Here is a 67,749-nt window from a genome sequence, read left to right as displayed (position 1 = left end):
TCTTATTTATCATCTTGTAGTAAACATCTTTAATTGAATCATATGGCTCAACATCATGATCTAAATCCTTTTCTGTTTCACAATCTATTGGAACATGAATTGGAGTAGTGGTAGTAAAAGTAGTATAATTGTTCAAATATTCATCTGAATTAGAAAAATCACAAAACTCTTCATCACTCCAACAAGTGACTTTTGCTTCTTCTTAATGGTGTTAACACATTCAGATTGAATGTGACCAAATCCTTTACATTTGTAGTATTGAATTTACTTTTTCTTGGGATGATAATTATCATCTTTCATATGGATCTTCTTGATATAGTTGATGCTCTTTCTGGCATCTGGATTCATTCCTTTTCTAGAAAACTTTTTCATGGCTTTGTTATAATTCATCAACTGATTTAATTTTATCAATGGATTCTATGGCTGCAAACCAAAAACAATATCACCTTCACGTATGTTTGAAGCTTTCTCTAATACCAATTGAAAAAGCCTTTACTTTGCACTTGTTTCAACCAACTATTTTTCTAACATATGTTGAGACAAAATACTTAATAGAAGGTAAAACAAGAAGAAAACTAAGGAGAGAAATAACACACAATATTTTTTAATGCAATTCAGATAAAAAAACCTACTTTGTAGAAACTTGCTCAAAGAATAATTTTACTAAACAATTAACCTGATACAACTATTAGCTTAGGTTCAATCTACAATCTCACAATAAATAATTACACCACTAGATTCAAACCCAAATGGTTTCAAATGACACTTCCAAATACCTCACTTACAATCAATGTAAACTCTCCAACAATAACTTAAAAGGAGTGTCAAACTCACAACCACTAATATTTAACAAAGTAATTGAAAAATACACTCATTGTTTACCAAGAACACAACATGCTACCTACTTATAGGTTGATACAATAGTCTCTCTAGTGGTATTTTGATAAGCCTAAAACTCTCAGTTAAAAGCGTGATTTTATCACTTGAATTATCCCCAATAATTATCTCATAAATTCCTTCATATACAAGTCTCTCGTCAGCTTCAGATACACTTGAAAGATAAAGATAAGGATAATAATAAGCATATCCAACACTTCAAATCTCTCTGTTTCTTTCTGTAATACCCCTAACATGTATCCGTCACTGGAATAGGGTTACGAGGCATTACCGAACTTATACACTAGCATTTGTATAAAACGAGTAAAAAATTTGCATTCCAAATCAAAACTTTTCATATTTCACCATAAAGTCTCTAATATGGGCCTACGGGGCCAAATACATGCTTTGGAAGTGGTTCGGGACTAAATCGGCAACTTTGAAAATTTTACCTTGAAGACGTGTGGCCTAGGACATGGTCATGTGGCCAGCCCGTGGGGATCCCATAGCCGTGTGGCCAGCCTATGTGGAATTCTGACTTGCAATTTCTTAAGTATCAAAGGGGCACACGGCCTGGGCACACGCCCATGTGGCTATGCCATGTGGTAAACTGATTTTTCACCATTTTAAAGCCATTTTCACATGATTTTGACACACGACCATGCTTGAAACCCGTATTCTTCATACGAACAAGACATACGGTCGTGTCTTTTTCCCGTGTACTATCCTGACTTCATATTTAAAGATGCAGAAGGATGCAGGGGACACAAGATCATTTCACACGCTCGTAGGCTGTCCGTGTGTTGCACACGGCCTAGATACACGCCTGTGTGTCTTACTCGTGTGGACGAAATAAGGCCATTTCCTAGCCCTATCTCTCACTCAAACTTAACCATTTTCCTTCATGAAAACTTACAAGTATATACCATCCATTTCAACCAATTTCCAGTTTCCAAATTGATATGTTCCTATTTTCAATCATGCTTCTAAACTTACTCTTATATAAAATTTGGCAATTTATGTTCATGGAACAACTCATGATACAATACTTTACCATATCATCATTTAAACATACATTACTAGCCATTCCAATGGCTAGATTACAAACCAACATTTTTAAGTATTACTTGTCTACATTAGTCTATACATGCCATTATATCAAAATAAGTCTAACGTTTATACCAAAATCAAGGGATTGATAGTGTGATGATAACTCCGACCCCAAATCCAACCTTCACGGGCTTTGAGCACTATAAAACAGGAAAAAAAACCTAGTAAGCATTATTGCTTAGTAAGTTCATATAACCAAAATACATTTACCATTCATGTTCATCAAGTATTTCGTACATTAAGCAATATGTCCATTAACTTAGTCAATTAGCAATTAAGGCTTATACACAATCATTCAACCAATTGATTAGTTTCCAAAAATACTAAAATGCATAGTTGAGCTTATCATGCCATTTCTCTTTATATCACTATGTATATCGTTACCGCTAAATTATTGAATTTTCAATGGACCTTTCTTTTTCCAGTTGTACACTTGAAGTGTACATTCCTTTCCAAGTGGTACACACAAAGTAGATCTTTCTTTTTCATATGGTATACACAAAGTATACCTAACATTTCCAAGTGGTACACACAAAGTATATCTTTCTTTTTCATATGGTATACACAAAGTATACCTAACCTTTCCAAGTGTACACACAAAGTGTACTTTTCCTTTTCATAAGGTATGCACAAAGTATACCTAACCTTTCCAAGTGTACACACAAAGTGTACCTTTCCTTTTCATATGGTATACACAAAGTGTACATAGCCTTTTCAAGTTGTACCATTTGGGTACTTAAGTCATTTTCAAGTATTACCCTTTCGGGATACATTTCCTTTTCATAATGAGATCAAAAGATTATCCTTTAGGGAAAACCTTTATTGCAACATATGCAAGATCTCATATTCACGGTAATCACTTGTCCAATCGGAAATTAATAGTCAAACGGATTCATGCATCATTTCATCATTTATATAAGTCATAAATCAATAATTATTCATTACATGTACTTACAGAATACCAGACATGATGCACATAGTTTAACAATCAATTCAACACATTTATATACTTAATTTAGTTATACGAACTTACCTTGACAATTGATCATATCTACAAATCTGAAACTTTTTCTTTCCCTCGATCTTTTTCTTTGTTTGACACTTCCGAATCTATATAAATAAATTTAATCATCAATTCTATGTTTTTTTTACATTCAATCAAGCCCATTTCACGTTTTAGGAAAAAGAACCATTTTGGCCCTAAACTTTTAATTAATTCCAATTTCATCCCTAGGCCCGAAAATTGAAATTCATGCAATTTACTCCTTATTCCAAGCTTATTCAAAATTACAATATAACTTTACAGCACATGTATTTCATAAATTTCAAAAATTTTCCAAGAATTTCACTATTTTGCAATTTAGTCCCTACACATGCTTTCACTAAAAATCACTTTGTAAAAGTGGTTTATCTATAAATAATCTTTCATTTTCTATCAAAAAAATTCAATTTACAGCATATTCATCGATGGGTAATTTCCTAAACTTTGGTTTTCTTTCAATTTAATCACCCAAATAAAGAAATTAAGCTTTCCCCGATCTCAAAAATATAAAAATTACTAAAAACGAGACATAGAACTTACCAATTCAAGCTTGAAAAGTCTCATTTCTCTCTCCTAGGGTTTCCATGTATTTTATGAAGAAGAAAATGATATATAATGAGTTTTAATTCTATTTAATCATTTATCACATATTATTTAATTCAATTTCCAATTTAGTCCTTAACCTTTTTCAACTTTTTCATGGAAAACTCATTAAAAATATCTACATGTTTTCCATCAATGGTATAATTGCCATATAAGGACTTCTCACTTTTAATTCTATAGCTATTTAATCCTTATAACTACTAGAATTCAACTTTGACATTTTATTCAATTTAGTCTTTTTTGCAATTAGACACATAATTGATAAAAATTTTCGATAAAAATTTTCATGCAATATTCCTATCATAACACCTATCATTTTATGAAATTTAAATAATTTCATTTTTCGGACTCGGATTTGTGGTCTCGAAACCACTATTTCGATTTCACTGAAATTTGGCTGTTACACTTTCTCCAAGTTACACAAGTAAATAATGTTGATTATGCACAAAATGCTTCTCCATTTTCGGCTTAACAAGATAAAAACACAAGACATTTAAATTTCAAATATGCCAACACAAAATCTTTGGTTGCTTCATTAGCTTGTTCTAATCGTTGCTCAAACATGAAATGAGACAGGGCGGTAAAAGTTTCCAACATAAAATCAAATTCAAATATCCTACTTGTTGTAATCCTTAATTTTTCCTCACCATGTTTTTGCTTTTTGGGCTCATTAGAAAGGTAAAGGTTAAATTTTGCTCTTAGTCAATATATGCATAAGTTGTGGGTCTATTTCATATGCTTTAATTTAGTCACTTTTAGTTATTGTATTTTTTGAATTTTAAAATTTCAATCCTGACAAAATATTCAAAACAATAGCTATTAAATTCATTAAGTTATACTATTTTTAAAACTTATGCAACAAACATATTTTCACATGTGTAAAATTATGCCATACTGTTATTTTCACATATTGCTCACAAAAGAGCCAATTTGTAGATTTAACAATTGTCATTTGCGTCACGATTAAAATTTTAAAATAAAAAAGTATATGGCCTAAGAATAGTCAAATTAAAGAATATGGACTAAATGTGTAACTTTGTACATAGTATATGACTACTTGCATAATTTAATCAAACAAATTTAACTACTATTATTTGGGTTAGGAATAAAATTTCAAAATTCAAAAAAGTAAATAGACTAAAATTGACCAATTCATAGGATTAATAGTAGAATTTAACCAAAGATAAAAGGAAAATAATATATAGTCTAGTATATACTCTATTTTAGCTTTTTACTGAATTGGTGTTACGAGTTAACCAGGCACTAATTCAATTGGGAAATAACTAAAAGATCCTTACTTTTATTATGTAATATATAGAGAAAAAGGGGGAGGGAGGGAGAGAAAGAAACATTCATTCATATGAATAGCATTATACAAAGGAAAAAAAAAGCTAAAAGGCCCTTGGTTCAAAAGACCAAATAAGTTCAAATAGTCTCTCTCCCTCCCTCTGTGTATATATAAACATACTACAAGTCATTATTTGATAAATGGGTAAGGAAAAGTTTTTATTCCATAAGCGATATTGAGATTTTATCACATGTCTTATTTATTTATTTTAAAACTAAATGATATATGAGAAAATCTTAACCCAGATATGGAGTTAAAACTTTTTATCGCTTGTACCAAATAATTATGGCTTAACTCACATATTGGTACTTAAACTATACTTTTTTCCCCATCTTGGTACCTAAACTTTTTTTTTGTCACAAGTGGTACCTAAACTACTTTTTTTTCCCAAATTGGTACCTCCGTTAGTCAAACCATTAAGTTTATTTAAATAAAGAAGCTTAAAACATAAATTGGTATCTAAACTGTGCATTTTCCCCATTTTGGTATGTAGACGTTTGTTTGGTTACGATTGGTACCTAAACTACTTTTCTTTCCCATACCTCTGTGAGTCCAATCATTAGTTAAATTGTTTAAGTCTATTACTTAAATAATATAACCAATTAAAAATTTTCATATGACATATCTTTATTTATTCTTTCTTTCTTTAGAATCAGACTAATGGTCGAACTAATCAGGTCATCGATTCTCGATTTGATCAATTCTTTTGGTTCGATCAAATAAATTATTAAAAATTCATAAAAAAATAGAATATTAAAAAAATTAAAGATAGAGAAAACCAAATCAATTTTTTAGCATGGTTCAACCGACCTATATCGATTTGTGGGTCAATTGATTTAACCCCTATTTCGAACCGGTATCCTATTTGGTTCTCGGTTCGACCGACCGTTCCAATATGGTTTTGACAACACTGGTTCTAATCGATAAAATAAATTTTTTTATCTCGTCAGGTAAAGCAAGCAGTCGATGAAATTCAAAAAAAAAGTTAAATGCCAACATTTCAACCTTAGAATGATGAATTACGAGCATCGTTGATAGTGCCATACATTATGAAAGAGAGAGAGAGAGAGGGGGGGAATAGGGGGAAAAAAGAGAGGGAAATAATGTAAAAGAAAAAATAATATGGGTTAAGCTTTTTTTAAAAATAGATTTAATAGCTTGACTAACAGAGGTACCATCTTAGGAAAAAAGTAGTTAAGTGCCACTTGTAACAAAAAGAACATACCAAAATAGAAAAAAAGAGTATAGTTTAGATGCCAATTTGTGAGTTAAGCCAATAATTAATTATATACTATTATTTAAGAGTTTGTTTGATTGGGTTAGTATTTATCATAAACCAAGTCTCATATCAGTTGTGAAATTTATCAAAAATTTATTATTTTTGAATTTTTATAAGATCTAGAAAAATAAACATACATATTATGCCATTTGAACCCAAAACATCATAGTTTTTACTATTTCAATTTTACAATTTCAATCGAAACTAGGGGAGTGCATAATTTAATTTTAACCAAATTAACCAACTGAATTGAATTACTTTGATTAATAGGACGGCTACCGAATCTAATTCAGTTGGGGATCGTTTAAGGGTTTTGAAAATTTGAATAATAGTCTATTCGTTTTGAAACAAAGTAATTAAACAAATTAATCGGCTAACAAAAATTATTAATAATTAATTATTATAAGCTCAATATATTAAATAGATCTAATATATTATGTAAGCCCAAAATATAAAAGTTAATGAATGGACTTACAACTAATTGGATTTATTCAAATTATTATAATGGGCTTAAAATCATAATTGATTTACATTAAAAAAAAGCCCTAATTCTTTTTCCTTTCCATGATCAAACTTAAAACAAAGTCTAGGTGGGTGCTGCTTGACACCAAACCATCTTCTATTCTTATTGACTTCTTTAATTTTTTTTTTCATTTCATCACTGAAGCCTCAAACTTTCTTGTTTTTAATGTAGTGTTTGTTATGACGATTTTAAATTAGTGTTGCTTTTTTTTTATTATTTTTGCTTTCTTTTTTGAATTAAAAACAAAGAAAAATAACATTACAATAATATTCTTTTATGTTTCAAAATTATTTCAACAACAAACAAAAAATCATATAAAACTTTCGATTAATTCGATTAACTGTTCGAATTAACCGAAATTTATTTGATTAAAAATTTTAATTTAATTAACGGCTAAAATTTTTATTATTTCAATTAAATTAATTAATAACAATTCAATTCAAGTATTAACCGAATCTAACTATCCCAACACCTCTAAATTCTTTCCCTCGTCTGTAACTAAATTGTTGGACGGAGTAAACTCTCCGAACCTGAGGTTTTTCTTTTTCAATTTTTACGTCATTATAAAAACGTCAGTTTGGAGGCTTTTATAATATTGAAACGCGTTGGAACTGGTTTTCCAACAAAGGTCAAAACCATAATATATGTTTGAACTAACACCAATATTTAATATTAATATATCATATTTTATATACTTATATATGCTTTCCTTTTTTCCCACAAATTCAAGACATTGACATTTTCAAAACTACGAAAAATATAGAAAAAAAAAATTTATTTATAAAGAGATACCAATTAATTTTAGGACGAATAAACTTTTCATGCAAATGAAAAAATCATCGTACAATAATGTTTTGCATTATTGTATGATTTTAAATAATAATATTAAAATATATAAATAGTTATTTGATATATTATATAACCATTATTTAAATAGCAAAAACAATATATATTATCCATTTAAGTGGGATTTGGGCATTTTTTAAAACAAACGTGTTATTCGTGAAAATATTATATTATTAAATATGATAAGATTTCTTAAAAGTAATAATAATTATAAATAAATAAAAAGCTAATTATTTTAATTTTAATCCATCAAGCTATAAAATAGACCGTTGACAAAACGTTATCTAATCTTGACCGTAGATTAGAGGCGGCTATAATCTCAGCCGTCAATCAAACGCGTCCTTCGTTTTCTCGCGCGTTTTCCTTCCTCTTTCCTCGTAGCTAAGACGAAACGAAGCTCTCTTTTTGACTCGCAAAGGTTTACTGAATTGTCTAACAGTTTTAGGTCAAATTCAGAAAAGGTCCCTGCACTATGTGTTCTTAGTTGATTTAGTCCTTATTGTATGATTTTATATATATTTCCAATTCCCTAGTCCAACTTTTTTATTAATTCCATCAAATAATTTGACATGAATATTTATATATTCCACTTAAAAAAATTCTTTTAAAAATATATATTTATCAAATTGTGTAAAAAATTGTGTAAAACATATGTGATATCACCATATGTTTTTAAAATGTAAGGCATATTAAATTACTAGTTTCTTTCTCATTTGATGTAGGAGTTAATTTTATGTATTAATTAAATAAAATTTATTTTAAATTTAATACTAAAAAATTAGAAGAATTTATAGACGTGTAAAAAAATGTAAAAACATAAAAAAATATGTTAAAAATAAAAAAAATTGAAATACTATCAAAAGATTTTAAATTTTATTTATTTAAAATTTTTAAACATGTTAATTAAATAACTTTCGATCTTAGACGGTAATATATATGATTTGACAGGATTTATTGAAAAACAACAAATTTCGTAAAATAAAAGACGATCAAATTATAGTAGAAGGACTAAATCATTAAAAAGTACATATTACAATGTCTTATTTTAAAATTTGACCAAAATTTTACTTTACGTTATCTTTTTCCATTATTTTCTCTGTATATAAAGCCTTTGGACTTCTCTGTATTTCCTCAAAGAGAAAGAAGCGAAAAAAGGAGTCAATAAGCAAAACAGTAAAAAGAAAAAGTACCGAAATGGCTGACGTTGCTCCGGGAAACGCCGGCGGTCAATTTGGAGATTTTCCGACGATTCATACACATGGAGGTCAGTTTATTCAGTATAATATTTTTGGAAATTTGTTCGAGGTGACGTCTAAGTATCGGCCTCCGATCATGCCGATCGGTCGTGGAGCCTCCGGCATCGTCTGGTAAGCTCTTTACTTTTTTTTTTTGGCTCCTTGTTAGTCCTTTTTTGTTTGTTTGTTTGATGTTTGATTTATACATATATTTGGATTTTGAAGCTCGGTGTTGAATTCGGAGACAAATGAGATGGTTGCGGTAAAGAAAATCGCCAACGCTTTTGATAATCACATGGATGCTAAGCGCACGCTTCGTGAGATTAAGCTCCTTCGACATTTGGATCACGAAAACGTAAGCTTTTTTCTTTTTTTTTCTATTGTATTTTTGTTAGCAGAAGATAACAAAGAGTAAAAGAGCACAACTGTTAAAAGGTTTTTGAGCCTAATAAATCATTACTGGACAACGAAATGGAAACCTTAATTCAAAGATTTAAAAACGTTCGGCCAAAAAGTTCAAGAATTCCTTTCCCTCACAGCAATTTCAATTTGAACTACTTATAGTTTTAGTCCCTCCATTATGTTGAAATTTGAGATTTAATCTCTTTAATTTACTTTGACATAATTTGATACTATTATTAGAAGGTCCAAATTGATAACAGCTGCTGTTAAGAGTGTTAAGAGTATAATTGTTGTTTGATTGTAGTGTTAATAGTGCTAACAGATTCATGAAAATCTAACAGTGTTTTCAGTTTGGATTTATTAATAACATTATAAAAATTATAAGTTGAGGGTCAAATTATGTCAACTTGAAGTAAATTGATTAAATCTCAATTTTTTAGCACATAATTGGACCTTTTAATTTCTATTTTGTTTAATGTTAAATTGATTCTGAAGTAAAGATCTGTGCATGATGAACAGGTTATTGGAATCAAAGATGTGATTCCTCCGCCTTTAAGGAGGGAATTTACTGATGTTTACATTGCGACTGAGCTCATGGATACCGATCTTCACCAAATCATTCGCTCTAATCAGAGTTTATCTGAGGAGCATTGCCAGGTATATTTTTTCATATTGCTTAACTCTTAATTTGCATCTTTTTCCCCAATGTTTTCAATGAACATCGGAGAAAAATGTAAAGAATCTCAACTAAGTTTTATTTGTTTTGGAAGGTATAATGTTTGTGTATATATGTGCGTGCATGTTGATTTTATTTCATTTTGTTGTGTGGTATGCAGTATTTCTTGTATCAAATTCTTCGAGGACTGAAGTACATACATTCTGCCAATGTCATTCATAGAGATTTGAAACCCAGCAACCTCTTGCTGAATGCTAATTGTGATCTTAAGATTTGCGACTTCGGTCTCGCTCGGCCTACTGCTGAGAATGAGTTTATGACTGAATATGTTGTCACGAGGTGGTATCGGGCACCGGAGATATTGCTAAACTCTTCAGACTACACTGCTGCCATAGATGTCTGGTCTGTTGGTTGCATCTTCATGGAGCTCATGAATAGGAAGCCTCTGTTTCCAGGCAAAGATCATGTACATCAAATGCGTTTATTAACTGAGGTAAGTTGAGTAGGAGCTACCAATACCATTCTTAATAACATGGTCTAGATTTACACTAATTGCAACAAGGGGAAAGATTGATCAATGAGGAATGGAATAATCTCCAACACAAGAGACATGTTATAACTAATTCTCTGATTGGGATTTCATGCTGATAATACCTTTGATTAGCTCAGCATTCTACACTTCTAAAGTTTGGTTTTTATACTTAAAACAAAATACTTGTAGCTGAAGATGCCTCACTAACTTGTATAAAATTGCATTCTTTAATGTGGCATGGGATTTAAATTTGAGGATTAGTGATAGTGTTATGATTTTGTTATTTCTTTCTTTGGATAATGACTTAGCAATGCCTTGATTTATAGCTGCTCGGCACACCAACTGAATCCGATCTTGGATTTCTCCGGAACGAGGATGCAAGGAGATATATCAGGCAGCTCCCAGCACATCCGCGCCAATCACTAGCAGAAGTTTTCCCACATGTTCATCCATTGGCCATTGATCTCATTGACAGAATGTTGACATTTGATCCGACCAGAAGGATTACTGGTAAGTGCTACATTTACAATCAGGCTCTTATTAATGCAGAAATGTAATTTATTAAATACAATTATTTGACCTTTTTTATAGAAGAAAATGTTCTTTGTTTGATAATCATTATGAAACTGAAAGCCATCTTGTATGATGTGATCTTATAGCCGCGACGAATTACACAATTCTTATACTTGGTTTATACACAGTTGAAGAAGCATTGGCACATCCTTACCTCGAAAGATTACACGACATATCTGATGAACCGGTCTGCCCCGAACCATTTTCTTTCGATTTTGAGCAGCAACCATTGGGAGAAGAACAGATGAAGGACATGATTTACCAGGAGGCCTTGGCTGTAAATCCAACTTATGCTTAATAACAAAATATAGTTCTATCTTCTAAATCCGTCATTTCAAGTAATGATTTCTACAATACCTTGTGGTGGCTCATACAGGCCGGTGGATTGCGGATTGAGAGGTACTTTTTGCCTCTGCAATAATCTTCGAAGCGGTGTCGCTGAGTCTGCACCCGTGACTGCCATTGATGTTAGGCTTTCACGAGGTCAGTCCACTTGATTAATTTATGTTTTTCTCCTGATGTGCGTTTATATGTTATTTGTTTGATATCTTATGCATGTATAACATGCATTTTTATATGCTGTATTTGGTTAGTGACCTAGGCAAAAAGATCCTGTTGTAACAAACTAGCAATGAAAATTGACATTATTTGTATAATTTTTGTCCATCAAATGCAATTTTTTTGAGTGTTTAACTTACAGTTGATATGCTGTTGAATAACTTTGCCATACAACATCAAGACTCCAAAGGACAATCCTGCCCTTTTCTTTATTTAGTATTGGATTTGATAGAAGTTTTTTCACTACATAGAAGCTTTGAAATTCGTATGGCTAGGTGAGTTAGAAACCAAAAGGTGTATGTATGACTGCAATTGAGCCTTATCTTACTCAAACTCGAGTGCGTGAAATATAAATACGAGTTTAACTTAAATATGTTTATATATATATATATATTTAAAGTTTTTCTTTGCATATAAAGGATTTTTAAAAGTCGTATGATTGAATATAAATATCAATAACAAATATTTTAAGAGAAACGAAGAATTTGAACAACGTAATTCACCTTCCTACATTTTCATGGTTCCAGGCATCTAGGAAGGATTAATTTATTATTTGGCCGTCTTGATGAAATCTCGTTTTGACTCAAAAACTCAACTTAGTTAATCAAGATATGAATCCGACTGAACTCAAGTTGACCATAAAAAATCATGCGTAATAAAAAAATAATAATAATAATTGCACAAACTCAAAATAACTCTTAAAATAAAATAACTTGAAATATAGATAATCTTATTTAAAAAAACCTAACAAATAAATTTAAATTAATCCCAACTTAAAAAAACTCCCACCTAACTTTTTTTGTTGTCGAATATTCATTTTTCATACATTTGAACATGCATATAAAAATAGCATGCAATGAGCTCGTGTTTAATTCCAAATATTAATTCTGAAATGGAGTACTTGACATCAAATGGGAAGAAGGGGGATTCTGTTAACATTAATGGGAGACAACATTAATGGCAAACAATACAAAGTGGTGCAAGTTTAGCACCCTAAAGTTGACTTTGAAAAAGTGGCATGGGATAATTTTTTTTTGTCCTTGAGATAATGGGCTATTTATTGTTTGGTCCTTAAACCTCAACTATAAATAGGCCTTCTCATTTCTCATTTCAATTCATCCCAACCAATCTTTCTCTCTTAGTTTTCTCTCTTCTCCCATTTGAGAATTCTTAAGGAATTCTATTTGTTTGTAATACTTTGGAGATAGTAAAGTTATCATCTGGTGTTAGTGCCCGAGGACGTAGGTATAATTTACCGAACCTCGTTAAATCTCTTGTGTTCTTTCTTGTCCTATTTTTCTTTCAATATTTGAGGGTATAATAGTAGTATTTAATTGTGCTATTAAATTACTATAGAAGGGATATTCTGTCTAAGGAAAGACTTGGTATTTAAGAGATCCATGTGATCCACCTCTCTTCCCTGGGAATTGAACTTTGTGTGATTTTTTAGTACAATAATTTACACGCTTCCGACTCTATTGGAACAACAAGTGGTATCAGAGCCGAAGGTTAATCGTAGTATGCTCTGTGGTTGCAGTTTGAACTGATCTTCCACATCAGAAAAGATTTCCTTAGGTATATTGAAAGATTATGGAGAAAACGGTCGGTGTAGGAGCTTCAACATCGTCCATGTGGACAAGACCGACAATTGCAAATGCAAGATTGGCCGTGGAGATCTTTGATGGCACGTGTCATTTTGGTATGTGGCAAAGTGAGGTTCTAGATGCCCTTTTTCAGCAGGGTCTAGACATTGCCATTGATGAAGAGAAACCAGATGATGTACAGGAGAAAGATTGGAAGGCGATCAATCGGTTGGCATGTGGCACAATTCGATCATGCCTTTCTCGAGAGCAGAGGTATGCTTTTTCAAAGGAGACTTCTGCAAATAAGTTGTGGGTGGCACTTGAAGAAAATTTTTTGAAGAAAAACAGTCAAAATAAGCTCCACTTGAAGAAAAGACTGTTTCGCTTCACATACGTCCCAAGTACCACAATGAATGATCACATCACCAAATTTAATCAGTTAGTCACTGATTTGCTGAATATGGATGAGACATTCAAAGATGAAGATTTGGCTTTGATGCTGTTAGGGTCACTTCCTGAGGAGTTTGAGTTCCTAGAAACTACTCTACTTCATGGCAGGAGTGATATATCTCTGAGCGAAGTCTGTGCGGCCTTATACAGTTATGAACAGAGAAAGAAGGACAAACAGAAAAACTCAATCAGAGATACAGAAGCTTTAGTAGTCCGAGGTCGTTCATACACTCGGAAGAAAACTCAAAAGGGGAGATCAAAGTCAAAGTCCAGACTCGGGAAAGATGAATGTGCTTTTTGTCATGAGAAAGGCCACTGGAAGAAAAATTGTCCAAAGCTGAAGAATAAGGGAAAAGCTGCTGTAGATGCTTGTGTTGCTAAGCATGATACTAGTGACTCTGAACTATCACTGGTTGCATCATCATCGTCGTTCCATTCAGATGAGTGGATATTGGATTCGGGTTGTACCTATCATATGTCCCCTAACCGGGAGTGGTTCTCTGATTTAGTAGAACTAAATGGAGGAGTTGTTTATATGGGCAATGACAATGCCTGTAAAACTGTTGGGATAGGTTCAATCCAATTAAAGAATAAAGATGGATCAACCAGAGTTCTGACTGATGTTCGGTACGTGCCCAGTTTGAAGAAAAATCTCATCTCATTGGGAGCCTTGGAATCCAATGGTTCAGTTGTTACTATGAGAGATGGGGTTTTGAAAGTGACATCTGGCGCACTTGTGATATTGAAAGGCATCAGAAAAAATAACTTGTATTACTACCAAGGTAGTACAGTGATTGGAGCAGTCGCTGCAACTTCCGACAATAAAGAATTGGACTCAATACAGTTGTGGCATATGAAGTTGGGACATGCCAGCGAAAAATCCTTGCAAATTCTAGCAAAGCAAGGATTGTTGAAAGGTGCAAAAGTTTGCAAATTAAAATTTTGCGAGCATTGTGTTCTGGGAAAGCAAAAGAGAGTGAAATTCGGTACTGCTATCCATAATACAAAAGGTATTTTGGAATATGTTCACTCAGATGTGTGGGGGCCTTCCAAGACACCTTCATTGGGAGGAAAACACTATTTTGTTACTTTTGTTGATGACTTTTCCAGAAGAGTTTGGGTGTATACCATGAGAACTAAGGATGAAGTGCTTAGAGTTTTTCTTAAATGGAAAACTATGATCGAAAACCAGACTGGCAAGAAAATCAAGCGGCTTAGGACGGACAATGGAGGGGAATATAAAAGTGATCCGTTCTTCGATGTGTGCCAAGAGTATGGTATTGTTCAACACTTCACAGTTAGGGATACACCACAGCAGAATGGATTGGCAGAGCGTATGAATCGAACATTGCTGGAGAAAGTTCGATGTATGTTGTCCAATGCTGGGTTGGGCAAGCAATTTTGGGCTGAGGCTGTGACATACACTGGCCATCTTGTTAATTGTTTGCCATTATCTGCATTAGAAAGAAAAACTCCTATGGAGGTATGGTCTGGAAAACCGGCTACAGATTATGATTCCTTACATGTGTTTGGAACCACTGCATATTACCATGTGAAGGAGTCAAAGTTAGATCCGAGGGCAAAGAAAGCTCTCTTTATGGGAATCACTTCTGGAGTGAAGGGATTTCGTCTTTGGTGCTTAAGCACAAAGAAAATGATCTGTAGCAGAGATGTTACCTTTGATGAATCTGCCACATTGAAAAAGGTAGCAGATAAAGATATTCAGACGAGCAATACTCCACAGCAGGTGGAGTGTACTCCAAAACAGGTGGAGTTTGAGCAGATGGGGATTTGTCCAGTTAATAAGTCTAATTCTCCAGCCACAATGGAGGAATTAAAGGTTGAAGAGGTTCTGACCCAAGAACCACTAAGTACACCAGAACCAGTTGCAGTTGCAAGGCCACGGAGAGAAATTCGTAAACCTGCTCGATTTACTAATATGGTGGCCTACGCCCTTCCCGTTGTTGATGATATTCCTATCACTTATCAAGAAGCAATGCAAAGCTTAGAAAGTGATAAATGGAAAAGCGCCATGGATGAAGAAATGCAGTCTCTCCGGAAGAACAATACTTGGGAGTTGGCGCAATTACCGAAAGGTAAAAGGGCAATCAGATGCAAGTGGGTATTCGCAAAGAAAGATGGATCTCCTAGCAAGAAGGATATTCGCTACAAGGCAAGATTGGTAGCTAAAGGCTACGCTCAGAAGGAGGGAATTGACTACAATGATGTATTTTCCCCTGTTGTGAAGCATTCCTCCATTAGAATTTTGTTGGCCTTGGTAGCACAGTTGAATTTGGAGCTAGCTCAACTTGATGTTAAGACAGCTTTCTTGCATGGTGAGTTAGAAGAGGAGATCTATATGACTCAGCCCGAAGGATACACAGATGCTGGTGGTAGAAATTGGGTTTGTAAGCTGAACAAATCGCTATATGGATTGAAGCAATCCCCGAGGCAGTGGTACAAGCGATTTGATAGCTTTATGATAAGGCAGAAGTACACAAGAAGCAAATATGACAATTGTGTATATTTGCAGAAGCTGCATGACGGATCTTTCATTTATCTACTCTTGTATGTTGATGATATGTTAATCGCTTCGAAGAGCCAAAATGAGATAGATAAGCTGAAGGCTCAGTTGAATCAAGAGTTCGAGATGAAAGATCTAGGTAAGGCCAAGAAGATTCTCGGCATGGAGATAAGTAGAGATAGACCGAGAGGCAAGCTCTGTTTAAATCAGAAGCAATATCTGAAAAAGGTATTACAATGTTTTGGTGTAAATGAAAACACAAAACATGTAAGTACCCCACTTGCTTCTCATTTGAAACTTAGTGCTCAATTATCTCCGAAGACTGAAGATGAAAGAGAATATATGGCGAAAGTCCCATATGCTAATGCAGTTGGGAGTTTGATGTATGCGATGGTGTGTACGAGGCCTGACATTTCACAAGCTGTTGGAGTTGTGAGCAGGTATATGCATGATCCTGGAAAAGGACATTGGCAAGCTGTGAAATGGATTCTACGGTATCTTCGAAAAACCGTAGATGTTGGTTTAATTTTTGAACAGGATGAAGCACTTGGTCAGTTTGTAGTTGGATATGTTGATTCCGACTTTGCTGGTGATTTAGATAAATGTCGTTCAACTACGGGGTATCTGTTTACTCTTGCGAAAGCCCCAGTGAGTTGGAAGTCTACCTTACAGTCTACAGTAGCTGTGTCTACTACAGAGGCAGAATATATGGCAGTTACAGAAGCTGTTAAGGAGGCTATTTGGCTTAATGGATTGTTGAAAGACTTAGGAGTTGTTCAAAGTCACATAAGTTTATATTGTGACAGTCAGAGCGCTATTCATTTAACGAAAAATCAAGTCTATCATTCAAGAACCAAGCATATCGATGTAAGATATCACTTTGTGCGGGAAGTGTTTGAAAAAGGAAAAATTCTACTTCAGAAGATTCCGACAGCAGATAATCCCGCAGATATGATGACCAAGGTGGTAACAACAATCAAGTTTAATCATTGTTTGAACTTGATTAACATCCTGAGAATTTGAGCACCTTCAGGTGTATGGCGCTCAAGAGTGCATTTGTAGGCACTACAAAAGATAGCTTTATCGAATTTGGGGAGTTGAAGGAAGTGTGTGAAGATGTGATTATCCTAATCAAATCTTCAAGGTGGAGATTGTTAACATTAATGGGAGACAACATTAATGGCAAACAATACAAAGTGGTGCAAGTTTAGCACCCTAAAGTTGACTTTGAAAAAGTGGCATGGGATAATTTTTTTTTGTCCTTGAGATAATGGGCTATTTATTGTTTGGTCCTTAAACCTCAACTATAAATAGGCCTTCTCATTTCTCATTTCAATTCATCCCAACCAATCTTTCTCTCTTAGTTTTCTCTCTTCTCCCATTTGAGAATTCTTAAGGAATTCTATTTGTTTGTAATACTTTGGAGATAGTAAAGTTATCATCTGGTGTTAGTGCCCGAGGACGTAGGTATAATTTACCGAACCTCGTTAAATCTCTTGTGTTCTTTCTTGTCCTATTTTTCTTTCAATATTTGAGGGTATAATAGTAGTATTTAATTGTGCTATTAAATTACTATAGAAGGGATATTCTGTCTAAGGAAAGACTTGGTATTTAAGAGATCCATGTGATCCACCTCTCTTCCCTGGGAATTGAACTTTGTGTGATTTTTTAGTACAATAATTTACACGCTTCCGACTCTATTGGAACAACAGATTCCCCTCGGAACTTGGCATAATAAATATTGTACGTTTTTCATATCATTGGTCTCCGTATAGGACACAGAAAAGTTCGCCATGTGATGCCATAATTTTTGACCATTATTCTAGAAATTAACTACTGACAAACAGGAATTTTAAAAAAATAAACTACTGACAAATAGGGTAAAAAGATTCAGTTAAAACCAAATTAAGATAATCTAATTAATTCGATTTGTTCAGTTGGATTTTAGTTTTGAATAGGTTGAAGGAGTTGATTCAAACTTATTAAATCAGTTGGGTGTCAATTTTTCGATTAGATTATGTGATATTTATAATATGAGTTCGAAAAAAATTAAACGGAAAATATATTTATAAAAAATTAAATCATCAATTAAATTATAATTGGAATGGTAAATATTGATTTTTAATTATTTTATTTAAAAATTTTATTATATTAAATAAAAGAATTGTAACAATATTTTTTTTAAATAATTTTTAAGTTATTTCCTAATTAAATTGATGTGAAGGGTTGTATAATGATATGAATAGGTTTATATGTCAAAAAAACTCTTAAATAACTGCAAAAAATAATCAAGTTTTTGTATTAAATTCGTATTCAATTAAACCCCTACCATTAATAAAGAAAATCAATTAAGCCTTTTCATTAATATTTTTTTACTATGTTTACCGTTAAAAAATTAGCTGACCAATCAAACATAACACATGGCAACTTCTGGTTTAATATAATATTTTCTCATAAAATTAATTAAAAAATTAGAATAAATTATAAAAATCATAAAAAATAATTATTAAAATTGATATAAACTTATAAAATTATAAAATAATAATAACTTAAAATATTATAAAAATATAAAAAATCTAATAAATTAAAATAAATTATAAAAATATAAAATTAATAAAAAATATTTACAATTTTATAAAAACATATAAAAATTCTTAAAAACTTATAAAAGAATCATAAAAAATTATTGAAAATTATAAAATGATTAGAAGTATTAAAATTAATATAAATTTATAAAAATTATAAACAAAATCGTAAAAACATGAGTTGGACCGACTCAATCGGTTGGACCAGTTAAACCGAGACCGACAATGGTACCAATCCGAAGAAAGCCATTAGATTGGTTGACCTAAAAGCCAAGCGATTAAACCAATTTTTTATTTTTATTTTATTTTATTTTTTGATTTCTTAACAAATTGGAAGCACCGATCTAACAAACCAATGACCTGATCAGTTTGACCATCGATCCGGTTTTGAAATCTTTGGTCAGAATATTTCATATTGACATATGCTAATAGTTGGATAATAGAAATTTATAAAATTAATAAAAACAAATTCAAATTTAAGTATTTTTTGTATAGTTAGACCTATGGTCAAGCTGGTTAAGCTATAAATTTGCCACTTCGACCGGCTAGTCTAGTTTAATTAAATAAAACAAAAAAAAATTGATTTAACCACCCAGCTCTCAAGTCAACTAATCTAATGACTTTTTTTGGATTGGTATCCTTATCGATTTCGATCTAATGGACCTAACCGAATGATCGGACAATTTTTATGGAGAAATATTATATTAAACCAAAAGTTATCACGTGTCACCTTTTGATTGACTTGTCAATTTTTTTTAATAATCAACATGATCAATGATAAAAATCATTAAGAGAGTAACTAAATTAATTTTTTATTAACAGCAAAGTCTTAATTGGATACAAATTCAATAAAAAACTTAATTAATTTTTTCGTATTTCCTCAACCCAAGGCTAAATAAAAACATACCCATTGTTCAAAAACTCAAACCATCCAAAATTTTGAACCCAAATCCATTTGACATTCAACCCAAGATAATCCATTACTTCTTTTCCCAGTTAAATCAAACAAACCAACTTAAATCGACTCATTATTACGGTTTCCTTTAAAATCAGTTCAATTATCGATGTTTAGGTCCAATAAATTGGTTTTTAGATTTTTTTTTTATTGCACACTAGATTAAATTTAAGGGTGAATAGTTATTTAATTATTAGCAAAGTCTTTTTTTCACTCAACTATGAAAAATTATAAAAATGATCATTCAACTATTCAATTTTTTTTTTGTCATTAGCGGTTAAACAACTAATGGAAAAATTACGTGTCAGTTTTTAAAATTAACATAATAACAACTTTAATCCCTTAAACATTTATACATTGTATAATTTAATTTTTTTTACAACTTAGCTTTTCTTTACGATCCTTTCACCTAAAAAGCTCAAAAAATTTGTGCACTAAATTTGATAAAAAATAATATACAAAAACTGAAAATACCCAAAAACCTAATATAATAGTTTTCACATTTTCTCATTACTTTGATTCTTCGTCATTGGATTGGGCATTAACGACTAAGATGATTTAATCTTTACTCGTTCATTTTTTATTGATTTCATAATATTTGCACTAGAATCATTTGACATTGATTTGGCCGAACTACTTTTGTTATTATTATTGTCGTTATTATCGTCTCTAAAGAACACGTAGAACCTCGTCACTCGTTCAGTTAATCCCATTATTAAAACGTAAATGAAAATACCTTTTAATTATCAACTTTCAAAACCGGAATCATGATAAACTTAGTCGAGTTAAGGGAATGGATAAGTTGAATAACTTGGAGACTCAGGAGTTCAAATAGACCCATGAATAAACTCGCATTATTAGTTGCCAATGTCTAGATATCAAACAATAAATTTCGTTGGTAAAAATAAATTAGTTGTCATTGAGAGACATCAAATTATCAACCTTTTGAAGTATAAGAAAAGTAATGTATTTGGAGATTGTTTAGTTTAAATAACAAACATGGCTTTTCTTTTCAAAAATATTTGTTTTTATTTTTAATTTACATATTGTGTATTAAATTATATTTTCGATGTAAAAATTAAGATAAAAATAAGTACTATGTAAACATTGAAAATTAAATTTTTAAAAATTAAAACTAAATTGATACAATGTATAAATATTAAATGTGAAATGTGTTATTATATCAACTTTTCCATTAGTCCATTGATAAAAAATAAAATAAAATTTTGATGACCATTTTATGACTTTTTATAGTAATTTGATTACTAAATTTAAATAAACTTAAACATGAAAAACGGTTTTTTAAACTTAAATATAAAATTAACCCTCAAATTATGTCACTTTTCTCACTTAAGTAATTGACTTTTTTTAAATCAAAAGTGGTAATTATACTAATAAATTTGTCAAATCTTGATACCACCCATAAAAGTAAATCGTGTCATGTTTTTATTGAATGGTGTACATTTATTTAGGGGTAAAATAAGATATTTGATAATTAAGAGGCTCTAAAATACCTAAATGGGAAAATCGATATAGCTTGGGGGACAATTTTGTAGTTATTCCTTTTTCTTTTCTCTTTTTAAGCTTTAGGTTTTCAAGAAACTAAGCTGACATAAAGTTTATTACGTATGCAGGTTCTTCAAAAACTGAAGGGGACGCTTAGTCAGAGCCATGGGCGCTTTGCACATTGTTTACCATGGAACATCCCCCGACAACATTCAGTAAGCTTGCCCCGGACCAAAAATTATTCAGACATTCGAAAACTTCGAGTCTCTTAGCTTCATTTTTGTAGGTGAAATACATGGCAAACTCGAGTTGTGTGACTCCCTCGAATTTCTTTCAGGGAAACAGATCCTGAATGTCAAGGATATCAGCAAGCACGCCGGCTGCAGTAGTATCATTCCCAGCTCCCGCGCCTTGAATAACTAAGGGTTGTTGACTATAGCATCGACTATATATTTCTAGCTGCAATTTCATCCGGTGAAATGTATTTCAACTTCATATCTAATAACTTGGAAATTGGAGCAAAGTAGGGTTTCCGATATTTCAGAAATTATCGACCACAGCGATTAGAATTTTGAAGTGAGAAGGAACCGATACAAGATAAAGAAAAAGGTAAGCTTACCACATTGTCACTTCCCCTCAGTCTTCCCAAAGCCGAATTCTTAGGAAGTTCTTGAATCCCGACGTTGCACCTAAAAGCAGAAACAAGGTCAAGGAACCATTAGATTATAAGCAAGTTTCAGGACGGAAACATAGCAGATGGTCACGGTAATCAAGTCCACTTTAAGGATATTTAAACAGAAATTAGCGGAAGAAGACTGGTTTGATTTAGTAAACATTATCAACACTGTAAATGAACCTACTTTTAGTCCTCTACACATTTCGATTTGGGAAAGTGTTCTGTTGTTTGCTGCTGTGTAAGACTATATGGTTATATGTGAGATATCCATAATTAATGTCAGACCTAAGATATGAAGAACAAATCTCAACAACTTTTCAAATCTGCAGGTGTTTGTTCATCCATCGAGATGTGCTCCGAATGAATGCATATCAACATTTCTATCCGTGTTTTAAAAGGAGTGACATGAATATGCAAATACCTTGCACCTTCTATCACGCAGACATAACGGAGGACATTCCCATTGAGTGAAGCTTTTTTAACTCTCTCTTCGATATTGTTATCAAGCCTTACAACACCTCCATTCAAAAATTCTTCAACAGACATCTTATTAGGTCCCATTTCTTCCGGATACAAGCTCTCAATCTACCAAAAATAAAAGAAGATCAAACCATCAAAACAACTTAAAACGAATTGGCAATTGATAAAGGGAGCCAACTTGAATATAAGACCAGGAGAAACCAAAGACTTTAATGGATTCAGGATAACACCACTAAAAATCAAGAAATTTCCATGAAATAACCAATTTTAAAAGTTGCAGTAAATAGAATTCTTTTTTCACAATCTGTCATACCATTCAAAAGAAAGATGTTAATTGGACATTTTTGCAAGATTTGCAAAATATTAACCCGCATAACGTTTAATTCCCAATGGATATAATTATCAGCCGAGAGAAAAAGGGGTATGATTATTACAACTTCAAAGCAATAGAGAGTTCCGGTACTAACCTTTATGCTACCTAAGTCAATGCACTTCCCAAGAAGTCGGGCAAGGATCAAAGCCTGTTTCAGAAAACTGAAACTACATGACACATACTCGAAGCAATAATTAAAATTCCATAGTAACAAAATCAAATTCACTGCAGAATATTGATGCAAGTATGAAAGTCCATTTCATCACTTATAAATAAAATATGTGATGGTGACTATCACTAATTCCAACTATAATCCATGAGTCTAAGTATAAATCGATTTATGCATCAAGGGTTCCAGCCATTAGCAGAATTTATATGTTTAGGCCAAACCGAGTCATAGTAGTTTTCCTATGCAAAGACCACAATGGCTATTTAGTATTTATGCCTATGTTATATATATTTTACACATTTCTGTTATCATCGAACAGTAAACACCCAAATTGTTCTCAAGTTTACCATGCAAAAGTTACAAATATTTAGAGACAGTTTATATTGATAAATGCAATGCATGCAATTTATATCTGAGTAATCAAGAACATGGGAACATATTCATATTTGAACCTTCCTGGCAACATCCATTCCACTGAGGTCATCTCGTGGATCTGCAATGACAAGATTAAGCAATAACATTACATTTATATCAACTCTAAAAGATCTTGTAGGATCATACTTTCTATAAAATAACATGGGTTGAATAGAAGATACAAACTTTTAAAAGGGGGCAAATGAATCATGCATAGAGAAAAGATGGCGAATTTATTTTTATAAATACCTGGTTCAGTGTATCCTAAGCTTTTAGCAGACTTAACGACTTGGCTCAATGGTTTGCCATCTTCAACCTCACTCATTACATAACCCAATGTACCTGTCGATATGAGATTTATATATAATACAAGCAAATCAAAACTGAAAATGGATGCAATTGATAACACTATAGAAAACCAAGAGTCGACCCACAAATCTAACGGGATAAATTCATCTCAATGCATTGACAAATTTGTACCGCTTAAACTTCCAACAATACGGTGGATGGGGTCTCCAGATGAAATTATGCGATTTATTGATGATATGACTGGCAGACCAGCGCCAACCTAACAAACAGCAAAAACTAAGTCAGTAGGAAAAGCTTGAAGCATTGCAGTTGAGTGCAGTGCAGTTATATCAAACTGCATCTGCACAGCACGTAAAGCAAAAAATATTTTAAGGAGATCATTTCAACTTCACTTACAGTTGACTCATGCCGTATGCGGCGAGGATATGAAACAAATTTGTCATAATCCTCCTGCAGGACGATGGAAACAAACATCATGACAATTTAGACAAGCAGCAAGGTATAGATATGAAAATCATACAAATATATAGAGAAAATGTTAATGACAGAAACAAAATCAATCAAACTGATTCAAGTATGCTAATGAAGCTGAGCTTCTTACCAGTGTTGATGTAAGAGGTTTTTTATTTGCTAGAACAACACAGCAACCCAAGTTGACCCCTTCCTTTAGCACTCCAATCGTCTCAGAACTGGCCGAGCAATCTACAAGGGCTAAACCTGTGGCAAAATTACAAAAACATAAACATTTCAGCGACCACAAACTAAGTTTTTCACATCAAATAAATCTAACAACATGACTACAAATTCTGGGGCAAAAATGTCAACATCCACACAGAAAGAACCTGTTGATTTTCCAAGAATTGATGCAATGTCTAGCACTTTTGTCCTTGATTCTGAATTGGAGAACACTTGAGACTCACCTACATTTAATATTCAACAAAGAAGCATAAGTAATACCATGAAAATACAATAAAGAAGCGAGCAGCTCTTGTCTGATAAACAAAAATATATAAAGAATTTACCTAAGCTAGTAAGTTTGGACAATGAAGAACCATCTGATTTTACCCTACAAACTTCAGCTAAAATGTTATCATCCAACTCTTTTTGTTTAACATCTGATGCAATGATTAGTGATTTGCTATCAGATACTCCCACAACTCGTAAATGAACTCCCTGCAATGCAACACAAGAGCTGAATATTAAATTTTACACATTCAAAATCAGTACAGTTATGTCTTCTCCATTACTCGTTTCACTTCACAAACAATTCACCCAATGAACCAAAAAAAGAAGGCCAACTTGAACAATGCAAATGAAGCTAGAATGTAAAGATGACAACTCTGATGGGGAAAAAAAACCCAAAAAGGGAAAAGATTGAAATAATGAAATAAAAAAAAGGTACCTGCTTGGCGTGAAGTGATCTGCAGGAAACAATGTGTTGGAGGAGTTGGCGTCCAACACCTCCACAACCCATCAAAATTAAAGGGATGACCTTCATCGTTTCGCTTTGTGGTTGATGTTTCTGGTTTTTTGGGTTTTCCTTCTATGAATCGAAAACTTTTGGGAAATTTTATACTGAATCGATGAAAACAGTGGACACGAGGGATTGAAAAGAGAGTATTTTCGCAAAGTACCTTCCCTACTCCTTTGATGGCTTTTAGTTAATTGGGTTAATATCGGTAAAATTCAAAATAACGGAGTCACTTTTCTAAAATACAAGTTTCTATACTATATGTAAATCACTATCACGAGTTACCCGAGAGCTAGAGATCATGGGTCCGCTTAGGTCCAAGTACAAATTTATCTCACTTTACTAGGCTCGATCCGAAATGTAAATCTAAAAATTTGATCAAGCCCAATTCAAAAATGTTAAAACTTGAATTCGATCTGATCCTCTCGTATTAATTTTTTATATTATATTTTTTACATAATCTTTAAATATATATTACATCAAAAATATTAAAAATATTAAAATAAATATTTTCAAATTAATTGAAAATAAATTATAAAAAATATGTATACTTAAATAATATTAAGATAGATACAACTTAACAAAAAATATCTCTAAAATAATAACAAAATTAACAATAAAATAAGTGTTATAAAATATCTAAACAATAACAATATAATAATGAAATAGTAGCAAAATACAGAGAAAATAATAAGAAAAAAACATTAAAATAACAAAAAATAGCAATTTTTTTGTCATTTAGTGAATTCGGGGGAGCTGAGATCAGACAAAAAATATCTTACCCAAGACCTGACCCATTTTTAAAAAGGGGCCTTATTTTTTTGTCAAATCTCATTTCTCGGGCCCATATTTTTACCCAAACTCTCCCGTTTTTTATCAAACCGGGTGGCCTAACTCATGAGCAGGTCTACCAAAAACCAACTCAATTAGAAATTTATAGCAATGTCCTCCCGAAATTAAAATATTATTTGAGGGTATTTTAATCTTTTCACTACTCAAATTAGGAAATGATAGCAATGCTCTTATGTAATTAAAATAAGTAATATTATTCAAGTGTATTTTAATCTTTTCACTATAAAAAAAATATAAAAAAAATATGTATATAGGAATTCAAACCCATACCACTTGCATTAATAAAACATTTAATTTACCATTCAACTAAAATTTTATTTTAATATTTTTATCCATTTTACTTTTATTATACACATTTTATTATATCCATCAGTTGTAACTATACTACTTATTATTTATTAAGTGTTTTATTGAGTTGATGTCATCAATTCAATTAAAAAAATACAAAAAATATTCTTTACTAATTAGAACGAGTTGCATCAATAAAACTTTTAATTTACCACTCAACTAAAGTTTTATGTTGATATTTTTATACATTTTACTTTGATTATGCATATTTTATTACATCTATCAGTTGTATCTATACTACTATTTACTAACAACATATTGGCTTGCTGAAATAAAATAGAGTAGAAATGTAATATTTATATGGTGGGAATAGAATAGAGACGTAATATGGAATATGTTGTTTTGTTGATTAAATGGAGTACACATATAATAATATTACATTGTTTGGTTAGTTAGAATCATGATATAAAATAAATTTGAAAAAATTTATTTTACCTTGTTACAAATATTAATTTATTTGCAAGTTGAATTTATTATTGTTTTAGTTTATTAAATAAAATATTATTAGCATTTAAAATATTGTTTTAAGATATTATATGTAAATAAATAATTAAAATGATATTTTATTAATTATATTTAAAGTATATATAGATGATTTAAATTAATATTTATTAATATTTACATTAAAATAATATTAAATAATGTTTGGAAAAGTGGTTGGACTGACTGACCCATGAACCGGTACAAATCGATTTTTTTATTTTTTAATGTATATAATTTTTATGATTTTTAAATAATTTATTAAATGATATTTCCATTTACATACTTAGGGACCAATTTTGAACAATGTTCAATTAATTTTATTTTATTTTCGAACTTCAATTATTTGATTAAATAATAATTCAAAAAATTTAAATTAATTCCTAGGTTATTTCCATACTTAGTGAGAAATCACATTCATTTTTTAATGTAGTCCATTTCTCTAACTTTATCATTTCTATCCATTTGATTCTATATGCAATTCATTTATAGCTTCAATGAGCTAGCTACTCGTGATTTATAATTAAGTTTTAGTTTTTTGCCTATTAATTATAAACTTGTTTAGTCACGAAGTTATTCCATTATAGTATCATGACTAAGCTCTCCCCAGTTTATCCATGACCTTGTCATAAGTATGTTATCTTCATAGGATTTTTTTTTTTAAATATCTTAAGGATAAATCCATTTTCCCAATATGATCTTATTTTATTTTATGATAACTATTACATTTTCCTTCATGAAAAGTCAATTACTATCAAATAGTAATAAGTCATTTATCACAAAAACAAACGACCTATGGTCACATTTACTTTTCATCTATTATGTAATGCCAATAAAAGGATATCATTTATCCATTTCTTGACCAATGAATTCCACTATTGTGAATGATACTACATACTGCAAAAGTTATATACCCAACGCACCAGCTTTCAATTCCTTATCTATTTGAACTCAGGCTTTTACTTACATTAAAGTATATGAGTCACACATATATAGTCCATCATCCACTCAAGATTAAAGTACGTCACACTATGAACGTCACAAGTGAATAAATTCATAAACGGATTCAGGATCTATTCTATTTGGGTCATGTTCGATGCACTGTCAGTCTAGTCAGTTACATCTATGTCTCTATCTTCTGGGAGTCATCCACTCTAATGCCCAAGACAAAACATTTCCTCAATTAGCTTTGATAGACATCATATTAGTTTTTCAATCGATTTGTTCATTTTCGATTAGATTAATGACATATTTAGGTTCATCTACTAATATAAGTTATCTTTCTGTATTACAATTCGATCACATAATATCAATTACTATTAGTTTAATGTTAGACAACCAACAGGCCAATATTTGCTTTCATTTTGCTTTACGTGCAAAAAGACATTAAGGATAATATACAAAGGGTATTAATTTAATTAGTTAATATTTTTATTAAACCAATTTGTTCAAAAATACAAGTGTACGTATACGAAAATACTACACTTAGGGCACTAAATCCAACAAGTACTAATGAAAAGACCAAGACATAACTAATTATAACACTCAAAAAGAGGTTCTAATACTGAAATTAATGAAAATGAAGAGATGTTTATAAGTTATGTCTCTACGAGAAAAAGATGGAATCGAAATGAAACAATTATCGACAACGTTTTTGCATATAATATTATTATTGAAATAATGAATGAAAATGAGGATCTTAAACCTAAATCTATTGAAGAATGTAGACACAAATATGATTGGTCAAAATGGAAAGATGCAATTCAAGCAGGATTAAGTTCACTTTCAAAATGTAAAGTTTTTGGACCAATAGTTCGAACTCCTAAATGAGTAAAACCCGTTGGGTAAAAATGAGTGTTTGTGCGAAAATAAAATAAGAAAAATGAAGTTGTATGATACAAAGCATGATTAGTAGCACAAGCTTTTCAAAAAGGCCTAGTATCGATTATGAGGAGACATATTCTTTAGTGGTGGATATAATTACTTTTAGGAATCTTATTAACTTGGCAGTGCATGAAAAGCTAGATTTGCATCTAATGGATGTTGTTACAACTTATTTATATGGTTCACTTAATAATAAAATTTATATGGAAATCCTTGAAGGATTTAAAATGCTAAAAGCATGTAAAAATTCTTAGAAAAGTTATTCGATACGTTTGCATAAATCTCTATATGGATTGAAACAATCTAGGCATATGTGGTAAAATCGACTCAGTGAGTATTTGTTGAAAGAAGATTATAAAAATGATCCAACATGACCATGTGTCTTTATAAAAAGATCAAATTCGGAGTTTGTTATAATTGTTGTATAAAAAGATCAAATTCGGAGTTTGTTATAATTGTTGTGTATGTTGATGACTTGAATATTATTGAAACTCCTAAAGAGCTTCAAAAGGCAGTTGATTATTTAAAGAACTAACTTGAGATGAAAAATCTTGGAAAGACTAAGTTTTGTCTCGGCTTGTAGATCGAGCACTTATTAAATGGAATTCTTCTTCATTAATCAACTTACATGGAAAAGATCTTAAAGTGATTTTATATGGATACGATGTAACAACCCGTTTTTCAGTAGTGTCAGAAATAGTAGTTTTGGGATAACAATTTCAACATGTGAGTCTGTAAATATTATTTATTTAATATTTATGAGGTCATTAAAGTGTCGTGTTAAAGTTTGGTTCGTTAATTTTGACATTTGGATAGTTAATTAAGGAAAAATGACTAAATCGTAAAAATTGCAAAAGTTAATCGCTATTAGTTTATGTGGATTAAATGAATATAATGACATAATGGAATGGTTTTAAAGGAAAATTAGACCTCACTAGTTTGTGATTGGCAGCTGATGCCATTAAATTAGTAAAATATTAATGTTTGTTTAAGGTTAAAAAGGTAAATAAATAATGTTTATAAACATAAGAAAACATGCCATCATCTTTTCATTCTTCTTTGTTTAAATTGAAAAGCCTATTTTTGGAATAGAAGAGAATCGACCAAGCTTCAACTTTCATGCATGGTATGTTATTCAAACTTGTTTTTGGTAAATTTTATATTTTTGAAATCGTTGTAGCTTAATATAGCTAGCCCAGAGATTATTTTGTGAAATTGTCAAAGTTTTGAAAACTTTCCATTGATGTTCTTGAAAGTTTTCTTGATTTTTATGTTTGATTTTAAATCTTGATGATGAAATAGTACTATTTTCTAAAGTATTTTTAAATAGTTTTGAGTTTATGGACTAAATTCTTAAATTGTTAAAATTGGCTTGAAAATTCTGTAAATTTTAGAACTTGAGGGTTGGATAGAGATGATAATGAATTTGGAATAATAATTTTGAGCTTAATTGTGAAAAATAAGCTTATTTCGTTTTTAGGGACTAAATTGAACAAAGTGCAAAACTTTAGAGAAACTGTGAAAAATGTTAATAAAAAGTAATATGCATCAAATTAAATGTTTTAATGTAATTGGGATTGGTAATTGAAATAAAATTATCATATAGATCAAGAACCGTTAGATAATTGTAAAAAAGAAAAAATTACTGATCAGTCTCTAATATTGCTATCTATGTAGTTTGGCGCTGGTAAGTTTATACGATATTGTTTTGTATATTTTGATAATATCTTATTGAATTCTGTATATTATGGATGTTGTATGTAAATTCGAATGTTATAGTTGATAAAAGTGAGAAAAATGGATTGAAATGTAAATTGTTATACGGTTACGTGTATCGAGCCCGGATGAACATAGGATAGGATACAATTGGCATGCCAATAGGTTATTTTGTGTGTTATACGAGATTGACTTTTGATAAGATGATGATTCATGACCTGTTATTATGCACTAGATATACCGAAGTCTAGTATTTGTTACGGATTACCGAGTTATATTACAGTGACCTTGGTGTGTTTCTAGGGGAGGATGTAAAGCCTACGGGCTTAACACTTGGTGCCCAATCATGTTTTTGGAGGGATGTTAGCCTACGGGCTAGGCACTTAGTGCCCAAGCGTGTTTCTGAAAGGATGTTAGCTTACAGGCTAAACACTTGGTGCCTAAGTGTGTTTTTGGTTGGATTGGCTAGGTTGAGCATTTTGGTGTGTCTCAGGTGGATAAGCACGTATTTGTATACATCCGTTCATTGTGCGGAATTGTGCTTGTTGAATAATACAATGACTTGTATTAATTTGGTGATAATGTCTTGTTTATGACTTGAAAATATATATACTCACGATTATGATGATATGTAGTAACTTGATATGGAATGATCTTGTTTAACTTGAATGGTTATTCGATTTGTAAGTTATGAAATCAACCTCCTGATATGGTTGTAATGACAAGACTGTGTTTAATTAATGATTTTGTTAAGTTATAATTGTGAACATAAGGTATGTATATCATTTCCGACCTATGAACTTACTAAGCACTTTAAAGCTTATTTGTGTCATTTTTCCTAGTTTCTTGTAGGTATTGTTTTGTGGAACTGAACAATTAGATCAAGTTGAAGATCATACTATCCAGTTATCTTTCGGTAGACTTTTAAAACATTTATTTTAGGATATGTGACATGTAATAAGAGTAACTTGTGATTGTATATAAGTGTTCATTATAAATGGTATATTTTGTGCTTGAATATAAGTTATGCGTTTAAGGTTAATAATGTGGTTGATCATGGATTGGAATGTGATGGTATAATGGTTGGAATTGTTTTGAAAGGTTAATAGCATGGTAGATGAAACGATGATTGTCAAAGATATATACATATACGTATTTGGTCATTTGATACTTGGTTGTGGTATTGTACCTTGTTGGTTGTTGCAAAAAATGATGATGTTTGGCATTTTATATGATATTGTTAGGTAAGTTAGAATTTTTAGAAAATTGATGTAAATTATAGGTTTGTTTATCATTTGTGATGGTGCATTATGGCATATTGGTTAAAATTAGGTAAATGGTATGCTTTTGGTGTGATTTGAACAGGTGGAATGATTTGTTAATGATATAGTTATGGCCTAAATAAGCATGAAATGGTATGACTTGCATTGAAGGTACATTTAGGTTCACACAATTTGACAAACGACTGTGTGCTTCAAATAGGCAAGTGGCACGACCGTGTGCTCTGTTTGATTTAGGTGTCAATTGGTATACACGATCACAGTTTGTTACACGGTTTGGAGACACGAGCATGTGTCTCCATCTACACGATTTTAGTTCTCACATACGGTTGAATAACACGGCCATGTTCCATAGCACCACACAGCACCAGCTTGTCACACGGCCTAGCCACACGATCATGTGACCTCTATTTTCTGTTTTTACCATACTTTTTGTTTTGTTTCAAATTAGTTAATATTTGTTTCTAAACTAATTTTGAAGATTTGAAGGTTTTATTTAAGCATCATTTTTGTATGAATGATATGATTATTGAATGATAATCCACTAATGATTGTTTTAAGTGAATATTGAATTTGAGTTGTATACTTTTGACTTGTTAATTGTCATAGCATCCCGTAACCCTAATCCAGTTATAGAGATGGGCGAGGGTTACGTAAGGCGCATCAAGATGACTAGATGTGAATAAAGATCATTCTTATCCTCGTGAGAACGATGGAGAACTTTTTGGTCCCGAAATACCATATCTCAGTGCTATAGGAGCATTGATGTATCTTGCTAACAATACACGTCCTAATATAATATTTGTTGTAAGTTTATCAACAAGATTTAGTTCTTCTCCGACCCGTCGACACTAGAATGGAGTTAAACAAATATTTTGATATCTCTAAGGATAGATTGATATGGGGTTATTCTACCCAAATGGCTCGAAATCACATTTGATCAACTATGCAAATGTAATATACTTATTTGATCCACATAGAGATCGTTCTCAAATGGGTTATGTGTTTACATGCGGAGGAACAACTATATCATGGCACTCAATAAAACAAACCTTAGTTGCTATTTCATCAAACCATGAAGAAAACATTGCAATGCATGAAGCAAGTCGAGAATGTGTTTGGTTAAGAATGACGACCTAACATATCCAGTAGATGTATGGTATATCATTCGAAAAAATGGTTCCAACTATATTGTACGAAGATAATGATGCATGCATAGCCCAATTAAAAGGAGGGTATGTTAAAGGAGATAGAACAAAATATATTTCGTTATAATTTTTCTCTACTCATGACCTTCAGAAGAATGGTGATATAGATGTTCAACAAATTCGTTCATGTGAGAATTTGGTGGATTTGTTCACTAAGGTACTACCGGCTAGCACATTTAAGAAGCTTGTCAATGGAATTGGTATGCGTTGACTTAAAGATATTATGCAATGTTGTCAATAGGAGGAGTAAATACGTGTCGTACTCTTTTTCCCTTAACTGAGATTTTGTCACATTAGGTTTTCCTAGTAATATTTTTAATGAGACGACATGATATACATATTATAGATAAGTGTACTCTTTTTCCTTCACTAAGATTTTTTTCCTTCACTAAGATTCTTTTTCCCACAATGTTTTTATTTTAGTAAAGTTTTAGCGAGACACATTATCTGCAAATAGACATTTAAGGGGGAGTGTTATGAATATCTTATCATTAAGTAGATGTCCATCAAAATCAAGATAAGTTTGATGTACTTTAGAACTCTAGTAGTCATTAGAAGTAGAGTTTTATTACATTTATACTTCTTATCTCTGTAAATATAGACTTTAGAGAAGAATTATAAATATCTCTATAGATTAATAAAAATACATATTCTCTTTTACTCTCCTATTTTCTTGTTCTTTATTTTCTCTTTATTCTTTGTTTCACAATAAAATGCATTTTATATTTTTTATTTTAAAAATATTTTAGTATTTTTATTTTTTAAAATTAAATATAAATTTACATTTTAAAGATAAAAAAACAAATATTTGTTAGGATAAAAACTATTTAAGTTTTTAATTAAAAAAATTGAAAATGTTAAGTAAAAATGAGTTATTTAATCTCTACTCTTTACTTACTCTTCATCTTCTTTATTGTTAGTAAAATATTTTGAATCTTTCTTTTCTTTATTTTGTATTTTTTCCTAAACATTAACATTCAAATTGAAATATCAATATAATTTATTCTAAATATAAATATTTTATAGAAAGTTCAAAATTATTTACAGCCTAAAATCATTTAAATAACATAAAACCTCTATGTGGTACACTTGCAGTATATTATTTTAATTTTATAAGTAAATTTTAAAAATTATCACATATCACATATCACATATTTTTTTATTTTTTTATTTTTATTATACTTTATAGAATATTTATCATCATTCTAATTTTATTTATAGAGTTTAGAAACTTTACCAACAATGTATCGAATATTTTTCCTTAAAAATAATGATAAAAATATTAAATAAAAACTTTCATAATTTAAAATTTACTTTTTATCAAACAATTAATTTATATTTCGTATCTAATTTTAACTACCATAATAAACAAATTTACAATTAAATTTAGCATTTAATTTTTTTAAGAGTTAATGTAACTTTTAGTCTCTAAATTTAGCAATTCAATCAATTTTGTTCCAAGAACTTAAAAAAATATAAATGTTTAATGATATATTACTTTGAGAATGTATTATATCATTAAAACTTTTATATTTTTTTAAATTTTAAGAACAAAAATAGACCTAACTATTATAGATAGCAAGTATACTCACCAAATTATGGGGATTATATTTTCTTTCAATTGATAAGTGAATTTTTTTTAGATGAGCGGTGCGTTTATATGTGGTTAGCGTAAAAATAACGGTGATGATAAAATTAGATATTATAATAATACTATAGTATGAGATAAAAAATAAGTTATACTCTGCAACTAAGCGGATAGGGAAAAAATTCTAACAAAAAAAGTGGATAGGAATTGACCCAAAAAGGTTGGTCCCGGGTCGAAAATAACGGGTTCCTTTTGCTCTTTAGCATTAGATTCGAAGGCCGAGATGTTTTAGCTATTAATCATTGCTTAAGAAGACCATTTGGGTGGGGCGGGGGGGGGGTCTTTGCAAATTTGGAAAATTTAGAACAGCTACAGTTTAGGGTTTCTCATTTTCTAAATAAAAAATTAATAATGAAATGAATAAGAGGGATTTTACTCACAATCAAATTCTCATAATCCTACTCCTAGTACCCAAGGCTCCTTTTTTCCTTAAATTCTTCGTCTTTATTCTCTTTTTCAACTTCTTTTTTAGAAATTCACATTTGCAGGTACTACTTAACTCTTCACTTCCTTTAAGTTATCCATTGAATATTCATGAATTTGATTAAAGCCAGTGCCTTTCTGCCCTTTTTCCATGTGGGTTTCTGTTTTTACATAATCCTGAGAAATGGGTTTTCTTTAGTTTTAGTTCTTATGTTCAATCCATGGAGTTTCAGTTTTGAGCACTTTGATTTGTTTCTTGCTGTTATGGATATGAGGAAAAGGCCTTGTTATTATTTTTTTTTTGGGGGGGGGGCGGGGTTCAACTCATTTTTTTTGTTACACGTGTGAGTTCATTCGTATGTATAATTATGTCACAGAACAAATTTTGAGTAATATTTTAGGGCCTTTAATCAATTTGGAAGTTGAGTTTGTGCCATTTTGGTGATTAGTTGTTCTTCACTTTGTGTTTACATTGACTATTTTGCATCAATAGTTCCATTTTGGCGATTAACAGTTGTCTGTGTTTGTTTGTCAGAGTGCTGGCTTGTTGATTATGTTTACTGAATTGCTTCATATCAGCTGGCAGAAAACGAGATCAGGTTGCTTAAAAAATAATAGAATATGCAATGTACTAAATCATAACTTGCTCGCGAAGTAAGGAACTTTAATGAACTATTGTTGTACGAAGGAGTAGTATGGATGTCCATGTGATTGGTCCGGAAGAGGGTATGAGCCATCGTGGAATGACGGATGATGGGGATGCTGAACCCAGTGAAGGTGAATTAAATCATTTAAACAATTCTCTAGCTCATGATGAGGATGAGATTTCCGAGCCGTATCTTGGTATGGAATTTGATTCTGAAGGGGATGCCAAAACGTACTATGATGAGTATTGCAGACATATGGGATTTAACTCCAAAGTTGGCCAGCTTAGCCGTTCCAAGACTGATGGAAGAGTAGTTGCTAGGGAGTTTGTCTGTGGCAAAGACGGTCTGAAAAGAAGGTCTGCCGACAGTTGTGATGCAATGCTTAGAATAGAGTTAAAGGGAGATAAGTGGGTTGTTACTAAATTTGTGAAGGAGCATAGACATTCAGTGACGAGTCCTAGCAAAGTGCATTACCTTCGTCCCCGTAGGCACTTTGCTGGTGCTGCAAAGACAATGGTTGATACTTGTCAAGGGGTGGGAATCGTACCAAGCGGTGTGATGTATGTTTCTATGGATGGAAATCGTGTCTCCATGGATGCAAATACTCGTGGAGTCAGAAACACTCCTCCAGCAGAAGCAAATCGCTCAGCTAAGAATTTCGGGACACTGAATTATGCCGTTAGGCCAGTTACCAGAAAGAGAACTTTGGGGAGGGATGCTCAAAATCTGCTTGATTATTTCAAGAAGATGCAGGCAGAGAACCCTGGTTTCTTTTATGCAATACAGTTGGATGATGATAATCAAATGGCTAATGCATTTTGGGCTGATGCAAGGTCAAGGACAGCCTACACACATTTTGGTGATGCTGTGAAACTGGACACCAGTTACAGAGTAAACCAGTATAGGGTGCCATTTGCTCCATTTTCAGGGATGAACCATCATGGCCAGACCATTTTGTTTGGTTGTGCTTTACTACTAGATGATTCCGAGGCTTCTTTTGTTTGGCTTTTCAAAACATTTCTTACAGCAATGAACGATCGTCAACCTGTTTCTTTAATCACTAATCAAGACAGAGCTATACAGACAGCAGTGTCTCAGGTGTTCCCTGGTGTTCGCCATTGTATTAATAAGTGGCATATTTTAAGAGAAGGCCCGGAGAAGCTTGCTCATGTTTGTCATGTGCATCCTAATTTTCAGGTAGAACTGTATAATTGCATAAATTTGACTGAAACCATTGAGGAGTTTGAATTATCATGGAGTTCCCTTATTGAGAAGTATAATCTTAGTGCACATGATTGGCTTCAATCATTATATAGTGCTCGAGCTCAATGGGTCCCTGTCTATTTTCGGGATTCCTTTTTTGCTGCAATATCTCTCAATCAAGGATTTGATGGCTCTTTTTTTGATGGTTATGTGAATCAACAGACCACGATTCCTATGTTCTTTAGACAGTATGAACGAGCAATGGAGAATTGGTTTGAAAGGGAGATCGAAGCTGATTTTGACAGTATTTGCACGACACCTGTGCTGCGGACACCATCTCCTATGGAGAAACAAGCAGCAGACCTATATACACGGAAAATATTCACAAAATTTCAAGAAGAACTAGTCGAAACATTTGTTTATACTGCTAATAGAATTGATGGGGATGAAACTATCAGCACATTTAGAGTTGCAAAGTTTGAGGACGTCAACAAAGCATACATGGTTACATTAAACTACCCTGAAATGAGAGCTAATTGTAGTTGTCAAATGTTCGAGTATTCTGGCATCCTTTGTAGACATGTTTTAACGGTCTTCACTGTCACAAATGTACTTACTCTACCATCTCATTACATCTTGAAACGGTGGACACGGAATGCCAAGTCTGGGGTTGGCACAGATGAACGTGGCGGTGAATTGCATGGCCAAGTGTCCCTGACAGCACGGTATAATAGTTTATGTCGGGAAGCAATCAAATATGCAGAAGATGGGGCAATAGCTACAGAGACTTATAACATTGCAATGGGTGCTCTTAAGGAAGGTGGGAAGAAGGTGTCTGTTGTAAAGAAAAATGTTGCGAAATTTGCACCTCCTGGATCACAGGCTAGTACTGCTGCTTATGATGACAATAGCAGCTCAACTTTAGGTCCAGATACAGCCCCTTTGCTATGGCCACAGCAAGACGAAATTACACGGCGTTTCAATCTTAATGACACTGGGGCGCCAGCTCAATCTGTCTCAGATTTGAATCTGCCACATATGGCTCCTGTTTCTCTCCATCGGGATGATAGTCATCCCGATAACATGGTACAACAAGTAATTCTTTTTTTTTAATGCCATTTCATATATCCTTTGCTTGGAATTGAAGAACAGGATATTAACTTGATAAAATTTATGGGTTCTTTGATGTAGCCTGTTCTCCCTTGTTTAAAATCAATGACATGGGAGATGGAGAATAAGAATTCAATGCCTGGAAATAGAGTGGCCGTTATTAATTTAAAGGTATGCATATGATAAATTTTTAATAGCTGGTGAGTACATAAAAATGTAGTCACAACTTAGTTGCATTTACCTTCCAATTATTGGCTGAAGTGAAGTACAAGGAACTCTTCAGAACTTTTTGGATACATCTGTAATTATGGACTTTATAGCCTTTGTTGCTTGGACTCTTCATTTTTCTTCAAGTACCCATGTCCAACACGTTGAATGTGGGGATATAATCTCCAAATACAAGGAAAACCTTAGAAAAATCTAACCATACCCGTATCTGGCACTCACACCCGAGTCCTAGTAATATAGTTCATAGCTATTATTAGTCATTACACTTTTCGCCTTATTCCAAACCCTTCTCTTATGCATTGATACAGTTGCAAGATTATGGCAAGAATCCATCAGCTGAAATGGAGGTTAAGTTTCAGCTCTCAAGGGTTACTTTAAAACCTATGCTGAGGTCTATGGCTTATATTAGCGAACAGCTTTCCACCCCAGCTAACAGGGTTGCCGTCATCAATTTGAAGGTATGTTAAGCCATAATTGAGCCATAGCCTCTTCCAAAATGATTACGAAATTTGAGCAAATAAACCTATGATATTTTCTATGGGGCTGACCAATTGTGATTGTATAACATTTTCATGTGTGTTTTATCGTTAACTAATCGGCTTGTTAGATTGGTTTTCTAATGGAATTGTGTGGAATCTAAATTTTTGATGATTTGGCTCTTGCTTTAACACCTATATTTGATGATGCAGTGGTGGTTCAATGATTTTTTTGCTTTCAATTAGACAACAAACCAAGGCTTCTGCTGTATTTTTTTAAATGCCTTTTAAACAGCTTACTATCAGTCATTTGCTTATTAGATTTCTTTTATCATCTCTATTATAGCTTCAAGACAGTGAGACTACTACCGGAGAATCAGAGGTTAAATTCCAGGTATCGAGGGATACATTAGGTGCAATGTTGAGATCAATGGCCTACATTCAAGAGCAGCTTTCAAATGTTGTAAGCATCCTCTTCCTTTACTAATTGCAGTTATCTATCATTCAATATGCATCATTTGACAGAACCGAATACGGTATTATCCTCAATTCCCCTCTGAGCTTTCTATACGCTACCGTTTCCTCATAAGATCTCACCTTCGTAATTCACTTTTGATCATAAATAACCTGGAACTAACTTGAACCTGAAATGATCTGGACACGTAATGACCAGACCCGAAAAACACTAATGACCCAAACTAGAATGATCCAAACCTGAAAATTGATAGGTCTACTTCCTCTTCTTGATGCATCATTTGACCCTTTTCAACAAAATTTTATTTGTTCTCTAATTGACACGGAATCTTTTACTGTGTTTTTTTAGAATGAAGCACAAGCAGAGCCATTACCAAAGAAGCATAGGAGATAATAAGCCATTGAAGTTGGGTTTTTTAAGTATGCCATCTTTCATTGGTCACTTACAGCAAGATGATGATGGTAATATGGGAATGCTCCTTTGCTTGTGGACACAACCCGTGTATTAATGGATTTTTGTAATTTTTTTCCCTCGTGCGAGTGCCTTGTGTAACCTGTTTATATTTATGTATGTACATGTACATGTAAAAGAAATTGTGAATTCAATCATGATGTTGTAGTCTGGTTTAGACATTTTGTTTAGTGGATTTAGTCATACCTGTAATGATTAGGCTTTTTCTTGAAGGAAAAAATAAAATCATTTTTGTAGGTTTGCTCATGTTAGGGCGGTGCACTGTTATAAACAATAGTAAAAACTTCATGGTAATCAATGATCAAAAAATCAGATGGGATATTGAATTAGTAAAGCTCCTTTTCATTGGTTGTTTGAATGAAAGTGTAATTAATAGATAGTGATTATATTCCTTTTTTTTTAATTATAAATAATTGTAATTTTTTATACGTGTTTAGCTGATAAAGTATAATTATATGATAATTTTTATGTCATGTTTGGAAGTATAAATTGTAATTATACACTTACATAATTTATATTTAAAAAAATAATTAACAAAAATTAAAATCAAGTCATCATGTGTATTATGTTAGCTAAAAAAAGTACTTGATAATGCGATTACTAATAAAAATAAGAAAATAAATATCTTATGCAATTTTATTTAATTGTTATTATTTCATATTTGTTGGCTATTTCCTTTTTAATATTTAACATATGCTCTTTATTTTCATTTGTTTGATCATTGATTGAGTTCATTGTCATCATTTGAATCTGTATAATTAAAATTATCAAGGTTTCCTTTTATATACTCTTTGAAGTATGGATCATTCCAACTCCACCTATAAATGAAGTTTTGAAGTATGCAACATGCAAATACGATTCAACCTTATTTTTTTATGCTATACTAAGGTGATGTTGTTGATATGTGAAATATTTTTTAAGAACAATTAATGTCTTCTCAACTACATTTCAAAACATTGATTGTCTCAATTTAAAGAGTTCGTAAGCTATGTCTAGTGTATATGTATAGCTTTATTCTCTCAAATGATATCATACCTCACGATATATTACCAAAAAAAATAACTTTTGTATTTACATAATTAGTACATACGATAAAATATTTGAGTTAACGATGAAACAATTTGTTGCTTTAATTATAAAAAAATATATAAACTTAATTTGGTGAAAGATTTATACTAAATTATAACAATTTTATAATACGTAAATAATATAAAATTATAATATAAAACCTTTATAAAAAAATTCTATAAAGTGGCAATAACTTTTATAACACCACTTATAGATAATATAACTTTTTACCATTATTTTTAAAAAGTTATTTTTTTATAAATAAGTTCCGATAAAAACTATAACACTTTATTTTATAAATAAGTATATTATTTTTATAATCTATAGTATGGACGTATAAATAAATTGTGTCCATATTTTTTAGCCATAATTTTTTATAAATTAATATATTATAATATTTTTATAACATGTAATAAAAATTTTTTTGATCATAACTTTATATTTTTTTTAATATTTAAATAATATAATATTTTATCATAACTTTATAAAATACACGTAAATTATTTTTATGATAACATTTATAGGATTTATAATATAATAATTTTTTGGCTATAAGTAACCCAAACACTTAAACGTATTCATACTAATAGTTTAATTTTTATAACTTAAACTTATATAAAAAATTTAAAATTAGTTTTGGGTGTAATTACCCGTGTAATTAATTTAATTTTCACCCTCGCTCCTAATAAGTGGAAAGTGTAATTGGGGTGTTCAATTACACTCAATCAATGGGACTCACCAATTAAAGTGGTTATCCAAACATACTACTTTTGTGTAATTACAAGCAATTATACTCAAATTCAGTTACTAGGTGGCTTTTCAAGCACCACCTTAATTGGTTTAAGAGTTTGTTTGGACAGCATAAAATAATTGAATGAAAGTATAATTACTACCCTAGTAATAACACTTTCTTGTAGTTACAAAGAATTGTAATTCTTTTAGACGTGCTTGGCTGACAAAGTGTAATTACATCGTAATTCTCATGTCATGTTTGGTAGTACAAGTACAAGTTGTAATTATACAGTTATTTGATTATATTTTTAAAAATATTAATTAATATAAAAAAATGTTAGTACAATAAAAATAAATTCTAAACAAGTAACAAAAATTAAAATCAAATCATCATATATATGATTACTAATAAAAATAGCAAGAAAAATAAACATCATATGCAATTTGACCTAATTGTTTTGGTCATATTTCTTGGGTTATTCCCTCTTTAATATTTAACATATGCTTATTATCATATGTTAGTCCTTGACTAAATTCATTGTCATCAGCATCCGAATTTGAACCTGCATCATTAAAATTATTAACATCTCATTCTTCCATGTACTCTATGAAGTATCGATTATCTCAATTGCCCCTATGATTGAAGTTATGAAATATGCAACATACTAGTATGGTCTAACCTTGATTTTTATACTATACTAACGTGATGTTAATATGATAAATGTTTCTTTAGAATAACAAATGTCTTCTCAACTACATTTTGAATCCATGAATATCTCAAATTCAAGACTTTGCGAGCTGGTTATGGTGGTTGTATCTAGTACCATTATCCTATATGGTATCATACCCTATAATATGGTGTAATAAAACTTTTATTTTATTTGCATAATTAACATCAACTTTATAATATTTTGAGTTCATAGTTCAAATAATTTATAGCTTAATTATAAAAACTTATATAACTTAATTTGGAGAAAGAATTATGCAAACTAAGAAAAAAAATATATTTTATAATATGTAGTCTTTATAAAACATAAATTTTATAAATTGCTGTAAACTTTGGTAACATTTCTTATAAATAATATGATTTTTTCATATTTTTAAAAAAATTATAAAAACTATAATAATTTTTTTTAATGGATAAGTATATATATATTTTATAATTTATAGCATAAACACATAACTAAGTTATGTCCATACTTTGCCATACCCTTTTATAAATAAATATATAATAACTCTTTTATAATATGTAAATTATTTTATATAATAAAATATAAAAAATATTTTTATAATATAATAATTTTTTTCTGTAATCATCTCAAACAGTCATATGTATTCATGCTTTCAAAAAAAAAGTTAGTATTTGGTATACTGTAGAGGTGTGCATGGGCGGATCGGACCCGGGCTCAACTAAAAATTTAGGCCCGTTTGTTATGCCCGGCACTGGCCCGAAAAATGAGCATAAAATTTTACCCAAGCCTGACCCAAATAAAAATGCTAAAATTCAGGCCCGACCCGGCCCATCCATATTAATTTTTATATTATTTTAAAATATATATAATACATAAAAAATACTAAAAAATCAAAATAAATATTTCCCAACAAATTGAAAATAAAATTTTAAAAATATGTATACTTAAATAACACTAAGATAGATGCAACTTAACAAGTAAATATCTTTAACATAATAACAAAATTAACAAATGTCTTTAAAATAATAACAAAATTAACAATAAAATAAGTTCTATACAATATCCAAACAATAACAACAAAATAGTAACGACATAATAATAAAATGGTAGCAAAATAGAGAGAAAACAACAAGAAAATAATATTAAAAAAAGTAGATTTTTTTTGTCATTTAGTGAATTCGGGTCAGGCTAGACCTAGGGCAAAAGACCTGGCCCATTTTTTAAACGGGCCTTATTTTTTATCCAAGCCCATTTTTCGGGCCTATATTTTTGCCCAAACCCTCCCACATTTCGGGCGGACCTTCAGGCCGGGCCGGGTGGCTTGACCCATGATCAGGTCTAATATACTGGTAGTGTACTTTTTTTATTCCACAAGCAGTTAAAAAAAAGACTTAAAAAATCGACACGTGTCTTTTTTTTCTCTATAATTTTTTTTAATAATTTACTATACTCTTATAAGATATTTGTTACCCCCTAATCCTAGTTGTGGAGTTTAAAAACTTCATTCATAGTGTATCAAATATTTTATCTTAAAAGAAAACTATGTAAAAAAAGAGAGGGATAAATATCAAAACTATACATGAACTATAGTTTAATGTACAATTGTGTACATGATTTTTGATTTTATGCAATTTTATAAATGAAATTTTGATTTAATCCAATTCTTGTAAATTATTAATACAATTATTGATATAACATTATTTTATATTTTATATGTTGCATATATAAATATTATCTGTAACACCCCAAACCCTGCCCAGACGTTAAGACCGGATCCGACATGCCACATCGAAGCGTTCAAAACATTTTATATTATTGGTCCAGAAAAACTTATTTAGTGTTTTAAAAGATAATTTCATTATAGGTTAAAGTGAATGGAAGCTGTGCACCAGGTAGGAAACCGGAAAAGAGGTGGTGAGTCCATCGAACTGCTTAAGTACCAAGCTCCCTTCAGATCCAATCCTAGACATGCATACCGCCATTGCCACACCTTAACGTCATGGATATTTCTAGGAAACCGATTTGATTAAGTCATTTTTAGGAAAAGTGATTAATTTGGGAAAATACTTTCATTGCGGAAGCTTTGCTTGTTGTCGTGTTATTTTGAAATCAACTGTTGTTTTTGAAAACGTGCCCTAAAGCTATCCAATTTCAACAGTTAAAATAAGTATTACCTATCTTAGTAATACATATTAAAACCATAAAAAATAATTAAGCGGCCTTATTACATTTAAAAACCCAAAACTTCAAACGTAAATAAAAGGATGTCCAGTTCACCAGAAGAAAATCAAACTTTCAGAACGGGTGGCCACTCCGAATTCCCTCACAGCTCCAAGCCCACTATGGTTGGGGATTTCCTGCATGGATGAACATAAAAGGGGTGAGTTTGGGGAAACTCTGTATGTAAGGAAAACCCATTCAAAGCCCAAGTCAGCTCAAGCCTATTGGGCCTAAGCCCATTCAGGCAACAGTGGTACTGGGCCAGAGCCCTTTTCAGATTACAATAAACTGGGCCTTAGCCCCTTATTCAGATAACAGTATGGCCCATAGGCCTATTTCAAAATACATGCAACATCAGTAAACATATGCAAGCCCATTTGGGGAGACTACTCAACCCACCAACCACTACACTCCACCCGTACCAGCCATACACTCCATGTGGGGAATAGCTCAACCCACCCAGCCCAACACTCCACAGTTGCAGCCTTGCTGCTCAATTAACAGTAAATTGAGGCAAAGCCTCCAGTACGTGGACAAGCCACTTTCAGTACTTCCTCCGTCAATATCCCAGTCCCATGCATCAGATAATAACAACATGGCATGCAGTAAATAACAACAGTCAAACATGCATTTAGGTCAATTTAACCCTAAGGGTATTTCGGTAATTTATCTCCTAAGGGTAAAACTGTAAATTTTCCACTTTTAAAGATATTTCAGTAATTTATCTATTTTAGGGTTTTTCATGCATATTCCTACCTTTCACGTACTAACAGAATCACTACCGAGGGTTCTTACCGAATTGGGCCCGTTGGCCCATCATTCCAATTTTGGCCCATTAAGCCCAAAAATATCGAGGGCACAGAAATCATGCACTTTTCAGTCCAAACATTGCAGCTTACCAAAAACATTAATTGATTTACCTCACGAGCATTCGCACACTCGCAAATCTACAAAATACCAATTTTCGGCATTTTGGCTTTTCGACTTTTGCCGATCTAGACTAAGAAAGAGGGTGTTAGTTACACACCTGTTTGCGACGATATGCTGACGAAATCCACACACAAACCGCCTACAATTGGATTACTAACACGTTAATCTAACTATTCAAATACAAACTACGTATTAACCCCTTACAATATTCGGCCAACCACACCTACAGATCAAAGTAAGCTTATAAGAAAACAATAAGTAACTCATTAACAAATTTTTGTCAATGTTTACCACATAATCATAATTTCACTGCAAGCTATCTTCCTGAGCAACAGTCACTAAATCATTTATAACTGGAGCTACGAAACTCCAAATCAAGTTCCGTTAATTTTCCTTGAAAATAGACTCATATATCTTCTATCCATAAAATTTTCAGAATTTTTGGTTTGGCCAATCAATACCATATTTTTCTCAAAGTTTCGCATGTTTCACTGTTTGACTAATCTGACCACTCTTCATTACGAATCAAATTTCTCATTGTACAGAATTCAAAATATGTTCTCATTTATTTCATTTGAAACTAGACTCAACAAGATTTAATTATATAATTTATTCAGCTTCTAATTCATCTCCCACAATTTATGGTGATTTTCCAAAGTCACGTTACTGCTGCTGTCCCAAGCAGATTTATTACCAAATTCACTCTTTCACACATAACTTGCATGCATGTTATTTAAACATGTATATCACCAATCAATCATCACATATCTATGATTTTACTTAAGTATAATCTCCATTTCATCATTTTAAAGCACAACATGTTAGCTGATTTTTCCCTTTAACATCTAAGGCACATGCATGCTCATTTGTTTGGCTCAACTTCACCTATCTTCCATTTTTCATCAAAAGAACATGAAACAACAACCATTTCCTTCATTTTAATTCATGACTAAACGCTCACAACACAACTAAAAATCAAAATATACTTCAAGAGTTAAGGTAGAATCAAGAAGAACTCATGAACCTCAAAATAGAAGCAAGGTACCAAGAACTTACCTTCAATTTTCCTCCTCCTAATGACCGAATACTCAAGAGCTTTCTCCTCTCCTTTCTCTTCTCTAACTTTCAGCTATGATGAACAAAGATGGACAAAACTTTGTTCTTTTCACCCCTTTTTCTTTTAATAAAACTTCATATTTCATCCATTTAATTCTTTAATACAAAAGACATGAAATTCTTATCATGAAACATTTACCTAACCCATTATCATGAAACATTTACCTAACCCATTATTATGGAACATTTACCTAACCTATTATCATGGAACATTTACCTAACATTTTATCAATTTGTATCAATTTTTACCATAAATTATGGATATCAAGTGTACATTTTGTCTACAACAACATGATGGCTGGCCACTTCATGTAAAATGGGAGGTTTGTCATGCAAATCCTCCTATTTTGCACTCCTATTTATTTGGCCACTTCAATTTAGCCTATAGCATTTTCAAACATTTTCACATAGGTTCTATTTCATAATTTCACCCCCTTTTTCTTATGGAACAAAAATTAACTAAAATTGTCGGGTTCTATCTTAAGTTTGGGCTTTCTAGAGGCCCACTAACATAATTAAACCTATGCCAACATTCACAGGATTCCCGAAAATTGGGGCGTTACATTATCCAATATAAAAATAAATTGATGTATTTTTCTTTAAATATGTATGATTAGATAAAAATTAAAGTTTTAAGTATATATTTAAACTACAATTAGAGTTTTACGTGTATAATTGTATCAAATTAAAGTTAATGTATAATTTTAAGATTTATAAAAAAAATTTAATGTTTTCATTTTAATCGGAAATTAGGGTTTAGATTTTAATCAGTAATGTTCGGCCTGATCTATTTGCTTCTAATGGGCCCTAAAATCCCAAAACCCAAACCCAATAAGGAAGCCGCTAAGAACCCTAGATTCATAATCAATATATTCGTTAGATTTTAGGGTTTCTCCGCTTTTGCCTTTTGGTGAACCATTTGTAGCTGCTGTTGTTTCTCCCCCGCCGCCTCCATCCCGAAGCCGTCCCCACCCTCCGACGACAATGGTGGCCGCCAAGAAGACCGTAAATTTTTTTCTCCCATTTTAATATTTTAAATTTTTAGGCTTATTTCTTTATAATTTTCTGAAAAGTATGCTAATTAATGTTCATGTTTTTTATTTGGGTATTTGATGAAAAATGCAGAAGAAGACCCATGAGAGCATTAACAACAGATTAGCTCTCGTTATGAAGAGTGGTAAATACACTTTGGGTTACAAAACTGTTCTTAAATCTCTCAGAAACTCCAAAGGTATTTTTTTTTAAATATGCTTATTTGTCTTTTTATTGCTAAGTTGGTTAGCTACCTGATTGTTGATTTGAATATTCTTGGCACTTTTAGTTCAGATAAAAAATGATGTGATTTTTTAAAATTCTATTGGTTTTGATAGTGAATTGAAGCAGAATGAATTTCCTTCTGGTTTTGGTTAAAGTAGTGCTTAATTAGGACAAGGGCATTGGTGTTTTTTAGGGGCATAAAGGTTTAGCTCGGGTCGGGTTGGGAAAACTGAACTGTTGGATAATTATGGTTTTTTAACTTGTGAACCGGAACTACACCAAATACCATGGTTCAGATTGCCTTTTGGTTTTCTTTTATTTGCTCAACACTAGTGTTTTTTGGTTATTTAGTTTGATATTGGATTTCTTCTCGTCACCTATGCGTAATCTAGTGTTCATTGATCTTTTAGAATTGGAAGATTGTAATTCTATTTTATTTTTTTTGAAGGTAAGTTGATTATAATTGCCAACAACTGCCCTCCTCTTAGGAAGTCAGAGATTGAATATTATGCCATGTTGTGCAAGGTTGGAGTTCACCACTATAATGGAAGTATGTCCCTTAACATATTCAATCACTTTGTTTATTGAATTATGTTTTTTCGTATCACATTGAATTGAATATTTATTATAGGTTTGTTTAAATGGTAGAGCATTATGTAGTTGAAGTTATTTGTGAAAAGCCAGACAATTGCGTTTTCCATTTTACGGCTGATGGAAATGGTAGAATGAATAACTAATATGTTTGTTGAAGCCTTTTGATGAATCGATCATCATTGGCTATGATAATTTGATGGAAACTATCTTCTAGTTATTGTAGTTCACAGGTTATTGACAAAATCAATTCATCTTAGTTCAAGATACTTGCAAAAAGCATGACATAATCGTGCTTTCTATTACGGCTGATGGAAATGATATAATGAATAAAGAATGATTTTTGTCTAAGCCGTTTAATTAATTGATCAATAAGGTCTATGGTGTATGTTCTTTATATCTATAATATTGTGCCTTGATGGAAGCCACCTACCCTGTTATTGTTTAACGGATTATCTACAAAATTTATCACCTCACTCCTGCCCCCTTTGATTCTTTAGTTTAATAGTAAAATAGTTGAAAATATTTGTGGAAATCTAGACAGAATTGGTCGATATTCTGTGAACTACGATACAATAGAATGAATAACTGAACTTTTGCTAACGCCCTTTAATGAATTGATTGCCACCTTCCTTGTTATTCCCAGTTCAATAGATTAATGGATTTTACTTGATTGTTTTTAAGTTTTCTAGTAATACAACATTTGTTATAGAAGACCATTCCTTTGAAAATGTGGTTGTTTGGTTTTTCAGACAATGTCGACTTAGGCACTGCCTGCGGCAAATATTTCAGAGTGTGCTGCCTCAGCATTATCGACCCGGGTAAGTATAGGAGTTTGATAACGTATTGAATTTACACACTCTCTAGATGTATACTTCTTATTGTGGTAATATTGTGTTTCTTTCAGGTGACTCTGATATTATTAAGAGCATGCCCGGAGATCACTGAGCAACAGCGGACGACACATCATACTAGGTTTTGTTCCAATTTAGTTTATATTTATTTTGTGTTTCTGGAAACATTTATGTTAAAGGGATCTTATTCCGAAATTCGGAACCTCCTTTGTTGTCTGACTTGTATACTAGGAATTTTGTGAGTTAATTTGGTTTAAGATTGTTGCTTATACCATATTTTATTTTGGTTTTATTCTGTATTTGGATGTTTGATCCATCTTGCCATAAATTTGATCGTTTCTTGGGTTGGTGTGGGCAATTTGTTTCTGCTTATCATTTCATTTCCGACTTAAATCCAAAAATCTGCCCTTTTGACTTGATTTGATTAAAAAAAATAATCAATATGCTGGATTAGAAACGATTTGAGAAGTAATGGAAAGCTACTTGAGTCAATAGAGAAAGTGATGATAGGTGGAGAGAGTGACTCCAGTGGTCGTGCCTTAACCTTTTTATATGCATCCTCACGATAGTCATTGCATGAGAGTGTGTGTAAGGTGACAATTGCTCATCGCATATGATTGGTTTCCTTTTTTTGATGATATCGTGTCTCCAGACTCCATGCCTTTAGTTGAAACTGCCTTCCAACTCATGGCAGGGCTGGTTTCCTCATGTGATTCGAGTTTTAGGCCTAGCTGGTTGGCTTGGGTTTGTACTTTGTAGTAGGTTTTTTGGGCCATTTATATGTTAGGTTAATTAATGTGAATATCTGAACACCTATTCCCTTTCTACTTTTATTTACTCAGAAGCCAAGGCACTGTAAAGTGTAAAATCTATAATATCATTTCTTGCTAGGGTTAATTATGCTAAACATCCTCAAATTATTATGTAATTTTGAATTGACCCCTAAATTTCAGAACATTTTAAAATATTAATAACATATCAATTAAGTCCATTCGTTAATCTAGTTATTAATTTAAGTGTTAAATACCATCTCATATTTAACTTCTTTTTTTTAGTGAATTACAAGAATAGGGCAAAATCCTTACAATAATGCAACTCAAACTCAGGTATTACTTGGGACGGTGAACACCTTGACTATCAAGCCAACACGTGTTCATCTTATATTTAACTTTAAAAACTTGAATTAGACATGTTAAATAAAAGGAAATAGCTCTCATAAAGTTTAACATCTAAGGTGTTTATGCAGCAAGTGTATCCTAGTTTAAAAGATGATAAATTTTATTGTCCAAATGTGAATCATATTCCGTTTCATTATTTAAAAGCTTAACTCGCAAATTGATATCTAATTTTTTTTTGTCGCAAGTGGTACCTAAAGTATTTTTTTTTAAAAGTTGATACTTTTGTTAGTCAAATCGGTAATTTTTTTTTAAAACCTATCTTATAAATTGGTACTTAAACTGTGCATTTTTCTCATTTTTGTATCTAGACATTTTTTGGTTAGCACATCTGTTAGATCAATTGTTAGTTAAATCGTTAAGTCTATTTTTTGAAAAAGATAATCAACAAAAAATTGACATGTGGCAAAATAAAGACAAACATATTATTGTCTCTTTTATATATTTATGTTGCTTTTTTATTTTTATTTTTTTTTAGAATCGAAGTGTTCTCTGTTTGATCAGTTCTTCCAATTCGATTAAATATGAGTAAAAATTCATAATAAATAAATAAGTAAAATAGAGAAAATTGGTTCAATTATTTTTAGCTTGGTTTAATTGACCTATGTCGGTTTGCGAGTCTATAAATCTCTATCTCGGTTTGATTCTGGCAACACTAGTTTTGATTGGTGAAATTAATCACCATCATCTCGACCTCAAGAGAGAAAATTTCTAGCATTGCTGTTATTGCCATACATTATAAAAGAAAAAAAAGAGAATTAAATTTTTTAAGTTTTATGATACGACAAATTATTATTGGGTAGAAATTTTTTTTAAGGGATATAACATTTTTGTATAAAATGGGAAACATGGAATAATTTAGGTACCACTTGTAACAAAAAATAGTTAAGTACCAAAATGAGAAAAAATGCATAGTTTAGGTATCAATTTATGGATTAAGTCTTTCTTAAAAATAGATTTAATAGTTTGACTATTGGAGGTACCAACTTGAGGGAAAAAAAAAGTAGTTTAGATATGTGATAAAAAAAGTATAGGTACCCAATGGCCAAAAGGGTATAGTTTAGGCACTAATTTGTTAGTTAAGCCTTATTTAAAAGGTAATATATTTTATTTATATAAAAAAATATTTTTATTGTTAATTTGGATTGGGCTCAATTGGCCCAAATTTGAAACAAAAGAAATTAATCCAATGGGCTGAGCCTAATGGCCCTTGGTAGGTCCAATAGAGACAAATATAAATACCCAAATTGAAAACTTTACTCATTATTTCCCGCCATATAAAAACCCTAACTTCCGTGATTTCCCGGTATAATCTGAAAAATTTCCCAGCATCCAAACACAACTTCATTCCTTAGGGAAAAAGCTATCTGACAATGGCGGTGCTAAGCTGGAAGCATCACACGCTCATTCAATCGTTGCTTGAACGCGGTCCTCTAACGGAGAAAGAGTTCCACTTAATTTTCACTGGCATCACCGGCCAAAACCCGGGTTCTCTTTATTTCCTTGTGCAATTTTTTTTTTAAACTATTGAACCCACCCAATACTTATTTGGAAGAAACATTGTCCTCTTTTAGGTACCCATCAAGGGAAATTCAATGATTATCTTCTCAAGATAAACAGGGAACTTTCTTATGTTCAATTGGATTTAAGGGCTTGTAGAGATCCGTACGACGGTCGAGTTTATTTTGGAGTTGTTAACAATGTTTCGGACGATCAATCGAAGCTTGGAACCAAATATTCTGTCCCACAAATTGCTTTCTTTAAGGCTATTGTAAGTCAATTCCCCTTCCCCCTAATTGATATGGAAGACGGGTATTCTCTGTACGTATGTGATGCAGATTCATGGGTTTGATTTGTATATAGGTCGAAACAATAGCACAAGATGTTACAGCAGAGGGCACTATCTGCAACCTGGATGCTCTCAATATTAAGTTGGAGAACCAGGTTTGACCTTTATTTATAACTTCTGTATAAAAACTTTATGGGCTTACATATTCTTTTGTAGCTGAGTTGTATGGTTTAGAAGGAAAGCAGCAGTAATCAAAAGAATTTGTGTCGAAAAATGAGTAAGAAAGAAGTTGAAACTCTAGAAAATTTGGGTTAAAAATCGAGTGGTATGGTTTGATTATATTGGTTGTTGTGAGAGATAATGGTGGTTTATGTTAATAATTGTTCGAATCGAAACTTGATAAATCTTGGGGTTTTTTTCCCTCTAGGTTCTAAACAGTTCGGGGTCGCAATCTCAGGATGTCCCTGCTGCATTCAAGAACTTCACGATGTCTCATAAGGAAAAAACACTCGATCAACTAGTGAAAGACAAGTGGCTTTGTTACACTGAAGACGATAATATCGGACTTGGTGTTAGGTCCATTCTCGATCTGCGAAGTTGGTTCCATAATGCGGGGGTTCCTTCATGCCAAGTCTGCAATGAAGCTGGATTTAAGGTTCTTTTCAGTGCTTGCCTTGTCTTTTCTTGTAGATGCTGCCTAAACTCTTACTTTTGCATATTTTTATGTTCTAACATAAAAAATTAATGGGAAATTTTTTTTTCTCAAGAGTCAGTTTACGGAGTTTTGAATCTTTTGCAGGCCAAATTGTGCCCAAACGATGGTTGTGTGGTTCGAATTCATCATTACTGCCTAAAGAAGAGATTTTCTCAGAAAGTATGAGTATTCTTTTGCATTTTTTTCTCATTTCCCATCATCGACACATTTATTGTCGTTAACAAGTTTTGCGTGATGAATTGCAGGGCGTGTTAGTTTGTCCAAGTTGTGAAACTCAGTGGCAGTACCAGCCACCCAAGGCGGAACCCATAGAAGTCGAGAATGAAGAAACTGAGCCCGTCCAAAGCCAGCCATCTTCCAATCCCGGTCCGAGTCAACCATCTTTAAGATCCAAGAGAAAGAGGCAAAGACTCAACGATGCAGAAACTGCCGGGTGTAGCTCTCAGGAATCAGGTGCTAATAGGAAAAGAGTAACTAGGAGCTCTGCACATCCAAGGTGAATGATTTTTATGTAGATGAGGGAACGTAATGATGGTTGCTTTATATTTTGCTAGAAACTCAACTTGCTCTATATTTTGCTTATATCATATATATTGTTTTGATTCATGTTGCACAAATTTTCAATTCTCCTAACAGAAAGTAGGGCCAATAGAATCTTTATTGAACGGTTTCTGTTCAATTATGTTTGTTTATCAAGCTAATAAATGAATATGAATAAAATTTTGAGGTTCACTTGTTAAATGAACCGAATATGAACAAAGTTTGTTCAGTTCATTAGTTTTTATAAATAAGTTCTTTTGTGTTCGTTTAAAATTCGAGAGGGGTCATGGAATTTGAAAGATGCCATTTGGCAATACTCGTGTAAGTTTCAGGGTCTTCAGAGGGTAAGATATTTCATTTGGTTCGTTCTCAAACAACGTTTACTTGCTAATTCGGAGCGTTTGAAGAGAGGGATTGGATTGGATGGTTCTTGTGGTTTCTATGGATGGGCCTCTGAAGATATCTTACACATCATTTGTGATTGTCTTGCAACTAAGGATATATGGTCTTTGGATAATACCAGCAGACAAGTTTAATGTCTTTTTCTTTGGGGGTTTGCATGAGTGGTTAGCTGCCAAATTACAGATTAAACTTAGAATGCAATTGGAAGGGGTGGATTGACAATATTTCTTTGGTATGGTTGCCTGGCATACTTGGAAGAATTGTAATTTATTTGTTTTTCAGGGAATAAAATGGAATGTCGAGGAGTTGGTTAAAGTTTCATATAGTTGAGTTAAACAATATACCTTATACCATAAGGTAAATGTTTCCAAATGGCAAGTTTCAAACTTAGTCCCACCTTTATCCAAGAATTGGATTAAAGGCAAGTTTCAAACTTAGTCCCACCTTTATCCAAGAATTGGATTAAATTGAACACTAATGGTGCAGTAAAAGAGGATTTTGGCACACTAATGGTGTAGTAAAAGAGGATTTTGGGTTTGCCATGATTGGAGAGGTCTTACAAGACAAGTACAGGAGTTGAATTCTTGGTTATAATTGATTTTAGAGAATCTGTTCTAACTTAGATGTGGAATTATAGGATATTTGGAATGGTGTAATGATTGCACTCAATAGAGGATTTTGATAGATTGATAATTTTTTTGAAATAGTCAAGAGGAGGTTCAAGTTTTAATGGTGCATTGATTGATTCATTATGTTTCTAAAGAATTCAACAAAGATGCTGATAGGCTTATGAAAATGACTATTGGCTAAAACTGTGGTCTTCAATTTTTTGAAACCCCTTTTAAGGGGGCTTGGATATATCTTTAAATAGTTCTTTGTAATATTTTTTCTTTCACAAAAAAAAAATCGTTATTGTTCAAGAATTATATAAAGAATAATAGGCATAATGATATTTTTAGCCCTCTAATTAATTTTTCATTTCTTTTAGTTATTAAACTTGTAGTTATTGTCAAATCATTCTAAAATAAATGGAAAAATTAACTTTGCTGATGTAGCATACAAATAGATTGCCTTATAGATGATATGTCAGTATTTAATTAAATTTTCAACATTTAAAAAAATATATTTTTATACTTTTTAAATAATTTTAATGATCTTTAGTTTTTAAAATAAATTTATAATTTTTAAAATTTTAAAAAATTAATTAAATGTTGATGTATCATCCACGTGTAATCAGGGGCGAAGCCAGAAAACTTTTTTAGGGGGGCCGGATGAAATTTTAATTTTTTATAGTTTATATTTTTATAAGTTGTAAAGGATTAAATTGAATTTTTATAATTTTAGGAGGGCTAAAATGCAATTTTACCTTTACTAATTTAAAATTTTTAAAAAATTTCAAGGGCCTAAAATGAAATTTTCCATTTTAGGGAGGGTCGGGGCCCATGCCAACCCCCCCCCCGGCTACGCCCCTGCGTGTATTCCATATCAACAAAGTTAAAAAGCGTGAACTTTTTCATCCATTTTGATTAACAAAAAAAAACATAAATTTAAGGGCTAAAAAAAGTAAAAATAAAATAAATGAAGGGTTAAAATAATTTTTTTTATAAAGTTGAAAAGTTAAATAAGTCATAATGCCATAATAATATTATAGTTTATGTGTTTATTTTATTTATTTATAATATAATTGTTATAAATTATATTTGATTATTTTATATTTTAAAAAATATGTTTATTTATTATTTTTTTAACTATCCATTATATTCACAATTATATGTTGATAAATATAAGTAATCACGAAAAGATAATTTTAAATAAACAAGGCCGAATATAAGTCTAAAATTCTTATAAAATACAAACTCAAAATAAAGAAATGAATGTAAATATTGGTTGTTGGTTGAATTAAACTTATTCATTTACGGCACTAACAGCAATAAGATAAGACATGATATGATAAATAAAATGTTAATTATTACATCAAACAAATTTGCGGTAGAAAGGTCAAAAAAATCTTGACATTTAATATTACTTTTTAAAAGTAGTTTTCAGATAAAAAATATTTTTTTGTCCAAAGCAGAAACATAAAATTTTAGTTTTTACTCAAAAATATTTTTGAGAAACAATGTTGAACTGACAGTTAATGAATTTTCTAAAAATGAAATTAATAACCAATTAATTAATTAATTAAGTGAAAAAAATAGGTTCCATCAATTTTACATTGCTTGAAGAATATTATAATTTGAGTTTTGAATAAGGGATATATTTATTTGGATAATGGATTTGGGTTTAGTGAATATATCTTTTATAAATTTAATATATTTATATAAAATTAACTAATTCTGTTATTAATATAAAAAAGATAAATATAGAATTATTTAATTAATTTAAAACCAAAATAGAATTAATTAAATCAAATTAATTAAAATATATTTATTAGGTGAGTTAACTCAATTTTCATCGAATTTTATTTGTCTTTAATCTCTGTTGTTAGCCTAGACAAATGCACACAGAACGTCTCATGGAGGTTAATTGATTAAGTGGGGTTCATTTAATTCACTTGAATTGGTCCAATTTGAGAACATATGGAGAAACTCGTTTACTTGAAGTCTGGTTGAAATGTAAACATTCCAGTAACTTGTATTTTGATCCGTACAAATATTGTAAATCCGAAGAGATAAGATGGTACAATGTTTGAAATCCTTAAGACTCACATCTTGTAGATATGCTTTAATCTTGATCGTCGATGTAATTTAAACTGTACCGTTGGATCAAGGGGAGTCCAACTATAAATAAAGGTCCATCCACTCATGTAACACCCCTTACCGGTATTCATCGCCGGAACATGGTAGGAGGCATTAACGGAGTTTACCAAATAAATTTTCCGTTAATACGAGTTAAATACTATTTATTTACTAAAACATGTCATGGTGTCCTTTAGATGGGCCTCCAAAGCCCAAAACATACTTCGAGACCAGACTAGAATTAAATCGAAACCATAGGGAATTTTTCGCAAAATCCCAAAGTGTTTTTTTTTCTCAATATAACCCCTTTATAAATATCTAACCTTCCCTGCAATTTTTAAAACCGAGACCAATCCAACCAACCAATTCATTTCAATCAATTTAATACAAAATTATACTTCTATTATAATTATACTATTTAACTTACTCATCATTCTTTACTTTAATGTATATTCATTAAACAAGTCTTAATATTTATATAATCACCAAGCCTTATACATGCCATATAAATCAAAAAGGAAATTTACAAAAGCTACCGAAGATAATCTGGATAGTGTGATCCTCTGTGTTGATCCGATCCTCCGTATACTTCCACGTCAATCTACAAGAGACATTGAATATACTCAAATAAGCTTATAAAAGCTTAGTAAGTTCATAGGCATAAAACATAAATCTTACGAAATATTTATACACTTATACTATATACACAATTATTAAGTTCACCTGTCAATCACAGTAATTGGTGAGTTCCCTATATAAACTCACTACCACTTATCCAATTCCATTAATTCTTTTGGGCCCATTTGTCATATATCATTCTTTAACCAAATTAGGGAATGGTAAAGGAAAATTGAGTACTTCACTTTCACTTTGCCATAGTATAACTATGGTCTTGCATATGATCACTTATCACTTTTTAAAATCATAATCCTGCCACGGTCTTACACTGATCACATTTATCACTTGTCACTGATCAGATAAGTGTAGCTAAAGCTACCACTTATCACTTATCACTTGTCACTGATCAGATAAGAGTAGCTAAGCTACCACTTATCATTTGTCACTTATCACTGATCAGATAAGTGTAGCTGAGGCTATCACTTATCACTTGTCACTGATCAGAAGTACTCAAATCCGACATTCCACTCAATTTGATCATTTATTCGATTTTCAGGTTGTTATTTTATTTTCTATTCATCAATAAATATATTTCATCATACATTATATAATTCATAAATTTAACATATAATCATTAAAATTCAACCATATGAACTTACCTGGGTCGATTTGTAAAATTTGTGAAAATTCAGGGACTAATCAGCTGCTTTTTCTTTTCCTCGACTTGCTTTGGGTTCTCAATTTATCATTGTAAAATCATTCATTTATCAGTATTGACTTCATCTTCAACCCGCTTATAAGTAATATTATCTATAATTTAATTGTTTACTTATGTATATTCCAATGTTGTCCATCGGTGTCATAGTCACTAGATTATTTTTATCTTTAGCTACAGAACTCCAAATTAGGATCCACTAATTTTATCTGAAACTAGACTCATATATCTTCTTATCATAAAATTTTTTAGAATTTTTGGTTTAGCCAATAAGTACAGTTTATTCTTTAAAGTCACCCCTGTTCTGCTGTCTGACAATTCCGACCCTTCTTCACTAAAAATTAATTATCTCTTCGTACAGAATTCGGATGATGTCCATGTTTGTTTATATTGAAAATAGACTCATTAAGGATTTTAAAAATATAAATTTAAGCCCCTAATTATTTTTATCCAATTTTTGATGATTTCTCAAAGTCAGAACAGGGGATCCTGAAATCATTCTGACATTGTCTCACAAAATCTATTATATCTCATGATCTATAACTCCGTTGCTCACACCGTTTCTTCTATGAGAAACTAGACTCAATAAGCTTTAATTTCATATTTTTTTCATCTTATAATTCGATTTCTAAAATTTATGGTGATTTTTAAAAGTTAGACTACTGCTACTGTCTAAAACTGTTTTAGTGCAAATGTTGATTTCAATTTTTGCCCCAAATTTCACAGTTCATACAATTCAGTCCTTGCTCAATTAATCCCTCAATGAAGCTAATTCTTCCCAATTAATGCTTTACCTTAACATTATAAGTTATTTCACAATTATTTAAATTCAGAATTTCCACATAAAACCCTAACTTCAAACTTTTTCACCTTTAGATCCCAAACATTCACTTTCTATTCAATTCTTTCAATAAAATCAGCATATAAACAATTTAAAACTCTAATTCCATGCTAAATCATCATATAATTCCAGTACATATTCATATCAACTTTCAATTTCTTTCATAGAATCAAAAACTAATGAATTCAACAAGTGGACCTAGTTGTAAAAGTCATAAAAACACAAAAATTTCAAGAAATAATCAAGAATTGAACTTACTTGCAGTAAAAATATGAAAAACCAGCTTAAGAAAACCCTTCTATGGTGTTTTTGCTGATGAGAATGCAGAAAAATAATGAGAATTCTAGATAATTCCACTTTAGTCCTAGTTTATTAAGTAAATTTTAGCAATATTCCAATTTTGCCCTTAATTCATCAATTTTCTGATTTCATGCACCTTGCCGTCCAGCCTAAATAGACCTGGGGTCTATTTGCCTTTTAAACCCTCTTTCTTTTATCATTTAAGCTATTTAATCATTTCCCATAATTTTACATTTGTTACAATTTAATCCTTTTTATTCAATTAACTATCGAAACTTTAAAATTTCTTGACGAAACTTTAATACTAACTTATTAACACTCCATAAATATTTATAAAAATATTTATGACTTGTTTTAAAAATTTTCAAACTCTCGATACCTCGTTTCCGATTCTAATTTAATTTTTTTATTTCTAGTACACTATTCGCTATTTCAAAAATTTTCCTAACTTCACACTTAACTCATATTCACTAAATTATTAATATTTTCTACTCATTTGTCGGATTTAGTGATCTCGAATCACTATTCCGACACCACTGAAAATTCAGGCTATTACAATTCTCCCCCTCTTAAGAAATTTCGTCCTTGAAATTTGTTACCTGAAAATAAGTTCGGATATTGTGATCTCATTGATTCCTCTGTTTCCCAGGTTGCCTCCTCCACACCATGTCGATGCCACAACACTTTTACTAACGGTACATGTTTGTTCCTTAACTCTTTAATTTCCCAAGCTAGAATTTTCACTGGTTCTTCTGAATAAGTCATGTCGGGTTGGACCTCTATTTCCGTATGAGGAATTACATGTGATGGATCTGATCTGTAACGTCTCAACATAGACACATGAAACACGTTATGAATCTTTTCAAGTTCCGGGGGCAAAGCCAATCTATAAGCTACCGGACCGATTCTTTCAATGATTTCATACGGCCTAATAAATCGTGGGCTGAGTTTTCCCTTTCTACCGAACCGCAAAACTTTCTTCCACGGTGACACTTTCAAGAATACACGATCACCCACATTAAACTCTATATCTCTTCTCTTTAAATCTGCATATGATTTTTGTCGATCGGAGGCAGCTTTTAAACAATCTCAAATAATACGAACTTTTTCTTCGGTTTCCCGAATCAAGTCCACTCCCATTAGTTTCCGTTCACTTAATTCAGACCAATATAATGGAGTTCTACACTTTCTTCCATACAGAGCTTTAAATGGTGCCATTTTAATACTAGTTTGATAACTATTATTATAAGCAAATTCGACTAAAGGTAAATACCTTTCCCAGCTGTCGCCAAACTCAAGTACACAACACCTTAACATATCTTCTAAAATCTGAATCACTCGCTCTGACTGCCCGTCTGTCTGAGGATGAAAAGCTGTGCTGAAATTTAATTTAGCGCCCAAAGCCTCCTGTAATTTATTCCAAAATCTCGAAGTAAATCTCGGATCCTGATCCGAAATAATAGATACTGGAACTCCATGTAATCTCACAATCTCAGAAATATACAATTCCGCTAACTTCTCCAATGAAAAATTTGATCTGACTGGAATAAAATGTGCCGACTTTGTCAATCTATCAACGATAACCCAGATTGAATCTTTCTTTTTCGGAGTCACAGGCAATCCTGATACAAAATCCATCATAATGTATTCCCATTTCCATTCAGGAATCATAATAGGTTGTAATAAACCCGTTGGTACTTGATGCTCTGCTTTCACTTGCTGACAGATTAGACATTTTGCAACAAATTCACAAATCTCTCGTTTCATACCAGGCCACCAGTACATTCTTTTTAAATTGCAATACATTTTTGTACTACCCGGATGAATAGAATACTTACTATTATGAGCTTCAACAAGAATATCATTTTTCAATTCTGAATTATTCGGAACACAAATTCTATTACGATAACGCAACATACCACCATCATCAACGCTATATTCTGAACTCAAATTATCCTGAACCATTTGTCGTTTCAGCACTAGTTTTGGATCATCACTCTGTAATTCACGGATCCGTTGAAGGAATGTAGATTTTGCTTTCAATTCTGCTAATACTGAACCATCTTCATTAACAGACAAATTAACATTCATTGCTCGAAGTACAAACAATGATGATTTTCGGCTAAGTGCATCAGCGACCACATTAGCTTTCCCTGGGTGATAATCAATAAAAAGATCATAATCTTCCAATAGTTCGAGCCACCGTCTCTGTCTCAAGTTTAGCTCTTTCTGTGTCGTCAAATATTTCAGACTTTTTTGATCGGTATACACATAACATTTTTCCCCATATAAATAATGTCTCCAGATTTTTAAAGCAAACACTCCAAATCATGGGTAGGGTAATTTTTCTCGTGTGGTTTTAATTGCCGAGAAGCATATGCCACTACTTTCCCTGACTGCATTAAAACACAACCCAAACCATTTAAAGATGCATCACTATACACAACATATGGTATACCTGATTCTGGTTGAGTTAACACGGGAGCTTCTGTCAACATTTTCTTCAACTGGTCAAAACTTTGTTGGCACTTTTCAGACCATACAAATTCAACATTCTTCTGAAGTAGTCGAGTCATCGGCAAGGCAATCATTGAAAAATTTTTAACAAATCGGCAGTAGTATCCCGCTAATCCCAAGAAACTCCGCACTTCTGTTACGTTCTTTGGTGTTTTCCAATTCACCACTGCTGACACTTTACTTGGATCTACTCGAATTCCTTCAGCTGAAACAATATGACCCAGAAATCCAACCTCCTGTAGCCAAAATTCACACTTGCTGAACTTTGCATACAACTGCTTCTCTCTCAAGGTCTGCAACACACTTCTCAAGTGTTGTGCATGATCAGGCTCGGTCTTCGAATAGATCAGTATATCATCAATAAATACAACCACGAATCTATCCAAATAAGGTTGAAAAATTCGATTCATCAAGTCCATAAATGCAGCAGGAGCATTAGTTAAACCAAATGGCATTACCAGAAACTCGTAATGACCATACCGAGTTCTGAAGGCAGTTTTTGGGCACGTCACATTCTTTAACTTTCAGCTGATAATACCCAGATCGAAGATCTATTTTTGAAAACACAGCAGCACCTTTCAACTGATCGAACAAATCATCAATGCGGGGCAAAGGATATTTGTTCTTGATTGTAACCTTATTTAACTGTCTGTAATCTATACACAATCTCAACGAGCCATCTTTCTTTTTCACAAACAAAACAGGTGCACCCCAAGGAGATGTACTCGGTCTAATAAACCCCTTATCTAACAATTCTTGTAATTGAGTCTTCAACTCTTTTAATTCTGTCGGTGCCATTCTGTATGGTGTTACGGATATTGGAGCTGTTCCCGGGATCACATCAATCACAAACTCAACTTCACGATCTGGTGGTAAACCCGGCAATTCCTCAGGAAACACATCAATAAATTCATTAACAACTGGCAACTGTTTCAACTTTGATTCAGAATCCTGAATATAAAGAATGTAAGCTAAATATGCTTCATTACCCTTCCGTATTAGCTTCTGAGCTGAAAAGGCTGAAATAATTCGGACATTATCTTTCATATTTCCAAACTCAGCCGAAATCATTTCTCCTGTCTAATTTTTCAAATCAATCCGTTTCTCTCGACAGTTCACTACAGCGTCATGTTTTGTTAACCAATCCATTCCCAGAATAATATCAAATTCCCGAAAGGATAACAACATCAAATCAGCAGGGAATTTACAGCCTTTCACTTTCAGTGGACAATTACGACATATTAAATTAACCATCACATTTTGACCTAATGGATTAGTGACTTGTATATCATAATTAGTGGACTCAACAGATAATTTCTTTTCAGATGCTAGCATAGTGCAAATATATGAATGAGTAGACCCAGGGTCTATTAATGCATAAGCAGTAACATCATAAAGATAGAAAATACCAGCAATTACATCAGGAGCCGTAGCCTCTTCCCTTGCTCGAATGGCATAGGTACGTGCTGGTGCTCTATTCTCTGATTGACTAACTGGTTCTCTTATACTCGAACGGGTAGCCCCTGTAGCACTGTTCTGGCCCGAACGTCTACTTCTTTGGGGAGTGGTTCTCTATATCTCTTTCTGATCCACTTCATCTTTTTACAGCTGGGGGCAATCTCGAATAAGATGATCAGTAGCCCCACATTTATAACAAGCCCCCATCTTAGTCCTGCTTTCACCGAAATGATGTCTTCCACAATATTGACACTTAGGCCGGGGAGTATTCTGAACACTGCTCATACTTGCTGCAGGTCTATCAAATACCTTGAAATCAGATTGTCTTGATCTACCTCTACCCAATCTTTCCGGCACGAATGTAGTTCGACTAATTTCTTCTCTAGATTTCTTCACCGGCAAATCTGAAAATGACTTAGAAGCACCTCTTTTAAATGACTCTTTATTTTTCCAATCTCTTTGCATTTTTCTATTATATACTTCTTCAAGCTTTTGAGGACGGTCTGACAGAACAACGAACTCTCGTATTTCATTAGCCCCAATCATCATTCTAATCTCATCATTTAACCCTTCTTCAAATCTGATACACATTTCTTCTTCAGTAGGTACAATGTCTCGAGCATATTTGTTGAGGTAGACAAATTCTCTTTCGTATTCGGCCACTGACTTATTTCCCTACCGTAGATCAATAAATTCTCTCTTTTTCTTATCTAGATATCTTTTCCCCACAAATTTCTTTTTAAACTCGTTCTGGAAAAATTCCCAAGTAAGCTTTTCTGCAGGTACTACAGCTTCCACAATTTCCCACCAATTATATACTTCTTCTTTTAACAATAAAACGGCACATTGAAGATAATCTTCCGGAGAACAAGTCATCTGTTTAAAAATTCTTACCAAAGTTTGTAGCCAATACTCAGCTTTTACAGGGTCATCATCTGATCTTCCTCGAAATTCCTCAGCTCCAAACTTCCTAAGCTTTTCGATCGGAGAACGTTTACTAGTTTCAATTATTGAAGGAGGTGGAGGAGCAACCGGAGGTACCATAAGTGGTGCAGTAGGGGGAGGAGGTGGTTGAGACTGACTTCTTTCTTGTATCATCTCCTTATACCACTGATTCATAACTCCATAAATCATATTTTTAAGTTCTCGCTCTCGCATCATAGAGATTGGAATATCACTACTTGTTCCTTGTTCTGGAGTCTGCACCCTACTGTTAGCTTCCTCCTATTCAGTACGTTCAGGTCTATCTGACATCTTTATAATCGGAGAGTATCTATAAAAATGACAAAGATTAGATCGGATCATACGTATCACACTATCACAGATTTATATGGCATGTATTTCTAAACACTTTACACATAACACATGTTCTGAGAACCGGCTAAACCGGGCTCTGATACCACTAAATGTAACACTCCTTACCCGTATTCATCGCCGGAATAGGGTAGGAGGCATTACCGGAGTTTACCAAATAAATTTTCCGTTAATACGAGTTAAATATTATTTATTTACTAAAACATGTCATGGTGTCCTTTAGATGGGCCTCCAAAGCCCAAACATACTTCGAGACCAAACTAGAATTAAATCGAAACCATAGGGAATTTTTTGCAAAATCCCAAAGTGTTTTTTTTGCTCAATATAACCCCTTTATAAATATCTAACCTTCCCTGCAATTTTAAAACCGAGACCAATCCAACCAACCAATTCATTTCAATCAATTTAATACAAAATTATACTTCTATTATAATTATACTATTTAACTTACTCATCATTCTTTACTTTAATGTATATTCATTAAACAAGTCTTAATATTTATATAATCACCAAGCCTTATACATGCCATTAAATCAAAAAGGAAATTTACAAAAGTTACCGGAGATAATCTGGATAGTGTGATCCTCTGTGTTGATCCGATCCTCCGTATACTTCCACGTCAATCTACAAGAGACATTGAATACACTCAAATAAGCTTATAAAAGCTTAGTAAGTTCATAGGCATAAAACATAAATCTTACCAAATATTTATACACTTATACTATATACACAATTATTAAGTTCACCTGTCAATCACAGTAATTGGTGAGTTCCCTATATAAACTCACTACCACTTATTCATTTCCATTAATTCTTTTGGGCCCATTTGTCATATATCATTCTTTAACCAAATTAGGGAATGGTAAAGGAAAATTGAGTACTTCACTTTCACTTTGCCATAGTATAACTATGGTCTTGCATATAATCACTTATCACTTTTTAAAATCATAGTCCTGTCACGGTCTTACACTGATCACATTTATCACTTGTCACTGATCAGATAAGTGTAGCTAAAGCTACCACTTATCACTTATCACTTGTCACTGATCAGATAAGAGTAGGTAAGCTACCACTTATCATTTGTCACTTATCACTGATCAGATAAGTGTAGCTGAGGCTACCACTTATCACTTGTCACTGATCAGAAGTACTCAAATCCGACATTCCACTTAATTTGATCATTTATTCGATTTTCAGGTTGTTATTTTATTTTCTATTCATCAATAAATATATTTCATCATACATTATATAATTCATAAATTTAACATATAATCATTAAAATTCAACCATATGAACTTACCTGGGTCGATTTGTAAAATTTGTGAAAATTCAGGGACTAATCAGCTACTTTTTCTTTTCCTCGACTTGCTTCGGGTTCTCGATCTATCATTGTAAAATCATTCATTTATCAGTATTGATTTCATCTTCAACTCGCTTATAAGTAATATTATCTATAATTTAATTGTTTACTTATGTATATTCCAATGTTGTCCATCGGTGTCATAGTCACTAGATTATTTTTATCTTTAGCTACAGAACTCCAAATTAGGATCCTCTAATTTTATCTGAAACTAGACTGATATATCTTCTTATCATAAAATTTTTTAGAATTTTTGGTTTATCCAATAAGTATAGTTTATTCTTTAAAGTCACCCCTGTTCTGCTGTCTGACAATTCCGACCCTTCTTCACTAAAAATTAATTATCTCTTCGTACAGAATTCGGATGATGTCCATGTTTGTTTCTATTGAAAATAGACTCATTAAGGATTTTAAAAATATAAATTTAAGCCCCTATTTATTTTTATCCAATATTTTATGATTTTTCAAAGTCAGAACAGGGGATCCCGGAATCATTCTGACATTGTCTCACAAAATCTATTATATCTCATGATCTATAATTCCGTTGCTTACACCGTTTCTTCTATGAGAAACTAGACTCAATAAGCTTTAATTTCATATTTTTTTCATCTTCTAATTCGATTTATAAAATTTGTGGTGATTTTTCAAAGTTAGACTACTGCTACTGTCCAAAACTGTTTTAGTGCAAATGTTGATTTCGATTTTTGCCCCAAATTTCACAGTTCATACAATTCAGTCCTTGCTCAATTAATCCCTCAATGAAGCTAATTCTTCCCAATTAATGCTTTACCTTAACATTATAAGTTATTTCACAATTATTTAAATTCAGAATTTCCACATAAAACCCTAACGTTAAACTTTTTCACCTTTAGATCCCAAACATTCACTTTCTATTCAATTCTTTCAATAAAATCAGCATATAAACAATTTAAAACTCTAATTCCATGCTAAATCATCATATAATTCCAGCACATATTCATATCAACTTTCAATTTCTTTCATAGAATCAAAAACTAATGAATTCAACAAGTGGACCTAGTTGTAAAAGTCATAAAAACACAAAAATTTCAAGAAATAATCAAGAATTGAACTTACTTGCAGTAAAAATATGAAAAACCAGCTTAAGAAAACCCTTCTATGGTGTTTTTGCTGATGAGAATGCAGAAAAATAATGAGAATTCTAGATAATTCCACTTTAGTCCTAGTTTATTAAGTAAATTTTTGCAATATTCCAATTTTGTCCTTAATTCATCAATTTTCCTGCTGATTTCATGCACCTTGCCGTCCAGCCCAAATAGACCCGGGGTCTATTTTCCTTTTAAACCCTATTTCTTTTATCATTTAAGCTATTTAATCATTTCCCATAATTTTACATTTGTTACAATTTAATCCTTTTTATTCAATTAACTATCGAAACTTTAAAATTTCTTGACGAAACTTTAATACTAACTTATTAACACTCCATAAATATTTATAAAAATATTTATGGCTCGTTTTAAAAATTTTCAAACTCTCGATATCTCGTTTCCTATTCTAATTTAATTTTTTTATTTCTATTATACTATTCGCTATTTCAAAAATTTTCCTAACTTCACACTTAACTTATATTCACTAAATTATTAATATTTTCTACTAATTTGTCGGATTTAGTGATCTCGAATCACTATTCCGACACCACTGAAAATTCAGGCTATTACAACTCATTTTGCAATCACTAAGTAGAATCCATTCGAAGTAATCAAACATTTTGACATTTACTCAAACATTGTGGCCTTTCTGTTCGTTCTTTGTTTTTTCGCTTGCGAGTTTGCTTCCGCTAAGTTTCGGTGCCTCAGAGAATTTTTTTGAAAATTCTCGCATTTTCTAGAAATAAGCTTACAAGTTGCCAGACTAAAGTTCTAGTCCTGTAACAATAATCATCGGATGTATCTATATGCATATCATTATACATGCCTCCCATGTGAAATTGTAAACAAATCACGAGTAACCTTTTGCTTTTTTAGGTCTTTCGACTTTCACTTCCTATTTTCATTCTATTTCAATCTAATTATGGTTTTAGTTCCTTTGATATGTTAGAAACTGAGATTTAATCTCTAATTTAGTTGTTTTATTGTTATTTGGTCATCCAATCAGGTTTATGTGAAAATATTATCAATCATATTCAATATATAATAAATTTACGATCAAATTAAATACTTAAAATAGTTGAAAAAGGAAAAAAAAATTATGTCATCACTTCAACAATAATAACTAATAATAT

At 31.8% G+C, this 67,749-nt stretch overlaps 5 protein-coding genes and 1 long non-coding RNA gene across 7 annotated transcripts; 4 read left to right on the top strand and 2 right to left on the bottom strand.

The window, feature by feature from the left end:
* The first annotated feature begins 8,752 nt into the window (after nucleotides 1-8,752).
* Nucleotides 8,753-11,701, top strand: LOC121224226 (mitogen-activated protein kinase 3). Its single transcript, XM_041107083.1, has 6 exons — nucleotides 8,753-8,994; nucleotides 9,088-9,217; nucleotides 9,784-9,921; nucleotides 10,101-10,433; nucleotides 10,799-10,982; nucleotides 11,174-11,701. Exons 1-6 carry the CDS (start codon nucleotides 8,822-8,824, stop codon nucleotides 11,341-11,343), a joined length of 1,128 nt encoding a protein of 375 aa, XP_040963017.1. The 5' UTR covers nucleotides 8,753-8,821; the 3' UTR covers nucleotides 11,344-11,701.
* LOC121224227 (uncharacterized) lies at nucleotides 10,517-11,341 on the bottom strand. Its single transcript, XR_005921829.1, has 2 exons — nucleotides 11,200-11,341; nucleotides 10,517-10,989 (listed from the first exon to the last, which is right to left on the bottom strand). It is a non-coding gene; the product is annotated as an uncharacterized lncRNA (long non-coding RNA).
* A 9,422-nt stretch (nucleotides 11,702-21,123) lies between the features above and the next one.
* On the bottom strand, nucleotides 21,124-25,348 carry LOC121224222 (bifunctional aspartokinase/homoserine dehydrogenase 1). The gene is made up of 12 exons (XM_041107075.1): nucleotides 25,030-25,348; nucleotides 24,650-24,800; nucleotides 24,470-24,547; nucleotides 24,229-24,344; nucleotides 24,024-24,077; nucleotides 23,799-23,886; nucleotides 23,568-23,660; nucleotides 23,357-23,397; nucleotides 22,830-22,883; nucleotides 22,304-22,467; nucleotides 21,826-21,895; nucleotides 21,124-21,665 (listed from the first exon to the last, which is right to left on the bottom strand). Exons 1-12 carry the CDS (start codon nucleotides 25,123-25,125, stop codon nucleotides 21,540-21,542), a joined length of 1,131 nt encoding a protein of 376 aa, XP_040963009.1. The 5' UTR covers nucleotides 25,126-25,348; the 3' UTR covers nucleotides 21,124-21,539.
* Nucleotides 25,349-34,774: 9,426 nt separating this feature from the next.
* Nucleotides 34,775-39,793, top strand: LOC121224218 (protein FAR1-RELATED SEQUENCE 3). Of its 2 annotated transcripts, none has more exons than XM_041107069.1 (6): nucleotides 34,775-35,002; nucleotides 35,473-37,873; nucleotides 37,979-38,068; nucleotides 38,434-38,583; nucleotides 38,948-39,064; nucleotides 39,425-39,793. In XM_041107069.1, the coding sequence occupies exons 2-6, from the start codon at nucleotides 35,633-35,635 to the stop codon at nucleotides 39,467-39,469; spliced, it is 2,643 nt and encodes an 880-aa protein (XP_040963003.1). In that variant the 5' UTR covers nucleotides 34,775-35,002; nucleotides 35,473-35,632; the 3' UTR covers nucleotides 39,470-39,793. The 2 variants fall into 2 exon arrangements, with proteins under 2 accessions (XP_040963003.1, XP_040962998.1); XM_041107064.1 differs by having other exon boundaries at nucleotides 34,780-35,002; nucleotides 35,473-37,882.
* Nucleotides 39,794-47,143: 7,350 nt separating this feature from the next.
* LOC121224214 (60S ribosomal protein L30) lies at nucleotides 47,144-49,276 on the top strand. Its single transcript, XM_041107062.1, has 5 exons — nucleotides 47,144-47,310; nucleotides 47,431-47,536; nucleotides 48,011-48,112; nucleotides 48,906-48,974; nucleotides 49,061-49,276. Exons 1-5 carry the CDS (start codon nucleotides 47,290-47,292, stop codon nucleotides 49,099-49,101), a joined length of 339 nt encoding a protein of 112 aa, XP_040962996.1. The 5' UTR covers nucleotides 47,144-47,289; the 3' UTR covers nucleotides 49,102-49,276.
* A 2,168-nt stretch (nucleotides 49,277-51,444) lies between these two features.
* Nucleotides 51,445-53,290, top strand: LOC121224211 (non-structural maintenance of chromosomes element 1 homolog). Its single transcript, XM_041107055.1, has 6 exons — nucleotides 51,445-51,670; nucleotides 51,757-51,953; nucleotides 52,046-52,126; nucleotides 52,399-52,626; nucleotides 52,771-52,845; nucleotides 52,932-53,290. The coding sequence occupies exons 1-6, from the start codon at nucleotides 51,556-51,558 to the stop codon at nucleotides 53,184-53,186; spliced, it is 951 nt and encodes a 316-aa protein (XP_040962989.1). The 5' UTR covers nucleotides 51,445-51,555; the 3' UTR covers nucleotides 53,187-53,290.
* The last annotated feature ends 14,459 nt before the right edge of the window (nucleotides 53,291-67,749 follow it).

This window comes from Gossypium hirsutum, chromosome A03 (genome assembly GCF_007990345.1).
Source record: "Gossypium hirsutum isolate 1008001.06 chromosome A03, Gossypium_hirsutum_v2.1, whole genome shotgun sequence".
NCBI classification, from domain to species: Eukaryota; Viridiplantae; Streptophyta; class Magnoliopsida; order Malvales; family Malvaceae; genus Gossypium; species Gossypium hirsutum.
Note: the sequence above shows the minus strand (reverse complement) of the source record. Positions and strands in the feature narration are given on the sequence as shown.

Excerpts from the sequence above, each read along its gene's own strand:
- LOC121224226 (XM_041107083.1), top strand. The coding sequence starts at position 8,822 with ATGGCTGACGTTGCTCCGGGAAACGCCGGCGGTCAATTTGGAGATTTT. Across the intron at positions 9,922-10,100 it reads TATCTGAGGAGCATTGCCAG|TATTTCTTGTATCAAATTCT; the intron begins GTATATTTTTTC and ends TGTGGTATGCAG. Across the intron at positions 10,434-10,798 it reads AAATGCGTTTATTAACTGAG|CTGCTCGGCACACCAACTGA; the intron begins GTAAGTTGAGTA and ends CTTGATTTATAG.
- LOC121224222 (XM_041107075.1), bottom strand. The coding sequence starts at position 25,125 with ATGAAGGTCATCCCTTTAATTTTGATGGGTTGTGGAGGTGTTGGACGC. Across the intron at positions 22,884-23,356 it reads GAATGGATGTTGCCAGGAAG|GCTTTGATCCTTGCCCGACT; the intron begins GTTCAAATATGA and ends TTTCTGAAACAG. Across the intron at positions 22,468-22,829 it reads TTGACTTAGGTAGCATAAAG|ATTGAGAGCTTGTATCCGGA; the intron begins GTTAGTACCGGA and ends TATTTTTGGTAG.
- LOC121224218 (XM_041107064.1), top strand. The coding sequence starts at position 35,633 with ATGGATGTCCATGTGATTGGTCCGGAAGAGGGTATGAGCCATCGTGGA. Across the intron at positions 38,584-38,947 it reads TTGCCGTCATCAATTTGAAG|CTTCAAGACAGTGAGACTAC; the intron begins GTATGTTAAGCC and ends TCTCTATTATAG. Across the intron at positions 39,065-39,424 it reads AAGAGCAGCTTTCAAATGTT|AATGAAGCACAAGCAGAGCC; the intron begins GTAAGCATCCTC and ends GTGTTTTTTTAG.
- LOC121224214 (XM_041107062.1), top strand. The coding sequence starts at position 47,290 with ATGGTGGCCGCCAAGAAGACC. Across the intron at positions 47,537-48,010 it reads ATCTCTCAGAAACTCCAAAG|GTAAGTTGATTATAATTGCC; the intron begins GTATTTTTTTTT and ends TTTTTTTTGAAG. Across the intron at positions 48,975-49,060 it reads CCTCAGCATTATCGACCCGG|GTGACTCTGATATTATTAAG; the intron begins GTAAGTATAGGA and ends TGTTTCTTTCAG.
- LOC121224211 (XM_041107055.1), top strand. The coding sequence starts at position 51,556 with ATGGCGGTGCTAAGCTGGAAGCATCACACGCTCATTCAATCGTTGCTT. Across the intron at positions 51,954-52,045 it reads TTGCTTTCTTTAAGGCTATT|GTCGAAACAATAGCACAAGA; the intron begins GTAAGTCAATTC and ends ATTTGTATATAG. Across the intron at positions 52,127-52,398 it reads ATATTAAGTTGGAGAACCAG|GTTCTAAACAGTTCGGGGTC; the intron begins GTTTGACCTTTA and ends TTTTCCCTCTAG.